At 42.7% G+C, this 72089-nt stretch overlaps 1 protein-coding gene across 1 annotated transcript; it reads left to right on the forward strand.

Annotated features, from left to right (window-relative positions):
* The first annotated feature begins 6054 nt into the window (after window positions 1-6054).
* Window positions 6055-46670, forward strand: WNT7A (Wnt family member 7A). The gene is made up of 4 exons (XM_056337933.1): window positions 6055-7277; window positions 8176-8402; window positions 20148-20419; window positions 42287-46670. Exons 1-4 carry the CDS (start codon window positions 7207-7209, stop codon window positions 42764-42766), a joined length of 1050 nt encoding a protein of 349 aa, XP_056193908.1. The 5' UTR covers window positions 6055-7206; the 3' UTR covers window positions 42767-46670.
* Window positions 46671-72089: the final 25419 nt, after the last annotated feature.

Below are 72089 nucleotides of genomic sequence, written 5' to 3' on the forward strand. Positions count from 1 at the left end.
AAATGCAACATATTCCCCAGTGTGGTTGTAACAAGTAACATGTTACGGGGTGGAATCAGAAAAGTCTCCCAAAGAAGCTGTGTAGGAAGGGAGAAGGGGGGGGGGGGGGGGGAAAGCCTGGATGAGTAGCATCCCTGTGAACAAATAGCTGCATTTATACCCGTCAGGGGACAAAAGCTAAAAAGAGAAAGTGTGTCATTGCAGAACTGGAGGTCTCTGTGTGATGTGCAATGGGCACCTGGTGACACTTGCACACTGCTTGAGGGAACAGAAGATGCAGACCAGTGGGATTCACATACTTAGCTCAAAATGACTGACAACGAGAGGTCTGTTTCTCCAATTCTGCTATTGATGTTAAGGATTACTATTTGAGAGAGCAATTTACTTTGTGTATATTACTCATTAGCTCCTCCTCTGGTATGCGCAGCAAGGGCAGGGTTCAAACTCCATGCAGTTGCAATGGTACCCAGGGGGACACACGCTGCAGCCAGAGGCAGGGTTAAGACTGATCCCATTTTGGAATACAGTCCCAACTGTGTGTTGTGTGTGTGCACACACATGCATAGGGGAGCATGGGAAACCACCCAGACTGCAGCAACAGCGAGTTACCCAGGCCCAGAGATAGCACAGCAAAAAGAATCAAGGCGTTTTCAAACAGCACGTGAACAAACTTGAAGCCCTGCCTATGTTTTTTTTAACACTCCAGAGAGTGGGTGACCATGTCTTCACACAGGGATACTTGCTCAGCTCTGAGGCCCAAAATCTGCAACTTTTCCCCAAACACAGGCCTTGATGGAGTTCACCAATTCAGGCTTATAGCAGCTACATCAACCCGTTACTTTGACTTGAACATAAAGTATTCCTTCATCTGTACTTAGATTAAAAAGTCTGAGTAAACCCCAAACCAGAGAAACCCCGAACTCACAAACCTTGTTTTTTGAGCTCCTCAGGCTGTGTCCAGCTCCAAAAGCCAGCAGACCCAGTAGAGGCTACAGCAGAAACGTGCCTGCCTGGGTACTCACACAGAGACAGCTCTACATCAGATCAGCACAAACCAGCTGCATCTTCCAGGTCGCTTAGTAGCCAGTAGACACCTAAATCATCCAAACAGAGCAACTCTTTCCTTACCCAAAATGTACTGCCTTCTAGTCATCCACCTCTCTCCTCACTTACCTCCTGTAGCACTCTGAGTCCATCAGTTACTAACTAGATGAAGCTGGAGGTAGTTAGCTCCCAGACACACGTACTTGCCTAAACTACTTCTGCCCCCTGGCTTGCATGAACTGCTGAGGTCACCACCTGCCTGGACTGGATGGGCCCCACCTGGAGCATATCTCAGTGGGACCTGAGGATCTGAGCTTCCCTCTCAAAGGGTGCAAACCTCCTCTGGCTTTCTTAGACCCCTGTCCTGAGCTTGCTAGATACCTGTTTACATCAGAGTCCATCAATCACAAGGCCGTTGATCACAACAAGGCATGTGTAACTTTTTTATTGCCACAAATGTTGAAAACCAGACAAGACTTACTCTGGAAACCCACCCCAGCGTGGCGGCGGTGCTGCCAGCCCTGCCAGGCAGGGTAGGTGGCTCTCACCCTTCCTGAGCTCTGACCTGCTGCAGCTCCTTACATAATTTACTCCTAGCAGAGAGAAACTCTGCAGCAGGCTATTTATTGCTCGTTTTGCAGTCCCACAAATACATCTGTAAACTGAGAAGTTACTGTGGTTGCTGATGATATGCTATATTGCGGGGATTGGGCCAAGATGAGCCTAGGAAATTAACTGGTCTTGCAAATGTTTGTTTATTTATTTATTTATTGTATTTTTTAAAACACCCTTTTAGGAGGTAGGAGATAATTAACACAGGGAGCATTGGTATATTAACCTCACATTTTTGCTATTGAAAGGACTCTCTAGTCTGACTTCTACAGGAGATGTTTTGACAACAAAACAGTGCAGCTATGATTAGCCTGATAAAAGCGAGCCAGAGTTGGAGTATTGATGGTATGTGCATCTAGGATCTAGTTACAAAATGGGCTTTTAACCACATTCTCCCTTGCGAATTCATGTTATCAGAGGCCATCTTAAAAAAAAAAAAAAAAAAGAAAGAAAAGACAGACAATCTTTCTTTTTCATTTTAGGTGGGTATGTTTCTTGTATTTCTTTATGCTTATGAAAAATGAGACACTAATAACTTTGACCAGAACCACACACTGAGCAGACAGGCGCTTTGCAAACTGCCTTAGCTTCACTAACCCATGCCAGTGCAAAGACCAGGAGCCACAGTGAATCTCTTTAACTACAGGAAATTATTGGATCCAGTCATGGGTTTGTGAGAGAGCTGAGAAGGATTGTATCAAGACCAACAGATTTTTTCAATCTTTTTTTTAAAAATCTAATTTATTTTGAGAATACTTTTTCAGAGCTGATTAGCTAGCATACTAAATCATTGCGCTGCCTAACCCCAAAAAGCAACCCTGACAAACAATTAACAATAGAAACACCATTGTGGCAACAAGTGATGGATGGCTCAAGGGTGTAGCTTGGGCCCAGTCTTTGTTTGGAAGAAAGTTGCTGCTGCTAAATAAAGAAACGGGTAGTAAAAGGTGAGAGCGAATAGATCGTATCTGGAATAAAACTATTCGCTCTGCTCGAGGGTAGGTTTCCTCATAGCAGCAAGCATCTCAAGAGGGACAGGCGAGCTCCATGGATCGGGTCATGAGTCAGAAACTGCCACCCACCAACCCTCCTTCTGCCATAGCCTGGGATGAAACAGTGTCTTGAGGTTTCTCCTCTTCCACTGTGGGCGAAAAAATGTCTGCTTGCCTACAGGCTGGGCAGTGAGATGGGGTGGCTGTTCTCTCCCGAGCTATGCATTCAAGACTTGTACACAGGACCTGTAGTTTCAGGCCTGCAGAGACCCTCTGCCTTGCTCTGACCTCCTGCATTTCTCAGAGTGCCGCTGTGAACACCCAGCTGAGTATCCTGGTCTGTCTGTCAGCCCATGCTGAGCAAGAGCTGCATCCCGGGCTGGCCAGGCTGTCTGATGACTGCTCAAAGGGCTGCTGACCACATACCGAGGCGTGTTCCCCAAAAGCAGAGTGAGCCCAACTCTTCCAGCTGCCTTGGACTCTCTCTTAAAACCAGACTAACATGTCTGGAGCAGACCTGCCACTTTCCCATGATGCAGGCAGCTGTGCTTCATCGGGTAGCAAAAGCTGCCTCTTAAGTTCCTGCAAAGAGACCATAGAGTTCTTCCAAGTGAAAAATCCAGAGAGCTGGATTTTCACCCGCAGACATTTTCTTATGAACCAGTAGCTCTAGGATTTCTTTTTAACCCTTTTAAGGGCATGGTTTCAAGTTCATTTCTATTGCCACAGGCAATTTCCCGATTCCTGCTTTTCTGTCATTGATTTCTAATAGTTGTTCAAAGTTTTGTGTTCATTTACCAGTTTGCCTATAACTTATTCAAGTACTCTGTTAAAAGAAATAGAATAATGTATCAAAATGCCTCATATTGATTTTATTATGCAGAGATTAGAAAGTAATAAATATAAAGACATAATGTAAAAAAGGAAGCTGGATAGATATGCACTGTAAAACAAGTGGTAGGTAAAGATTACTCACGAAAGACCACTGGAAACACCACATAGCTGGAAGAACCATTTAAGGTCTACAACATTTTAAACAGTGACTAAAATGTTTGAGAAACTTTGCCAAACAAGACAAACTACCCTTCTGTAATCTGCACAGGAATGTTATTTTATGTATGCTTCACATGCACACATGCACACACGCTCACATATACATATAGGTCACGAATTTTAAGGAACAAACAGAGTAAGAGAAATTCATTGATTAGTCCAGTAAATTATTTATCTTAATTTTCTGAGGAGGCTTTGCCATTTTCTGCTCTTACTGAACCCTAAGATGCCAATTTGCTCAACCTTGACCTCATGTGTTAAGCAGCTGACTTGCTGAGGTTGAATTAGATAAAACATCTCTACCTTCAGCATCAGAAATTAAAAAAAAAAAAAAAAAGGTGAAAATGAAGTCTAAAGAGCTCCTGGACCGTGTTTTATGTGCCAGATCATCATAGTCGGGAATATGGACTGAGGTTCTGAAGCAAATTTAAAATGACCTCTCAGTTATTTTAGTGTTCAGAGATTCACTTTGGGGGTACATCTGTTCTTTGGAAAGCAGGTTTAGTTTCAGGATGAGACTCCTGAGACTTTCTGTGCCCATTTCTGCTCAAGGACTATTGAACCAATGTGACCAACTGTACTAAGCAACAAAAAAAGCAACAAACCTCACCTCCACCGTGTGTTCCCTAGTCCTCTTCAGCAGCTGCTCTTTTGCACGCCTGCAGTATTTTGGTGGTTGTTCTGGATTGCCCTAGCTCTTCAGGACACCATCATACTGAGCTATATATGGAGCAAAAAATAAAAACCTTCATTCACAAATCCACACAGGCAAAATACATGCTTTGGTGACTGGCTGCAATGACAGGGCATGTTCTGACGCTTAGAAAACTTCTGTTTGTTTTGCAAAGAGGATGGTGCACTGAGCACATCCATGCTTACTTATAGTACCAATAGCGATTATGCTATGCTATTGCTTCACGCAGCACCATCCCACCTTGCCTAAACCACTGGCCTGTTTACCCCAGCAGAGTGGGGTGCACAACTCTGTGTGTGTTTGCTGCAGGAGCGTGTTGTGTGCGGGGTATGCCAGTTCGCCAAAATCCTGTGGTTGTTACACACCTGTTTCCCACACACGCAGTGGTGGTGCCGGTGCACGGCGCAGGGTGCCTGCCCCAGCATGATACCTGGGGCTGGGCTCACTTTTAGCATCAACATAGTATGTGCCTTGCTGATCTGAGGAGATAATACACAAATGCAAATTGGAATAATGCCTTTCTGCCTATCTCTTAATGGCACTTTCCTTTTCTGGGGGGTTTCCCTCCCACCCAAAGAGGATAAGCCCTAAGCCTTGAATTTACTTCTCGTTAATGTACGCTGCCTTACACCCACGCGTATAGGTCGTGTGCGCTGGCCCGCTGCTTGTGCCTGGTGCTGGGCGCCCGCTGCGTTCCACTTAGGGCTGCAACAGCCTCGGGGCAGCTACTCCCGCCGCTCCCGGACGCCCTGCAGGTACCGGGGGCACCCGCGCTGCCGGCTCACTCCGCTCTGCCCGCTCTGCCCTCTCCGCCCGCGCTGCCCGCCGCCCCCTGCCCGCTGCCCCCTACCCCCTGCCCGCCGCTCGCTGCTTCCTATCCGCCGCCCGCTGCCCGCCCGCGGCTGCCCTTCCCGCCGTGCCCGCCAGGTGTCGCCCTGACAAAGAGTTTGCGGCCGCGGCGGGGCCGGCGCTGCCCGCGGGGCTCGGTCGCTGCTCGCGCCACCGGCGCCCGCGTCTCCCCGCGCTCGGCCCGGGCCCGGCCGGCCGCTGCCTCCGGCTGCCCGCGGTGGGAGGCTGCCGGGCACAGAGGGGGTACGGAAGTATCTGCCGCACAGGGAAGCAGCGAGCGATGGAGGCGGAGGGATGGCGGCGGCTGGCGGGGGGAGCGCCCACCCTGCCCCGGACACTCAGAGGGAGCAGACGCGGCAGGACCCCCGCCCTCCGCCCGCCGCCGGCCCCGCTCGCAGCCCCGCTTCTGGGGCGGCTCGAGAGCGGTGGTGCCAGCGTCGGGTCCGTGCGGGCGCAGCGGCGACGTCGGGCCGCGGCCCCGCTCCGCTCGCTGCCCCGCCAGAGGGTCTCCCAGCCGGCTTCCTCGGAGGGACCCTCTGGGCCTGTCACTGTGGGTTTGTTTTCAGAAAAACACTATCAGCGGAACAGTTCCCGCACCACACCCCTGTTATCATTTAGGTAACCTCCCTGTTTGAAATATTTCGAGTGGATAATAAAATAGTCACCATATCCGTGTAAATCCCCGCACCGAGGAGCCGGGATACTCCTCTCGTCCGGGCCGCCCCCCCCCTCCTGCGGCAGGAAGGCGGCTCCGCGGAGCGCCTCGCGGCTCCCGCCGCCCGCTGCCCCCGGGGGTCGGCCCCGGCGCGGCCAGTCCCGCAGCCACCTGATGAGAGCCGGCTGCCACGCCTGGCCCGCCGGGACGGGGCGCCCCCGTCTCTGTTACTAGAAGGATCAGTCCAAAACTAGGCGGAGAGGCACGGCAGGGACACATACGGGGCGACACAGGGCAGCGGGGGGCTGGGGGCGGCCGCCCCTCCGCACCTGCCGGTCCCCCCGCGCCCGCCCCGGCGCAGGCGAAGCAGCGCTCCCGGGCGCGCTGCCGGGGATGCTGCGGGCTGCCCGGGGCTCGCCCCGCCGCGCCGGTTCGGCTCGGCAAGCGAGAGGGAGAGCGGCGGCACGTTACACGCGGGGAGGCAGAGCCAGGGGAGGAGCGTCGGGGCCGGGGCAAAGGCATAAAACCAGCCCCAGGTGCTCGGCAGCCCCGGCGAACGGGCGGCTATCGCGGAGTGTAAAACTTCAGCCCCCTCGCCGGTGCCGGCCGGTGCGGAGCAGCGCGGGGTGCGGGCCGAGCGCGGCGGCCCCATGCCGCCCGGCGGGCCCGGGCCAGCCCCGGGGCCAGCCCCCGGTGACACTCCCCGCAGCCGCTTTCCCGCGGGCCGTGCCCGCAGGAGCAGCCGCGCTCTCCGCCCGAGGAGGATCGCTGTGAGCCTCCTTGCAGGCAGGTGATCTGCCTGCCATTTCTGGTTACCCTTCTTCCCACCTCCCCCGCCTTTCTTCCCCCCCGGCTGGACAACTCCCTCCTTGGAGAACACGCCCAAGTAGCTGAAGAAGAGAGGGAGTTAAAAAAAAAAAAGGGGGGGGGGGGATAGAGAGGGAGAGCTAGGTAGTTAACATTGAACCTGGGGGAAGCGCCCGGAGCCGCTGGCGCTCAGGATCCCGCAGCCCATACATCGGCAGCAATAAAGCGCTACGTGTGACAGGCATACAAATCCGGGATAGAGGGAAGAGCGAGCGAGCGGGGCAGGCGGCCGGCGGCGCGCAGAGCCCCGGGGCAGGGCCATGGTGAGTGCCTGCGGGGGCTCGCCAGCGCGCAGCGGCGGGCGGCGCGGGGCGCGGCGGGGGCTGCCCCTCTCGGCCGCGCTGCCGTGACCCGCGGCTGCACCGCCGGAGACGGCCCCGGGCCGGAGCGTGGCACGCATCGTTTCGCATGTTGGTCCTGAGACACGGCAAGCAAGGAATATGAACAGGAAAACAAGGCGCTGGATCTTCCACATCTTCCTGAGCCTGGGGATTGTGTATATCAAGATCGGGTAAGTAACTTTTTTTTTTTTTTTCCCTTTCTTCTATAACAATTGCGCTCTCTCTCGCTTTCAGCCTAACCTGCCCAGACCTGTTACTATTTAACTCGGGAAGTCTCAAAAAAAAAAAAAAATTATGATGGTGGTGATCACGATTATTTCGTAAAAGACAGGTACAGCCCCGCACCTTCGGGCGGCCCTCGGGGCGCAGCCTCCGGCGGGGCGCGGTGGCGGCCCCGGCAACGTGCGGAGCGGCGAGGGGCCGGGCGGGGGGAAGTGCGTGCGGACCCCCGGGGTAGCCGGCCCTTCTCCGCCCCGGGGTGCCGCGGCCGCCCTCGCCCCCGCCCCGGCTCCCGCAGCTACCTGCCGCCGCCGGCAGCGCGGGCCGGGCCTCTGCCTCCCCGCACGGAAACCCCGCGGCGGCTGCTGCCGGAGGAGACCCCGGCGGGGAGCGGGGAGCGGGACGGGGGGCGGCTCTCCGCCTGGCGGTTTCCCTCCACCGCCGCTCCAGCCTGGCCCGGCCCGGGCCGCCGCGGCGCTGCCGGTCCAGGTGCGCCCGGCTGCGGGCAGAGGCGGCGCAGCCCGCGGGCAGAGCGCGTTATCCCCGTCCTCCCTCCCTCCAGCAGTTCCGCGGGAGAGGGAAAACCCTGCCGGCCCGCTGCCTGTGCGTGGCCCGGGCACGCAACGCCGCTGCCTGCGCTTTAATTTACGAATGAGGAAGTTCGTCCCGTTTTGGCAGGAGCCCACGCGCTCCTTATCTCCGCTCCGGCTGCGGAGAGAGGGAGAGGGAAGCGACGGGGGAAAGGCGGGTGTTTTCCGGGGGCACCTGCCAGCGCTGGGAGGCGGCAGGGTGCTGCGTCCGTCTCCGGGACGAGGGTCCCCCAGCCACCCCGGTGTCTTGTCGTTGCAGGGGTTTTTCCTCTGTGGTGGCCCTGGGAGCCAGCATCATCTGTAACAAGATCCCGGGTCTTGCCCCCAGGCAGCGGGCGATCTGCCAGAGCAGGCCCGACGCTATTATCGTCATCGGGGAAGGGTCCCAGATGGGCATCAACGAGTGCCAGTTCCAGTTTCGCAACGGGCGCTGGAACTGCTCAGCCCTAGGAGAGAGGACCGTCTTCGGGAAGGAGCTGAAAGTGGGTACGTTGCCTCTCCGCTCACTGGTGACCAACTCCCAGCTGCATGACACCAAAAGGAGGGGGGGCACATGGGGTGTGTCACGGGGCACAGCTGTTGGCTCACACAGCTTGTGCCAGCCAGGGCAGGACTGTCACCTCGAGCATGTCCACCTGGATGCTATGGCTGTCATTACCAACGCGACTGACATCAGTGCTTCCTCCTAGCAGGGTACCTGTCGTGGCCCTTGCTGTGGTTCAGGAAAGCACTTCCACAGGCCTTAGCATTAGCTCCTACCACAGTGTTTCACTGCCTTGCTCTCACAAATCCTTTTGGAAAGGTTTTCCATTTGTGGGCACAGGACAGCAGCCTTATTAAGGATGCAAAAATGGTGTTTGGTTCGGGTTGAAGGTAGTGGTCAGAGACTGAATGCTGCGTGGGGTTAGAATGACACTTCTGGGGTGCAGGCACCTCAACAGTGATGCTGGCCTGATGTTTGGACTTGTTGGGACAAAGGTCAGTTGCATTATAAGACATTTCCATCACATAAAATAGTTATTCTTATCTAGTGCCCTCTCTCCCACCAGAAGGAACGGGTGTTCTGGTTTGAGATGTCAGGGCATTTATAGAAACTGTTCCAACCAACAGGCAGAAGATCCCATTTCCAGTTTCTATTTTTTTCAGTTATTACAACAGTACAAAATATACTGACATTCTGAACTAAACCAGCATTAGTAATGACAAACACAAACACCTGAGGAAACAGACAAGGTTAAAACTCTTATGCCCCTGTACCGCACAATACACAGGAGTGGAGCTTACTCAGTGTTTGTTGATTCCACAGCACTTAAAATACAAAGACTGAGGAAAAGTGTTTTCTGAATACAGCTATAGCCATTTTTAGAGCCATACTTGGAAACTAATCACTTGCAGTATGGCATTCTGCATCCAGAAGTTGAAGCTGATATCTATGGTTTCCAGCCCTGAGGTCTTTCTGCCTCCTCCCCACCTAAAACATAGACGCAAAAACCCAGAAAGCCCATCAAACAATGATTAGCGTGAGAGAAAACGTGGGTATTTCATGAGAACAGAAGAAGTGACTGAGAAGAAAAGCCAGAAGAGCCCCGAGCAGTCGTACAGCAGCTGTGCCCTGGCTTCTAGCTTGTTGGGAAACCCTCTGGACTGGACCGGCTCCAGGCACCGTTTAGTCATACGTGGGCAAACGGCAGGGTATGTCCCTAGTACCTCATTCCTTGCATTCTCATGAAACACAGAGATACAGCCTTGCCACTCTGCTTTGGAACTCTTGGAAACGCCTGGCATTAACTGAAAGTATATTTTATCACGTGTGTGCACACTGATATGTGTATTTTCCAAAACTTAGAGATACTTAAGGAAAGAACAGAAAGAGAACAAGATGACTAAATTTGAAAGTCCTATGTGAGTTACCGATCTTTCAACGCCTTTGATAATCAAACAAAGTGAGTCAAGTAGGGAATGTAAAAATGACCCTGCATGACATTGTGATACATCTGAAAATGGACCATTTATTCAGATTAGCTCATTGTTTCTATTCCTTGAGCTGAGCTGTTCCTGTCAGTGATGCATGCAAGTGTTTGCCACTTAGGTCAGTGAAGAGTCCATTTGGATGGCTGACAGGTTTGGGCTCATTTAGTCTGAGAGTAACATTTCCTTAAACAGAAAATGTGAGAAGGATTTCTTCTTCAACAAATCATAAAGCTGCAGAGTTATTGTGGTCTGTTGTACAAACATGCACTCAGTTCCTCCCCCCCTCCCAAAATTGAATTATTTAGCTAGTGGGTTATATTTAGGTCCTTTTAAAGAAAGTCAATATTAAAGGAAGTAGACTTTGATCTGTCTTTGAGGTGATAACTCTTAATACGTTCTATCTATCCATTACAAGGCTAAGATAGATAGGGCAAATTCATCGTTGGTTTCAGAACAGAGTCAAGTGTTGAACGGCATCCAAATTATAAAACTAATTTAAAGAATAACCAAAACCTTCAAATTTAAAGAGGTTATACATTTACATTTGAAAATAAGGGTCGATAAAAATCACACGGACTTGAAAGGCGTGATGGTGAATTTTACTTGCACACAAGACATGCATGGTGTCTCAAGGATAAACATACTCAGGGCCTTGAACACCATGAAACATTATAACGTAACCACGTCCACTCAGGTTGTCTCCTTGTTCTTCTACTTCTTCCTTTGCAGCATGTGTAGAAACCTAGAATATCCAACACAGCTCGCCTTTCTATGGCTACAAGGAAAAAGCATCTCTTTCCTACATTTCTCTCTCTTTCCCCAAGATCTCTGTGTTGGGGTGTGCTCTAGGTTACCATTGAGAGAAATAAAGGTTAAAAAGGGTAAAACTTATGTGCTATAAAGCCATAAATCAAATTTGGTGCCCACGGCCAGGAGGAGGTAAGTCCCGTGTGGCTTACTCAAAACAGGAAAGGGGAGAGACGTGTGACACGGTGGACCGTATATGCTATAGGGTGTATTTTAAGGTTACTGTGCACAAGAACAATTGAGGTTACCATCAAAGCAGAGACTGTACCCTTGTAGCTTTTTTAATTACCAGCAACAGCTCTAGATTCTCAGTTCTTTGCCATGCTGTGTATTACAAAATACTATTCAAACAGCAACTAATACAATAGTACTTCTTATAGCATTCAAAGACTGAATATATCTCTTGGCCAATTACATCCTTAAAGTTATTACCTCCAAAGTACGTGGGGCACCTTTGGTTTGCCACTGGCAATAAAGTCAGTGGGCCACCCATGACCTCATCCCGCTTTCTCTGTTAGAGGCTTCGCTCTGCCTCTGGAGCGGCCCTGACGCGCACGCGCTATGATTAGGATATGACTTCAGAATGACAGTAAAGTGGCTCGCCTGGCTGCTGAGCTGCTCAACGCGTGCAGCGAGCAAAGTCTAATATCAATTTGGGAGGATGTGCTTCAGTAACTCTTATGCTAATAGGATTTGCGTGTGTTAGTCCATACAAATAAGTTCCCTTGGATACCACAGATTCTTGTGAACTATTTCCCAACCCATGATTCTGATGGCACACAAACCTAAATCTCTTCAGACCCAGGTTTCATTACTTCTACCTTTCTTGGGTAGAAGTTTTATGTTTTATGAATGTTACGGAAATGTACCCAAATGATTTCAATTCTTTTGTTGACACTGGAGGGTGATTCAGGAGGCCTGAGTTCTCCTCGTGGCTCTGCTGTTGTGTGGCTGAGGGACTGTGGTGCACGTCCTCTGTGCTTCTCTTTTCCTATTTTTAAAACGGTAACAGGGATACTAGACTTGGTGAAACACTTCAAAGTCAGTGGAAGGAAGGCACTGAACAAAATTTTCCTATTCTAAGCATGTGTTTATCTGTATTTTAACAAATTCACATATAAACCATCTTCTAGTGATAATTTAGTTTCTAGTTAGCAACCATTTAAATTCATCCATGCTTCATACGGTGTATTTGTGAGCACAGACTGGAGTTTCCAGCTCCTTATAGCATGCTTCCTATCATTGCACAGCATATACTCTCCATTTCTTGTGTCATTTTATCTAGTTTGTCCTTCAAAAGAGAGTCTTCCCTACTGACATACTGTGGATACCTTATGGTGACAGCTGGTGACAATAGTGCCAATAACATGAAGAGAAATACAGTAAAAGTGACAGCAGTTTACTCCAGCTGAGAACTTGGTCCAGTTACAACAGGAAATGATAAAGTTGCAATCAAGATGAACACAAGTTTGGGTTTTTTTCTAGACAATTCTATAGACACCTCATTAATAATGTAAAGTCACAAAGAGAATTTTTAAAATAACCATGGAGATGATGCAACACTGCAATTACGGACACTTTTAAAACCAAACATTTTTTACAGTGGTCAGCAGTTCTGTTCCTGCAGATGGTCACAATCAAAACCAAGGTTTTAAAGCAGGATAGGCCAAAAAACTCCTGCCCACCTCTCTTCGGGTGAAGTGTGGTTCAAGCATAAACTTCTGAGCAATCAGAGATGCCTTTGATAGAATCTGAAAATCACATCTGGGCTCTGATGGATCACAGAAAGAGCACGTCCTATGGGAAGGCTTTTCTTCAGGTGCCTTTAGTAGCCCATTCTACAGTGTGTAACCTTGTGAAGAGGTAGTCAACAGTAACTTTGCTGTTTGTGGCAATCACAAGCCAAGGAGTAACTACCTCAAATCATTGCCTTAGGATATGCATATATTTCACGGTATCTAGAGGACAGCACTGTATTGGCATCACAGGGCAAAAATTAAACCACTATGTCCTTCTGTTGTAACTGAGCAGCACTGCCACTATTAGATGATCCTTCCCAATTAAAAATAATACAAACTGTTTGACTGAATCTCTACAAAGTGGCACAGCAAAGTGGAAACTCGTTCCAGTGTAGATCTATGAAAAGAAAGGCACTACAACCGTGCAGAAACTGTCATGGATCATGCAGGGGAGAGGATGGAGGAAATCAGCTGAGAGCTATGCGTGGTCTCCGAAGAGCATTGCAGCAAAACTGGTTTCAGCCAAGTTTTCATCCTGGTCTTACTAAAATGCATCAATTCTTCGGTTTCTTTTACATTGAAAAATGCATTGATACCTTAATCCATCTGACATTACTCATGTGAATAAGGGAAGCTGAAATCAAACCAGGAATCCACATGGACAAACTGGTCTCACAGCGGTTGAGCATAGCAGGCCAGCTCGGCACCTATGTACATTGTGTGCAACGCCTTTGACTCAGGGATCATTACAGATGTACCCAGATGTACACCTTAAAGCAGGAGAGGCTGGTAGCTTTCCTTGATACAGTACACTATTAGCTGTACACTGCACACTGGACTGAATTTAGCAGGGATTTATTTTCCATCTATTACAATAAACTTTTTGCCTGTGGCTTCAACAATGTAAAGGAAGAGGGGACATTCCCTCTCTTGCCTATTGAGACAAATGACAGCTATCCTACAAACCAAACTCTTAACTAGGTTTTTCAGTAGCTATCAGGAACTCTCTCTTTTGCTGGTATGCAAAAGAGAATTAGATCTAGCTCATCCTCCTCTCTGGTCTGGTAGAGTTAAAAGAAAAATAGAGTAAAATGTCATTCTGTCACTGGGTTAAAGACAAACGCTTTTGAAAGCAACCCAGTACAGGCGTGTTCAAGAAAGGATTTAATCTCCAGTCATTTCCTGGAGCTTTTTGATTTCAAATACTGGTGTAGTCTCTTGTGTTAGGTTTTTTAAAGTCTGATTCTTTGAATTAAGAAATAACAGACAGAGTAAACAGCCACTGGTAGGTCATCCTGAATATGCTTGCTGTTTTTATATTGCATGGAAGATTACCTGCACAAGTCTATGGGAAACTAGCTTCTAAGTGCTACTGCACTATTCAGCGTGATCAATATTTAGAAGAAAGATTGAGAAATACTCTGTTTTTTGAATTAATGGTGTTATGAAACCCCTGAGATATAGAGAAAAGAAATATTGTAATTAACAGAAGGCTGGCTATCTACTTGAGCAAGGTCAGAAGCTGCGTTTCTGTGCTAAGTTTCCAGCCCTTACAACCAGTTTTTAATGTCACTATCTTGCATGAGAACATTTACTTGCAGGCAAAATGGAGACCAGGCTGAAATATGGCCTGAACATCCAAAACCCAACATGCTGCTTTATGCCAAAAAGTCAATCTTTCTCAGCAGGGACTGTCACAGTAGAGAGAAAACATTGCCCCAAGGTCACTGCGGTTGGAATTCCCATCAGAAGGTTTTCATACCTGCCTTCAGATGTGTCTTGTGAGTACATGTTTCGGTGAAACAAAAAGATTACATTTCATTAGAAAGGTAGAAGAGCTATCTCCCATCGCAGGGTCAGTACGTGGTGCTTCCTACAGTAAGGCGGTGGAGTGGAGGGATCAGAGCTGTCTGGAAAGGGGAAGCTGCTGTTTGGACTCCAAAATACTGGCTGTGATTTTTGTAATGCACGTCTTGACCAGTAACTTCATAAGTTTAAGGAAAGTAGTCTCAAAAGTAATCACTATACCTGGAGTGTTTTTTCTCCAAGAATGTCATGTGTTGATGAAACAAATTTTAGCTGGTGAAAGTGGGCAGTGACTAAACTCCCCCAAAGTCTCAAATGCCTCTCAGAGCAACTCACTTTATTTCTGCTACTAATCTTTGCAAAGAACATGCTGCCAATTTATAGGGAACTGGCATTCTCATTTCAAGTCAGAACAATATTTTAAGGCACCAAACCCTTCAAAACTTTGAACCATTACAGAAGGGGGAAGAAAAGGGGGTGGGGGGGGGAAGGCTTAACAATTTTTATTAATCACACATGCTAGGTTAAAGAAAGATAAAAATAAAAAGCCTGCCAAAGTAGACATAGTCTACCAAGGAAGGAGGAGGCACACCCCAAAGTAGGCAGAGGATGAGTCCTGTTCTTCATTTTTCCTAGCTATGAATTATGACCTCTATAGAGAGATGTGAAGTAATGTTAGCTGTGGCACATAATTGGCAAGGTACGTTGTATTTTCCATCTTTATATTTTCACAATCATATTTCAGCTCATGTCACTGCAGATAACTCCCTTGCTGACCCTTTGGCTTTAAATAGCAGAAAATACATCCCATGTTTTCCAGTGAGATAAATAGAAATTTATCTTTTTTTATTTCACAGCTCAGTTTATGAGGGGGACTGATAGGGTGGGCCAAGCTGTTTAGAATCACACTTAGATCCTGAGAGTTACTCAACTACTGAGCACCTACCTGCAAGTAAATCCTTTCTGTATCATGCAGGCTTAGGTCCCGTTTCCCTTGCAATATTAAGGTATTGGATTACTTTTTAAAACTAAGTTCTCATTCTTAATCAGCGTGAATGAAGATTTTCACAAGCTGTTCAAATTTTTAGGATTAAACTTAAAAAAATTAAGTTAGCTAAATTAAAACCAGAATGCAGACCACTCTTTGCAGCTGATACACAGGCAGGCCACTTGCTGATCAGCCAAAGCCTAGTCTCACAAACGTTTATATAGAAAAGCAAAGATACACGTGCAAGCATTTGCAGGATTAACACTCCAAGGTATGCATGAGTTGTGTAGAGTTAGGCTCAGTGTTAGGAGAGCCACCTGTGCTTGTAATATTTATGTTTGCGCTTACCTGTGATAATCTTAGTGCTTCCTTTTATGACATCTGACACTCTGTGATGGTGATTGACTGTGCAGAGCTGAGAGACAAAGTTAAAGACAACTTGGGATTGTCACGTATTGCCCAGTGAATGGTCTAAAGACAGGACTCCAATGCTTTGGAGGACAATTTTTATCAAGAGCGGAGCTGCAGAAACATTGGAAGCTGTGGATCCAAGCTGTCTGCCATCAAAGCAAATGGAGCTGCAACACACCGCGTACCTGATAGAAGTCCAGAAAAAGATAGAAAGAGCAGTGAGATATGTATGTCCGACATACGAAGAAAATTCACACAGCGCTGAAGCACTTGTTTAGACTGAGGACAGCCCCAGGTCTGGATGGGGGGAGCGGCGCCAAGCAGACACCAGTGCCCACACCCCATCGCCGGGCTGGGTGCTGGTGGGTGGCACTGCTGGGGTCAGGCACCTGGGGGGTCTCCCCCCTCCCCACCAGCCCCAGCGCATCTGCACTGAGTTTGAACACCACTTAGGCTATTACAGCGGTTATACCTGGACATGCTGCCGTGGTTAGAAACCCCTGTCAGATCTCTGGCCTTGTAAATGACCAGAGCAACCTCTGAGAGACTGCTGGCTCCTTTTCTGACCCTGCTAAGGCTTGGAGTTGGGCTCTGGCCTGGGTTTAACCTTTGCTTATTCGAGATAATGAGAAGAACATGTCATTTGGGAGCTGAAAGGATGGCTTACCATTTTGGTACACAGATAGCTAACTCTCCACCTTTCTCCACAGCCCCTGTTGGCCTCAGGCACTCCTTTTGCCAGCCAACTCATCGCAAGTGGGTTTGTGCGCACCCTTGCAAGTCACTGGCTGGAAAAGCCTGCATTAAAACCTCTTAAGTTGACCTGCATCTGGGATCACAATTTGCACCAATCCTCCACAAAGATCAACTGATCTGTTCATTATATGCATTTTTAAATTAAATTCTAATTTTTTTCCAAATACATACGTATATATATCTATATCTAAAATCATAGATTTAACTCCAGTTTCAGTTTAAGGATGGATTTAGTGGGGAATTGACTGCAAGAAGATTTAATTCCTGGGTCTCCACCCAATGCTTCTAGTGAATGGGTCAAAAAACTCTTCAAGAGCCAGTTTGAATAGCTCTTGCCAATTGAGTACATTTTATTTAAATTCTCTCCAAAGCTCTCTTCTCATCTCACTGCTGAAAACACACCAGTTTACTCTTCCAGCCACCGTCTGATCTTTCTAGCCATCTAGAGAAGATCAAGACTGCAGATTAGACTTTTCCTCATCCTCTCAGTTATACAGAATAGTGGAACCCTTGACATTACCATCAGCTTATTAACTATTTTTGCTAGGAAAGAAGTGTTTTGCTTTTTCTGGTCGTTAGCCAAAGTGGGCTCTGTGTCTCACATGGTGTGATGCATTGCTGCCAGTTCTGTTCTTTCCTTAGCCTGTATTTTTACCGTATCTTCTGCGTTGCTAGCTTTCTTTGTCCCTCTGAACCGGTGGTGCTGTTCCCACCTATCAAGTATTTTCTGACATACAGTCACCATCACCTTAAAGTAAATATGAGAGAGACCCAGTATTGTGTTGATATCAAAGCCTGAACTTTTTCTAACACTAAGATCTTGAACTTTTCACTACTAAATTTCCAGAGGGAAAGTAAGGCGCAGGTCTAAGTTGGCTGTCTGATACACATAAAAAGTATAGGCTGAAAAGTAAACAAGAAAGAAAATAAAGGACGACTCAATTATTCTCCCACATTTCTGGCTTCCAAAAATCATATCAGGTCATTTCCCAAATTGTTCATCTTTGGGAATCCAGAAGTGATGAGGCTGCACCTTTCAACCTACCCATATTTTGAGATCAGACTGAGTGTGGAGCCGTGTTTCCCTTGTCAGCCTACTTTAGAGCATCAGCAGAAGCTCAGAGGAAAGTGCCACCTGCAAGAAGCTGCTGTTTGAGTGTACCTTGTTGCAGCAGTGTTTCCCTCTGAGATCCTCCAGGGATTTCTGCTGAAACCAGGAGTACAGCAGTAGTATTCATTATTTAAAAGTGGCAGGAAAATGCATGTTCTCATATTAACTCTTTTGGTTACAAAAACCTTGTTACGCTGTTTTGGTATCCAAAGCACTGTCACAGAGGAGGCTGAAAGGGAACTAAGCCTACCCCACCCTGCATGCTGACGTTTCTATGAGCCAGACAAGGGCAATGAAGTTTGAAAAAGTGAATCATTTATGGAGAACAGGGATAGTTTGATGGAGATGTGACAAGCCTGTGCCACCTTATCGATAGCGCACAAGTGCCAAGGTACTTCCCACCTGAGTCAATTCCTCCAGACACTTGCTTTGTTTACCTTGTAATCTCATAGCTTCTAGTTTTAAAAAGCTGCTAAAGTTCTGCTCCCCTCACCCATCCCCCCCCCCCCAAAAGGACAAAATAACTTAATTTGTGTAATATATTTCATGATCAAGCTTGACATTGGATTTTGATTCTGCTTGTGCTACCCTCTAGGAAGCTAAAGAGCTGCTTAGTCTTTATAGTGTTGAGAGTGTCAGATTAAAATGATCTTCCAGTGTTACGTATTTTAGATCTTGAAAACAACTTGGTCTAGATCAGAAATCATTCAACCAAAGGAAAAACAGAACCATATGCAAATTTCAACTCTTTTTTTTTTTTTTTTTTTTTTATGCTGTCCCATTTGCTGCATCATGAAACAGAAATCTGGTGTAGTGCTTTCCTTCCCTCCGAGTAGAGAAACTGAGACTTCTTATTGTACTTGCCCGTGTTCATGAGTGGATTTTTCATAGTGTTGTACTTGAAATAATGAGGTTGTTGTTGAGTATAAACTGGAGGAGGAACTAGAAAGGACTGCTGGTCCTGGCAGATTCATTCTGCAGTGGGACCACACTTCCACCTGCCTCCTCTGGTCTCCCCACACAGCTGCACAGAGGCACTAAGCACAGCTCCAAACACACTGGGATTTCTATCCCACATCCAGATTTCATTAAAAGCCACTAGTTCTAGAAAGCCTCATCTGCAAAGTCCACAGTCACAGCAATTCAACATTTTATGATTTTTTTTTAATAAGGGGAAGCAAGAAATCTTTTGAGGAAGTCTGATACTCAACTACAAGTTCCTTAATAAAATACAGTCCATAGCAATATCAATGGGAATATTGCCTATGCTAATAAAAGGGCACGAAGTCGCCTATTAACAGATTTTGATTATGTCATCTTGTTTTCCATTTTACTTCCTTGCCATAAGGAAGCGAATATTTTTCATTAAAAGAAGCATTTAGTGACAAGTACAGAAATCTAGATCATATATGTGAAAGGGATGTAGCCAAGAATGAAGTGCTTGTAAGATTTCTTTCCCAAGTGATTATTTCTTTGTGAAATCCAATAAACAGCAGAAATGTGCTTGTTTCATGTGTAGTAAACTATTGCCAGCAGCTGAGGTCTGCCAGAACTCAACTGGCGGGTGTTTGGAGAAGGGAAGCTGATCTTCCCATCTGCCCTCTCCTAATTAAGAGCCTGATTCCGATCCTATTGATGCAAGGGTACATTTTGCCATTGGAGAAATGAGAGTAGGGGCAAGTTCTTAGTTTGGGAGATTCAAGAACGTTTAAAGGGCTGTTTGATATACATGGGCAACCTCTGCAACCTCCTTACATTTTGAAGAGGTCCCCTCTGAGCAGAACTGGTTCCAAAAGTCTTCATAGATCCCATGGGATCCACACATGGGAAATCCACACACCAGAATGTAAGAAAGCTTCAAGAAGATAAATAAAATCATAAAGTGAGAACCCCCCCAAAACAAACAGAAGCCTGTCATTATAGCCATATTGCACAATTAACCCCTTCCTCACAGCCCTCTGGTGAGGCTGTTACTTTGCCTTGCTTTTGTCATGGTACCTACAATGGGTCAGGATTTTTTTCCATCCTGTGAGAAATTTTGAAATTAAACCCAAAACTTTTTTCATTGAGTCTGCACAAATGTCAGTGTTGAAAACCTTGTGATGCCTTCTGTGTGGAAAAAAAAAAGTTCCAGTTTGTTTACAGTTTTTTCAGAACAAGATTTCTAACAGAGGTTGTTTTCCTGTAAAAATACCTTCTAGTGTAGAATTAAATTTCTAAATAAAATTCCATTTCTGAGCTGACTTTTTAAAAAGCTGGATATGGTTGTTTTAGCAGTTTCACCCCCAATTCCACCTATTTTCTTTTTCTTTCTTTCTTTTTGAGCTGCACTCCAGCAGTGCCACCCCACCATTTTGCTATAAAAAGTTTAGTTTGACTACTTGTAATACTGTCTAGAAATATATACGTAAAGTTGCCTAAATAATACTTTATCTCCTACTACCTCATGGAGAGCTATCATTTTAGAGAGTGAGCATCCACAGAAATCAATACTTGGAAAAGTAGAGACCTGCTTATGCCTGCAGATTTACAGCACTTCTAATAATAGCCTTCTGATGTTTGCACCGCAGGAACTTGCTTATCTTTTTCTAACTAATGTCACCATGTTGCATCATGTATTTACGGCACCGCTTTAATTTCAGGGAGCAGAGAGGCAGCATTCACGTACGCCATCATTGCTGCTGGAGTAGCACACGCCATCACGGCTGCCTGTACCCAAGGCAACCTGAGTGACTGTGGTTGTGACAAAGAAAAACAAGGACAGTACCATAAAGAGGAAGGATGGAAATGGGGAGGCTGCTCTGCTGACATCAGATATGGAATAGGATTTGCCAAAGTGTTTGTGGATGCCCGGGAGATTAAGCAAAATGCAAGGACACTCATGAACCTGCACAACAACGAGGCCGGGCGGAAGGTAAGTCCCTCTGCTCTCCTCAGGTGCAGCCACCCCCAGCCTAGGACCAGAGGTGGGGTCAGATCACGAACAGCACGTGAGAACTACAGCGCGCGTGAACGCTAACCTCATTTTACAGTAGACAAGTAGGCACCTCTGTGAGTTATACTAGCTTGTTGGAGCATCTGTCTGTCAAGTATTTGTCTAAATGTTACTCTTTACAGCTGCAAAAAGAAAAAAAGCAAACAAACCATTTTATCTGGAAAGTCAAATGATACTTGTGATAAAAAGCTTGCCTGCTACTGTGTGGGTGAATGGGATTCTCATCAGGTTCAGACATGAACTTTCACTCATTTGAAAAGGGATCGTTTGCAACCCAACTGATTAAGCCTTGCTCTTTGTGCGAGGACTGCATCTGCAAGGAGAGAAATACTTTAGCAAAAAGACCACAGGCTGTTTCACTGTTACACCATTTTATGGATTTGGTTAATCATTTTGCACAGCAAGATTCCCGCCCCCTTCCCATTCTTTGGGACTGGGTAGCTGAAAGCAGCTACTGCAGAACCAGTGCTTGGGAAGACAGGAATCCAGCAGCATTCCACACACACACTTCCTGGAGTTCCTGGACACTGCATGCCCCGAATTTGCTGCCTTTGCTGTTTGCTGGGCGCAGCCAGTTTTCTGATTGTCAATGGCAGCCGTTCCAGATGCAAGGCCCAGTCTGATCTTGCTCCTCAGATCTTTGTGGTCAGCGTTCTCCAGCACACCTCAGGGCAGCCTCAGTGGTGGAGGGCTCTGATATATACCAGCTAGTAATAGCCAGGGGATGTCTGTGTGCTCCCACACGGCCATGTGCAGGTACAGTCTGGAGCTGCTTTCCCCACGGGAGTTACCATTTTGCGAATCACATCTTACAGAATGAAGGTAAATCCTCTTGCTTTCTTAGCTCTCTATTTTACCTTCTCCACTATTTGCACTCCTGTGCATTAGTACCTGATTTTTGCTGTGTCTTAGTGTGACTTAGAAACAAATGGGAGAAGGAGGTTAGGAACAACAGCTAATTCGTGGGTACTATTTTTGTTGTGGTAATTACCTGTAGGCTCTGCAACATCTCTACTTATGCTGGGGCCAAGCAAATTGTATTGAAGAAAAGCCATTTCCATCCTGAACAAAAGCCTGGCCTTTTATTTAATGCTAATGTAGTAGTTTTAGAGGTGACACTATGTTTTTTTCCTCTGTCTAGTATCCCTAGTGCCTGTGTCTGGCTCTCTAGTGAAAATATGTCACTTCAAAACCCTAGCAAAATTAGCACTGAATTCTGAGAACAGCTCAAGGACGATCCATTAATATTTGCTAAAGAAGGGATCCGAGACCTTTATTACTTGGCTTCTGGCAGCGTGAAGGCACACACTGAGAAACCTGGTAAAACACCAAGGCCCACAGTCTGCTCTGCTATACAAGCACAAATCCACTGAGATAAAAAATAGCAGAGGAGTTTCACCTTTGGGGGAAAGCTACTTCCTTGAAAGATCTGCTTTTATTTGATAGGTTCTGGCAGTAAAAGATTCCCAAGAAATGACACACCAGCCTACAGAGAACTGCAAACATAGATGGAACTGGCTGTTGCCTAGAATTTTTTTTCCAACGCAAAGCTCAAAGACATAGGCAAAAACATCAGGTGGCATTTTCTGTCTCCATTATCACCCAGGTATGGACATAGAGTAGAGGAGGAGGGCTGCTGGTCCTCGAGCTGGCCTGTGGGAAGGCAAGGCATTCAGCAGCTTCCCCCTGAGGACACGAGCTCCTTGCGTTTCTCACCTATATGTGCACAATTTGCTGTCTAAAAGATTATGTCTGGAAGATTCAGCTCTACACATTGTTATCTGGGAGAACAGTGGTGTGTGCTATCTCTGGCGATCTGCCATTTCTCCAGCAGGCTCAGGAACTGTTCTGATCGAGAGATATTTCTACGCTTCTTCCTGCATCCCTTACAGAGCAAAATTACTGATCTTTGTTCGAACAAATCTCTGTTTGAAATCTGCAGGGAAGGAAAGAGTAACATGACTGAGAAGAGGCATGTTGCTCCACCATCCTGTACAGAGTGAATAAACGATGTTTTTGCTAGAGAGATTCCTTTCAGGCTTTGCTCTTATGTGAAAGATCACAGTATTTAAAGACAATTGGCAGAGGGAGGCCATTAGAGGTGTTTGGCAAGCTAGGTCTCTCACAACCTAACCCTTTCACAACAAAGACGGTCTTGTTTTGAGGTGGTACTCTCCCTTTTGGAGCAATATGGATCTTATCAGCCTCCACACAATCTATTCTTGGTGGCTTTCCTCTGGGCTACACATTCTTGTCTAGTTTTACTTGCCCATGGCTAGGTTTGTGATTATACTTATGCACTAGGAGACAGACTGGCACCTACTGGGCTTCCAAAAATAAACTAGATGTTCAATTCTTATTGATTTGTTATCTCCACCTGTAGGCATCACTGCTCTCTTCAAAAGTTGGTCCCCTCTTCTTCTTTGGTCTTGCAATGTGAAGCTGCACTGTGTGCTGTGCCTGCTCCCCGGGCACTCAGGAATGATCTGTGCAAAGGTCCTTCTTTAGGATGATACCAGCTGCAGGTGATCCAGGATGCACTCTAATAAATCACACATATATTATTCTCTAGTTGTCTTCTCAAGAATCACTGGTAAATCAATCTGTTCCACCTTGGTGAGCAGGAGATGACAGATTTCTCACTGCAGCATATGCCTGCTGGGCATAGCCAGGAAACTGAGCATAGGTAGGACTGCACGGTGTAAACCAACAGAGAACCCCCAGGAAAAGTCTGATCCAGACTTTTTGGAGATCTTGTTCAAGATTTTCCACCTTCTCATAGTCTTGTTTTACCTAGGCAGATGTCTCTCTGCCTCCTGTGGTGCCAACAGCAGTCTCCCTAAACCTTCCGAATACATGACGTTGTCAGAGAATGATTATCTGTCAGCACTTTCTAGAAGTAAATGAAAATGGACTGTGTCAAATGTGGAGGATTTTAGAGGTCATAGGTAGAGAACATCCATGTTCCTTTTCCTCAACAGCCTTGGTAGTGCAATGCTTGAAAAATCCTTGTGTGCATGCCCAGGGTGCAGGCAGAAGCACCCCCACCCGAAGCGGCCTGTGTGAAGTGCCTCCGCGTCCTGCTGCTCCCACACTGCAGACTAACCAGGGATGGCAGCGGTTCCTGCGGAACAAGCACCCCTGATGCCTTCACAGCTGAGGCGGAACAAGAAACAGTTTTCCCTGGTGTTAAAGGACAGGGCTCTTAACGCTGTTTCTCTCCCCGTCTTGGTGACGAACCAGCAGGACTCAGCTTTGTAGCACAGCTTCCAAGTTCCCAGGCTACTTGGAAGGGAAAGGGGCAGAGTTCAAAACAGGGGTCACACCCACCCTGCAAAACTGGCCCCAAGCAGCCCGAGAAGCCTCACATCGTTCGTCAAACCTACTGGAGAGCAGCTATTTCTGACCTCCAGAAACAGAGTTTAGGGTGTCTTTCCTCTTCAAATTAGTATTTCCTGAAATGCTGATTCACTGCAGGAAGAAGCAAGCAGTACAGGGAGAACAGGAGGAGAATTCGTAACAGCTGGGCCAGAAAAGAAAGATAAAGCTTGAATTAATTTAAGGTATAATTCTGATTTGCCCTGCAAACTTCCATGTGATAGGTTATAATATCAAGACTGAATTGTCTGTTAGCAAATTTGTCTTCTCAAGTACAAAGTTAATTAAATTACTGTAAGTAACACAATAACGTATGCCTGAGAGATATTTATGCTCCAGGAAATAAAAATGTTATTCTTCAAGTTATCCTGCTAAAAAGTAGCAAAGTAGGTGCTGAAAGGTTCTGCATATTTTGGCTGTAAACTTTTAATTTTGACAGTATGGCAAGGTACATGACCAGATTGCTCTCTCCTCTCTTTCTCTCTGTGACATTGAAATTCCACGAATGGCATCTTGCATCAGCATTACATCATATTAAGTATAATGCAATATTATGAGTCATTGTTATAAATCACGGGCACAGGCTGCATTAGAAGGCTTTTGCAATTCAAGAGCACATCAAGGTGGATTTTTATTCAGCCTTTCTCTTTGGCGACATACCCAGGTGCACTAACTTTAGGTAACTAATCGGTAGCATTTCAGTTTTCCCTTTCAGCTCTAAGGCTCATAGGAGAAGTGCAGTACATGCCTGACAGAGGTGCTGCAAATATCAAGCAAAGCTGTGAGAAACCAGAAGGTGTTTCTGAAGTGAATCACGCAATGATCATAATAGACTGAAGTGTTTAGTATTTTATCCTTTAGGGAAAGTTGTAATAACGTTGAAGCGAAACACCAGCATTTGGAAAGCATGGGGTTCGGGAGTTCTCGCAAGCTATTCTGTAAAGCCTACACTTATGACACTCACTCCCTTTACTTGCTAGCATCTCTGACCTCAGGAGATTGCTGCCATATAACTTTCCTGAACTTCTTCCAGTTCTCGTATAGTGTGCAATCACTACGGCACTGCAAGAATTTAACTATTCTCTAGAGGAGACAGTTATTTCTACTTCATGCAAGATACCTTTTACTTTAACTAGCCTATTAGCCTGACTACAAGAAGCAGCACAGAACACAAGCTCTTGCAGATGAACCACTTGTAAGGTTGTAAGCATCTAGCACGTTGTTAGAAAGAGACAAGAGCAATAAAAGAGGCGGCCAAAAAATTTAACATTTATAATTCTGCTGAATATAGGTGTGAAATTCTGGAGCTTTAGTAGATTTGCCTGAACTAAGTCTTAAGGCACGTGAAAACATGGCACTATTCCTCCTTGCACTCGCAGCTGAGTTAGCTGCCTGCCATGGGCAGGGAGTGCAGCTTGTGGGCTTGCAGCCCTGCCGGGGTGGCCCTGCCCCGGGAAACCCACAGCCTTCTAGTGGGACCCCAGCAGTCCAGTGGCTCCTGGCAGGAGCTCCGTTTCCAGAAGACCATCAGGCATGCGTACTGCCTGGCAAGCGTAGTGCTAGCAGGGTACAGTCGGTGTGCAAGGAGGACACGGGGCCCATAGTGAACCCAAAAGATTCCTTCCCACATAGATGTACCAGTTGTAACCTGGCCCTACCCAACCTCTGCACACAGTGCAACTAGCTAACAGTAACCAAAAACATGTACTTCTGTGTTCGGCTATCTCTCAGCTCCATCAGAAAGAATGTCTCTAATGGCACACGTACACCAGAATAAAGCTTGCCTGTGTCTGGGGCTGCTGAAAATTACCATAGACTCCAGAGAGTCTAGGAGACCAGCTTCGAGCAGAACAGAACTGGGTGAGGCTGCCCTGATACTCCTGGCACTAGCAAGCAAGTGATATTATAGTATCAGCAGCACAGCCACGTTTCTTGGAGTTCAGAACGTAACAGTGCCCTTGCAATTGCAATTGCACTTAACATTTTCCAACAGTTTTTCACTTTTTTTTTTTTTTTTTTGGCATGAGCACAGAAATATTCCTGATTTTTGTATTCAGAAGCTTCTAGTTCTTAATGTCCTTAAATACAAAGATGATGAATGATTTTCCTCTTTACTGGTAGATACTAACTGCTTGGGAAACAATCACAGCTGTAGTACATTCCTGATTTAGAGTGGCTTGAAGTTAAAAAACATTTTTCAGGAGTAACTTTCCGCTTCTAGTTACACATTCCTGTGAGGGATCCTGAAGAGAGAAGCATACCCAGGACTAATTGTGATGCCCACTCTTTCAAGAGCTTGTTCATTTACACCCAGCTCCCCTTACTACTCCCTCACTTGGACCTCCATTGCCAACAGGGTTGTTGAGCATGTAAGAGCAACAAGCACGAACGATGCTCAGCCCTGTGTTGCACCTGCACCACACAACTGCCTGAGCCCTTTCCAAGGTTTCTTGCTGATAAGAGACCAGGAAAAGACCTTGTATGTGTTCATTCCCATGGGAAGATGGGGAGCTTGGTCTGTTGGCAGATAGATGCCCTTGTCAGTAGCGGCAGTAGCAATTCTGACAGACTTTAACTGTAGGTGTTGAGACCCCTGATGGATGAGGTTGGTAGACATGTTAGCATGCAGCCTGGCAGTGGAGAACAGGGCAGAGCAGGGGCATTACTGTACATTGACTGTACAGTACAAGAGAACAGGGCATACAGACATTAACTGTAATGGAGATAACCATGCCTAAAACACTGCGCAAGCAACCTTCAGTTACACAGCACTTCCATACAAAGCAATAGTAGTCTTAAATCAAAAATGTGGCTCTACTGCTAAAATGTCACGTAACTTCTAGAAAATCTGGTGTTAGGTGCACCAAATATGCCTACGTAGAACGCCCTGTTAGCTGGCTCGCTTCATTAAGCCGTACAATATTTTGCCTGGCTTAAACCGGGCAGCCAGAGAAGGTTTATGCATGTGGCTTGTGCCTTACTGTGACCAGATGGAATATGTAAAAAGCACTTCTGACAGATCAAGTGATGTGGCTATGAGGTACAGGCGAAGGGGAGTGTCCGCCCACAGGCCTGGGACCAGTTATAGCACATTATCTGAGGTAAACCCAGTCCCATTCTGCCCTCCAGTTCCCGTGCTTTGCAGCCCTCGTGCTCGGAGCACCTCCCCTCTCTCCCAGCACTCCAGCCTCAAGGCCTGGCACCACAGCTACAGTTCAGCGCAATTAGAAAAGAAGCATTAGGTGCAACAAAGTCTTCCCTTGCAACTTCATCACCACACGTTTGCTGGGGGGGGAGGGGAAGCAGGATTTCCAGAAAGGCCAAGCACTAAATTTGGAGGAACTCCAATTCACTGAATGGGAAAACTCCCATTGAGGTTGGTGAGACCACAGGACCAAGCTGAGTGCTTCCAAAAATCCCATTCCTCCTGCTGGGTGTTTGCAGAGCGCAGCAAGACTCTGCTGGGCAATTTCCTGGGTGTGAAAAAAACGCCCCAAACCATCCTGTGCACTCTTACAGTATTTTGTTTATATTTGAAAGGATCAATGTACAATTTTATGGCTTTCCTACTTTCTTTAGATTTCTTTTAGTCTTTAAAAAAGTCCGAACTTGACAGACAAGCTCTGCATCTCCTCAACAACCCAGGTTAAAGATAAAGGGAACATTAATGTTAGTCTAAGTTATGAGAGGGAATTGAACTGCACAAGAACTGTAATCCGCAAGAATGAATTTTCATTCCACTTGTCCTCCACTTTCAGCTAATCAGAAATTGTGATACATGGTCCTACTTGTATTTTGGCTTTCAACTCCCTCCTATATCTTATGTGGTTGAAAACTGAATTCCTGATTTACACTGAAGATTAGGGAATGATAAATGCTATCACTTACCTGCAGTCGCAATTTTAGAGAATTCTGGCATTATGAGCAAAACATGCATTTCATGTATATGATTACCAGAGCTGACAATCTGTCATGCTGCTGACAAAGATAGCTGAGACTGAGGGCCAGGGTCTGTTAATAAATAACAAAGATCTCAAATTCCAAACTTAATGTCATGCACCTTTTATAACTGAAATAATCAGATGCTTGCTATAACGATTAATTTGCTCAGCAAAGCCACTGGTTGGGTCACACATTTTTGGACGTTTTCTAATTTAATTTGGTCTTTCTCTTTGGACAGTTAGGGACACTTCTTCCCACAGGGCATACCCTTGTCATTCAGTACTCAGAGGTGAACATCTCTAGACAAAACCAGTTGCTATATGGATTATTCCGTTCTCCCAGTGTTTTCAGCAGATTTGGCATGGAACCCTTGGTAGAGTCTTCGGTGTCTCTCATGTCGCAGAACAAAACCCCTCATTTCTAAACAGCCATTACTGACTGGAAACAAATGAAGCTACACAAAGCATAATCACTTCAAATCAAATATGTGCTGTGTCTGGGTATTGTAAAACTTATGCCGATCATGTAGTAGAAGTTGTAGGAAAGAAAACTTAGCACCTATTAGCCTTAACTCTGGCTTCTGAGCATGGCTGTTTTGCCTTGTATTATTTCTATTAATCTGCTCTTTATGATGATTTATTGAGAAATTAAATCAGAATCCAAAATTTGTGAGCTTCATACCTAAATGTAGGTCTATGTTGTTGCAAAATTTTCAGAAAGAGCTGATGAGCACAGTTCTGCTTCTCCTGTATTCCCCAGATGACATCCGTCACACTTCAAATTTAGGTTTCCAAATGTAAGACTCATTTCCTTGCATAAAACTAGACACTTCTGTCTCCATATTCTAGCAATTTCATCAAAATCCAACAGAAGACAGGTATTGGCCAAGTTAGCAGGAAACTAATGCTTAGGCCAGGCTATTCACTGAGAACATTTTCAATACACAAGTAGGCAGCATTTATACTACACAAAGTTTACGCTGAATTATGTTGGAGATCTTGCACTGAGCAGTGCACCGAGCACTCATTCATGACATCTCTGATGAGGTATATACATTCATCATGTAACTTTAGGCTTGTGCGGTTGAATCTCTGCTACCATGCTGTATCAATGGGCACAGAAACTGGAATCTTCTGCAGTTACAACCCAGACCTGTATTGTCTGAGCTGAAAGTATCTCCAGGAACATTTCCAAGATCCTTGCAAGGATGAGTCAGTAACATGAAATCAGTCACCTGGGCTAAGTAGGAACAATACGTAACAGAGGTTTTGGTAAAGGTGAAAGTTACACTAAAGTTTGGTTTAAATGCTTAATTAGACACTTGTTGGCAGAAAACTCTGGAGTCACGAAGCCCTGAACAGTTACCAAAAGCAATAATTGCTAAAATTTGCTGTACAAATAGAACAAACTTTTGCTTTAAAGGAAAGAATTTCCAGGTATTTTGCAGTAAACAATTAAAAAATCGATGAAATTAAGAACAACCTTATAGTACAAGTACACAAACAAGGCCTGTTTTGGTACTGGAAGAATGTAGAACGGATCTATTAAAGGATAAGGGTTTCAGGTAATTGCACAGAGGATGCTTGGCTCTGCATGCCCAATTAGTGTCAAAAGGGACTAGTGTTAATTTGCATTAGAGCTGGTTATTGAAATGACCCCTCAGCTTGCTGGTACCTAAAAGTGAGCTGCACCTGATGATCCACATTTGGTCCTCTGGGACAAACAGAAGGAAAGCGTCAATATTCACAGACTCCAAATCAGATCTAAGGCAACATGTATTGCTAGTGCTCTAGTAATAGGGTCTCTTGGTAGTATCAGCTGGTGGCCTACCCTAAGGAAACTAGCCCTGCCTTAAGCATACTAGAACTTATACTAAATATAAGGCCACTCTTCTCTTACAGGGCTATTCCCACAAGAGGTTTCAATTGAGTCATAGCACATACTGTTATCTTTTATATACAGGGTATATAAATCCTGCAGTCATAAAACAATTAACTATTGAGATGGCACAATAACATGTAAATAAAGAAGTTAAATAAGGAGTCAAGAAAATGTGTCCAAAAGGCTTGGATTAAGACCTTGGTTAAAAAAGAAAAGCTCCAGGAAACATAAACAATGAAATGGTGGAGATGCTTTTCTGCAAAAGCATGTCTTACAGGTGATGGCAAACTCTCTGTGAACTGCCTGGGATCTAACAACGCTAGCGTTCACACTACCATCTGGAGTATGTATCCTCCCTGTGGTCTTTATTTCACAGAAGTTTCTTCAAAACTTTCTCATATTTGGTGGAAATTACTAAAAAGGTGCAGCCATTACCAGTGGGACATGAGAAGATAGGAAGGCAGAAGGGAGCCAGACATCAAGTGAGTACTTCTGCTTTGTTTTCTGAGGAAATCAACCTGAGAAGTCTGCCTTGCTATAGCTGGAGAAAATTTAGACTAAAAGGTATAATCAAAGTCTTAAAATATTTTCCAGAAAATTATGGATTTAAATAATCATGCTAAGGAATACTTTAGCATTAAGATTTTTTGGTAATTCTATTCAACAAAGCTATACTTGTATATTAAGGTTTCCCTTCAAGAGAGATTTAGAAAAATAATATCTGATTAATACATTAAATGTGCTACAGATGTGCATGGCTTCTTTTATTGACGGGTTTATATACTGGTGAAACTGATGCTTAGAAGGTGTTGTTACAGGCATCCTATGACCTTCTGAACTAAAGACCTAGAGCAACTGGTTAATCCTTTGTTCAAAATATCAGTCTTAATATCAAGACTCATTTATACATGGCTTATAAAGAGGAACTATTCATGGTATTGCTGGATGCTGCTACTCAACTAATCCATAAGTAGTAAACAGGTAGATCTATCAAGAAGAATTGACAGCTATTTCTGGTCTGGAGGGTGAGCTGACCGAGGGGAATTACCTGCATCAATACGGTAAACCTTAAAAGCAAATTTCTCTTAATATGTGATTGCTCACCTGTAAGACCAAAGCTTCAACTATTGCTTAAAATACCTGTTAGAATGAAAAGGAGAAAATCTAATAAGCCAGGTAAGAAAGACAGAAAGCCAAAGAGGTTTGCTTAGATTGCACTAGGCATTATGCATAAATTTAGGAAATTCCACTTTCTTCAGTATAGGAGGAAATTTTCATTGACAACAGGCCAGAAGATCCTTGTTAAAATTCTTGGCTTGGATACGGGCATGCTGATCTTGGCAGCCGCGAGGCTACAGAGATAGGCTCTGCTGGTAGGATCTTATCTCTGATAAGTGGAAGCTATTTGAAAATATGGAAGTGTGGACCTATTGTCCCAGCTGCAACTGGAGGGGGAAAACACTTATGTATAAAACTTAATTTGAAAGACTTCCTTGTGGAAGAAAGGAATTGTTCTCACAAGAATATTACAATTAACACCAAGATCATGTTACTTTATAATAATGCAAATATTTTGAATTGTAAACACAATGTGTGTGGAAATATGTTCATAAAAACACAGTGTGCTATTGTGATCAGATTTTTGCCTTATGATAACTAGAATAATTTCATGCTGATTAGATGGAGTAGTAATGAGAAATTTCTTTTAAAATGACAAGAATAGCTATCACTTTCCCAAGCAGCTGGTGCTTGATGTGCCAGCAGGGTGATATCCCACCCAGGGTACAACCATCCTTGGCAGTGGGCTTGAAGCCTCTGCCACAGTCTAGGTCATGTTATCCCTGCAGAATAGTGTGACTGAAGGGAATGGAACTGAGTTTGAGACAGCTCAGGTGCACCTTCCTGCTGAATAGACAGTAGGTGGGCAGAGTGGGCAATGGGTATGGCTCCAGCGTCATTTACCAAGTTGTGAACAGTATGTTAGGCATTAGGATTGAATCATAAAGATGTCACTTTGTGAATCAAACTTGAAGATACCTCTTGCTTCTGTCTAGACCAAAGGAGTTGATGAAGAAGTTAAGCTAGGAAATATTGCATTTTTATAAAGGCGGTACTGAAAGCTAACATAGAATCACCTTGAAATCACCTGAAAAGCTTGATAGAAAGGAAAACCATCCCTTGTTTCCTAAAAACTGCTGACTTGGAGAACTAAAATTTATGTAAGTATTTCAGCATGAGAAATATGCCTTGCATTGTGTTATTTGCTGAGCACCTAAGGGTTAACTCTCATACTTTGGTATGCAACTAAATGAACCTATAATTAACTGTGTGTGGCTATTGGTTAAAAATGTTTGGAAGCAATATGAAGTGATTATTTTGCAACTAATACTCCTGCCAGTACCTGGCTTTATTAGTTTAGCACAAGAGGTGTTTTCTGATTAGTTGTCTGGAACAAGTAAGACTGTTCTTTTGGTTTCTATCACTCTTTGGAAACTTTTCTCTTGACAGCTTAAGCATTTGTCAAAATGCTCTACCTGGTTGCTCCCATTTCTTTACTATACAATGCCAGCACCACTTCATTTGGGTGCTTCACTACCAGTGGGGAGAGTTACATGGAAGATGAAGTTTAGTGGGAATGAGTCAGCCCTTACCGTTCCTCTCTCTGTGTACATTAGCTGTGATGAGGATGAATTCCAGCTGCGTAATTTCCTGTTTTCCCTACATTTTTTTATATGAAGAATGACTCAGGCTCCAGGACATTGCTCAAAGTGATGGGCAGCAATGACTCCCCTGCCTGAATAACCCCCCAAGACTTTAACTCATTTTGTTCCTAAACTGAAGAGTGTAAATAAGTTTAGTTCATCTTATCTGGGAGTACTTCCAATTTCTTCAGAAATAGCGTGCTAAAATATAAACTATAAGCACAATTACTTTCTTTTTTTAAAAAATCCAGTCTGTCCTGCATTTTAATGACAGCTTGATGCATTGACATTTAGAAGCCCAGAGTATGGATGAAGATCACTGTCCCAAGACCAAAACTAAAAACAGACACACTGGACGTAGGATGCTAGAAGAATTATATTGACTTCAAAGAGGTCAGGGTCGGCAGACATCACTCAGTTAAGATTTAATTGACTTCATTATTCTGATCTATACATTGACTGCAGGACTGAGCTGCTAGACTGAAGTAGGGATTAGAGAAAATGGCATTTTTAACAATGGACATTTGTCATCTTTTTAATACATGGCAAAATACCTCACAGATCACTATTTTAGAGAGGCCAGTTTTAGAAGTATCAGTATTTTGGAGTTATTTTTAATTTGTGACCAGATTGTAAGGAAGGTAGATACAACCTAAGAAGAAATGTTATGTTGGTAACACGTCCAAATCCAGGCAAATTGCTGCCTCATTTTCTTTGTAAACTGTCTTAGCGCCAGTGAACACCATGTTGTTTCTTCATTTTCAAAACTCCTTGATCATCATCTTTTATTCACTTCTGGCATGAGCATGATATCCAGTATCTTTTTGGAGAGGAAGATGCCTACTGTAGGAAGGTTATGTAGTGATAGGAAGGTGAACTACATAATATAACCAAAACCTCTATCTGTAATTCTGTAACTCCATCCTCCTTTCCAGTCTATTTTAGCTTCATTGTATCAGGTAGGCCAGACAAAAAGACTATTCAGTATCTCACAAGCTAAAATCCATCATAGCCACAGTGTTGGTTTTGCTTGGACAGCAGCAAATAACGATCCTGGATAAACTTTCCCTTAATCTCACAATCCCATTTCATAAGGGGCTAGAAAATCACACTTTCACTCAAACAAATGTGGAATATAAAATAACGTGTTGAATGCCTTTAAGAAAATTCACCTATATACCGATAATAGTGGGTGAATGCACATTAAAAGAAACCATATTTTTTTCAGGAGTGTTTTTTCCAAGTTCCTTTTTATGACTAATCTTTAAACTTCCTGTGTGATGACACTTACTTGGCACTGCATTCATCCAGTCTAATCTAGGTGATAATGGGTCTCCCAAGAGTTATTTTTTAAAAAGAAGTATTTTATCAAACACATTGACAGTTAGGTTTTCAAATCATTTCCATTTTTTCTGTTAAAATATTTGCCTTGCTTTTGAATAGAAAGGTCACAGAATCATAGACTCATTTAGGTTGGAAAAGACCTTTGAGATCATCAAGTCCGACTGATGACCCAGCACTGCCGAGCCCACCACTGAACCATGTTCCTGAGCACCACATGGACAAGTTTTTTAAATGCATCCAGGGATGGTGATTCCACCACCTCCCCAGGCAGGCTGTTCCAATGCTTGACCACCCTTTCAGGGAAGACATTTTTCCTAATATCCAATCTAATTTTCCTAATACCCAATCTAAACCTCCCCTGATGCAGCTGGAGGCCGTTTCCTCTTGTCCTGTCACTTGTTGTCTGGGAGAAGAGCCCAACATCCCCTGCCTACAGCCTCCTTTCAGGTAGTTGTAGAGAGCGATAAGGTCCCCCCTGAGCCTCCTCCTCCCCATACTAAACAATCCCAGTTCCTTTAGAACCCACGAAACCAAAATGCAAGTCAGTCCAGTCTTGCAGACAGAGGTACCCAGAAGCCATCACAGCAGCAACCCCTCAATAGACTCTCAAGCCAATTTTCAGCTACTGAGCTTTTGTCATTAGCAACTGAGAAAACAGAAAGTGTCACACCTGGACCCCCCCATCTCACAGTCTGTTTGCCCACAGACGGTAGGAACATGCTACTTTCAGTATATTTCTTGATATAAAACTTGCCTAAGCATTATTCGTAATTCGTAATTCGTAATTCGTAGTTGAGAAAAACTTTTCTAGCAGGACTTGCTGCCAACAGGAGGAAGGGTGGGAAAGAAGGTTTTGCATTTGATATTACACAGAAAACTCTGTCATCCACCACATCCCTTAAGAGTATGCAAAACTCAACCTGAAGCTCATGGTTCCAGTAGGTGAATTAATGGTTTCGATTTACATTTTGATGACCAGAGAGAGAGAGAGAGAAAAAGGGTGCAGGTTCTTTCTTTCTGGGGAAAACTGGAATGTGTTCATGAGAGACGTAAAAAGGCAAGGAATCCCACAGACTAGCTCGCAGCTGTTATCAGATATGATGGAAAAGGGAGAGGGTGAGGGAGAAGAGAATACCTGGCATCAGACCTGCTCCGAGGGGGGACTGCCTGATGTGGCAATGTGGATTTCTGCTTATATCATTCCTCTCGAATCCGTATCAGATTTTGCTGAGCTATTAACATCAGGTGTTGCCACATCATGCCCACTATCTCTGCAAGCAGTATCTTGATGAAGATAAATAAAAACTTAAGAACCTTATTTGACTTTCACAGGCCATGATTAGTTTTGCAGATCTGTCAGAGAAAAAATATTGGGGAATGAGCAAGCTAGATACAGACTCTGAGCTACATACGTGGAATACACGTTCATAGTTACTTTTGCAAAACTGAGAGGGTTTTGGAAGAAGTTTATCCTAGGAGCAGCTACAGCGGGAGATAAGGTGTTCTCCTAGAAGGACTCCTCAGTGACAGAAAACTGAAGTATTATGACACCTTATTTTATTTCATGTATGACTTCCTACAGTTTGAAAAAAGGCAAGGGCCATGCCTTGTGGTTTAATTTAAGAAGAGCATTATTAGGTTGTGTGAGAATCTGTCCCATTAAATCTCTGTTTCTAAAAAAAATTATGTCCGTTTATTCTAAGTCCAACTATTTTTTAAAAATAACAATTTTAAATTTTAAAAAACCCCAATTATGAAATCCCATCACATTTATTTTCTACTGCTCTTTCATTTTTGGTCCCAGAAGTGGTGATAAATTTATTTAGTACGTGGCAAGTCATGAAGGTTATCAGAAGTTTAAGAAAAATATGCAGGAGAAAAATATTTGTGGCTGCATGCCTCTCAGCTTTTACTGGCCTTGCTCTCTGACTTCTGTGTTCACTTGCTATTCTGCACAGTACTAGTCATTTAACGAAGGGTACTAGGTCTTCTGTCCTCTAATTTAAGCGATACAACTTACCCAGGGAAAGAGAACACAGCACGAGTACTGTGACCATCCAGAAAGACTAATAGTTTTTTCTTTACTTGTTTGGTATATTGTGGAAATAGAAGCTGCATTTAGAAAATAATTGCTGCATATAGTCAACTTTTTTATATAGCCAAATGAAAGGGCAACTAACATCCCAGGGCAGAAAGCACAAAAGTAATTATGAAACTATAAAATTCACATAAGATACGTAAGGAACCTCCTGCTTTGTTGTGACAGCAAAAAGTCAGAAACAGTACGCAAAAGGTTAAACTTATGAAAATGCAAAATTTCTGAAGTCTTCATTTTTAAGCTTATCATGAGTTAGAATCTGCAAAGAAGTGTTTCTGCTCTTTAAAATAGGATATCCATTATTGAAGGTGTATGGTGGCATTCAGAAATACCACCCATCTGTGATGCTTCTAGCATTATGTCATTTATCAGCAGTCTCTGGGCTGTCTTCATAATTAGTCCTCAGACCAGCATGTTGCCTGATTTTCTTTAGACACCTATTCCAAGGAAAATGCAATGGTGTTTTGATTGATGTAGGTCACATGCTGTGGTGATTTCCCAGTCACTTTTTAATTTGAAACAAAAAATTGCACGTAGTGAGAAAAATGGTTCAACCTGCTAGCGCAGTAGTATTTCTGGGATAGTCATGGCTCACAGTGTTCAGTGTATTGAATTTGATACTGACTTCAGATATTATTGTTTTGCACAGATTTACTAATCAAAAATGTGACAAAAAATATCTTTTGGCTGTGCTTAATAAGGGCTTCATAATATGTTCAACAGAAATAGAAAGGCTGTCTGGAATGAGTCACTCTTAATATGGGACACAATCAGTTCCAAACTCATCCACAGTTAGTTAGATTGCCATAGGGTATCAGTGCAAAATATGTTTCTACACAACACATTTTACAACAGCTCTATTAATATAGTGAACATCCACTGATGGGAAATAATCTTTTCTGTTTAAATATGCCTTTGCTAACTTTAAACTTACATTTGGGTACTTTTTTCTCATGCTGTTTCTCACATTTCTTGATGATTTCATAGGATTTGTCTTCAACAGCGATGTTTCTTCTTTTATGCTCTCTCATGCTTATTTTTGCTTCCCAGTCAAAAAGCACCAAGTATTATTTCTACTTTCAGAGCTCTAGTGTTAAGGCAGTCCTACAAGTTACTTAAACAGTAGCATCCAGATTGCTGTCACACTTGAATAAAACAAGTGGCAGAGTTATTTTCTAGTCATTTTATCTAGACATAGTCCTTTTACTGCTTGTCAAATCAATCTTACATACACATCCACTGCCCTTTTCAGTGCCTAGTCTCACTCTAGACCTCATTGCCAGTTGCTGTAGATATGATTTGGTTCTCAAGTAAGTTTGTTGAAAGAGTAATATGATGTAGCTTTATTGTGTTAGCTTAAAACAATATTTGTGCTCAATGAATCCTTCTTCAAAAGCAAAAAACATACCTCTACATCATTCCTGAAATTTGACGAGCTTTGTCTTATAGCTATAGTTGCCTCTGAAAGTAATATAAATCGTAGCTCCCCATCTGCCATAAACTGAAAGGGGCAGGTTTGCATCTGTCCATTGGCCTCCCCAGCCCACAGAAATGTTGTGACCACTCTCCAAGCCCTGCCGTGTTCTTCTCTGGAGTGAAAAAGGCACAGGTTTTTTTGCCAACAGTTGTGTTTTCTTTGACCTACAGTGAAGGTATGTGTGCAGGCACTGGTAGGAGACAGGTATTTCCTGACCTAGATGATCTGATGTCAGACAAAATTAGGGAAGATTATGGCCTTGGTGGGGTAGAAATCAGTGTCTGTTGTCTCACTAATTACATCTGCTTCACATGTAGACTGGAGTCTGAGTTATTTCTGATGAAGCATAAAGGGTCCCTGGCCTTAGGCACGATGGTGCTGACTGTGAGGCAGGACTCAGTTTCCATGGGAATCCTGTTGGTGAAGGAGAATGCACTGGATGTGCGACGGTCACTGTATTTCATGCTGTAAGTCCTTCAGGACAGCTTTGACATCAAGTGCTTTAGAGTTCTGGTGGCCAAACCCAGGGCTGTGTGGTACCTCAGCCTTTCCGAGCGGCTGCAGGGCAGCAGTGACAGCACCCGTAAGCATATGCCACTCCAGCACCAAGTCACACCAGCCAGCACTTTCTGCTGGTTTCAGTGAAAAGCAGGACCATTGGCTCAGCCAGCCCCCAGCCACCCTGCCCACTGCAGGACCATGGTGCTGGTACCAGCCCATGCAGCTCCCGGGCTGCAGGGTTCTCCAGAGCTACAGCTTGCCACCCTCACATGACGCACCCTATGCATTCTCTGCAAAACTGGAGGTGAAGAAAAAACATGTTAAGTTCCTAATGGCAGTGCCCAAAGCTACTATATCTGGAGATAACATCAATAGAGAGCGCCAGCGCAAGTTCTCTTCACACAAACTATTTCCCAGAGGCTAATGGCAAGGGGGAGAGAGTAAAACAAGTACTGACAGTTTACTGTAGGAGCTCAAAGAAAAAGTGGACAAAGCTAAAAGAACTCCAGCTCTTTGTTCGCATTTAATCCAGTTCAGAGCATTCACTGGTGCATACAGATTTACTTTCCATGGCTGACGGAGTTGGGTATGGTCATTTGGTGAGAAACAGAGGATCTAGGATTTACATTTTGTGCCCTTCAGACTCTTATGTTTTAGGAAAAGTCAGCCTATAATATATATAAAGTTTTAATCTAATGTAAAAAGTGTGACCTGCTGGCTAATACCTTCAAAGAAACAAACTCTGATCTTGAAAAGTGAAGAACACTTTCTGTTTTTAACACAGACCAAGTTTTTAAGGGGTAGAGAGCTTCTTTTGGCTAATGGAAACAAAGGGAAAGACCAAGGCCTCTTGTCCCTACCCAAAGAATCCCCTATTTTATTTTCTTCCTTCTCTTTTCAACTCCAATCTTGAATTTATAAAGGCACTGATTTATCAGAGGCTACTAGAATAATGTAATGGTATTAAAATACCACTGTCCACATATTTTAATGCAAAACAAATAGGCCAAGCACCTGATATCACAGTACAATAAAACTATCAAATCACCATTGCAGGCTTTTACTTTTGCTGAGGATAGATGGTTCACGTTACATGTAGCCTATTTTCTAAAGGCTGTAGTGTCAATTCACCTCTGGCTGAATTTGCAAAACACCGGATTGAAAGGCAGCACCAGTGAGGAGGATATACACATAAGAACAGAACCAACAAAAGGGTTTGTGAGCCAAAGGTAGAGAGGGTTAGAAAAGGCAGGACTGGAAGGGAAAGTGAAATTGCAGAGTACAGGGAACCTAAATTAGGCAGATGTGTTGGAGCCATTTTGGCACAGCGTATTGGAAACTCACCCCCACCAAGTGCATAGAGAAAAGGGAAGGCTAGCCAGCAAATCTTAGGAACTTTTATATATATATATATATATGCAAACAAAAAACACCCAATCCCCCCCAAAAAGAGAGAGAGAACAATAGATGTGGCATAGCATTAAAAGACAAAACACTTTCTCATCCTTCTGCCTCCTCCCATACACCTCCAAGCATTTTTGGTCATCTAAGAAGGACCCCTAGCACCTGGGCTCAACTAGTATTGCTCAATCTTCTCGTATTCAGACAAAACCAGACTTTTTTTTTATCCTAACCGCTCGTGCCCAACCTTAGCTGAGACCAGAAAAGCAGAAGCTTATTCTGGTTGGCATTGTGTCACCCGGAGCAGGAGACCAACACGTGACACAAGGCTGCCTGGTTGCTGAACTGCTCCAGATGCTTGCTCAGCTCTTTCCAATGGAACTACTCATTCTCTCAGAGATTGCTGGCTGTAAATGGGATATTAATGAAATAAACCAAAAAGCAATTTAGGCTATTTAACTACACTTCAGGAAAAAAGCCCTACCTGGATAGATGACACATGATGTATTTTGTATTAATGTTTCAAGTCAATTTGGCTGATCCTGATGGCAGGTGAGTTAGAAATATTTTGTTGCAAGTTTGAACATTGTACCAGGATACAAGGCCAGCCACATGAACAAGAGTAGTGATCGAATTAGGGCTGAGAAATGTATCCCTGGCTAGTTTCAAATTAAAAAAAGAGAGCTTTTAAAAAGGTACAAATGAGGCTGAAAGAATTTATGTTATTTTTCCGGTTTCTGTGCTAGAACTCCTTTTCTGTCTCCTCATCTATCTTCTATGTGTACTACCTTATGAATGAGTGAGCAATAAAAGAAGTATGCAGTGGCTGAGAGAGAAACTCAAGATAACAAGATAATGCAAAATGTAAGCCAAAGCCTGAGCAGAACTGCAAGTTAAGATGTAGATCTGAATTTAAAAGGTTCTCACATCTGAGTTTTAGGGCAGTCATTAGACAGTTTGCATGAACAACTAATTTAAAAACAGTAGAAGAACATCTGACCTAATATACGCTAAGTTCACATCTGTCAAGATCTCGAACCTGCGCTTCCCAGGGGTTTCAATCCTGTCTTCAGACCACACGGGCTGACACTTCACTCATAGACTGAAATAAAAATACAGCTATTTTAATGCCTGTGAAATTCCAGTCTTCATTGAAAAGAGGCAGAGGAACAACGAGTAAAGAAGCAGCTGCAAGCTACCCTAAGATTAGGCAACAGCAATTACTGTGCCTAGGTGACACGGGAACAGCCTCAAGACCAACAGGTATGAGAATAATGAGCTAATACGTGCAGCCTTTAAATTACTTGTTTTAAGGCTGCCAAGGACAGGATGGAGCTATGCTCACCAGTGTTAGTGCACTACTTAGGATCTGCTGGCTGCACAACTTAAGATGTGCTCTTTTTTCTTGCCAGCCCCAGTTTATGCTGGGATCTTAGACTGGAAGTCCCAGCATGACATGCCTAGCCTTCGAGCTGGATGTGGGTCGTGCAATGTAGGCTGCCACCTTCAGCAGCAGCCAGCGACCGTATCTGCATGGTCAGCTTTCCACATGTCCACATCTGAAGATGGGGATCATAACAAAGGGTTAATTCGATTTTCCGTATCACTGACCTCCCTCCAGCCTTCTAGGCTGCCCAGATTCGGAGCTGCATGGATCATCTGGGGTTTCTCAGGGGAAAAAACTTTGTGGCCACTCCTTGAACCCAGATAATCTCTCTGACTGGGCTTTCCACTGCTAGTATGTCAGGTTAGGCAGAATTTAATCATCAAAATTATTATGGTCTCTTTCAAGCAAAGGCCAGTGGGGAATTAATTGCTGGAATTAGGTATATTTTCTAGCATGAACTCAATGTAGCTGCTAAGTGAAGTCAGTTATAGGTCTCAGGACAGACAGTAGGGACTAAGCTGGTCTCCAGTTTTATTTGGCAAAGACTGGGTTGGTAAACAAGCTGCAGGAGGGAAAAGATATAAGGATAGAGTTTCAAGGAATATGAAGGTAGATAAGAAGATGAAGCTTATCTTCAAATGGAAAGTAGTAACAACTCAGGCATAAGCACGAGAGATACCTACAAAGAAGAGGACATGAGACAGGATGGAGCAAGCCATGATGTTGAGGTGTTTGAGACACTTGCACAGTATTAAGAAGGTAGAAAGTTTTTGAGAACAATTGATAACAAAACATGAAACCAGTTCCTCATTTTCACTCTAACCCTTTATGCTCTAAGACACACCTAGTGTTCTTGCAAGGTAGCTGGGGCATTTTGCATGCTCCATTATTCATGTGAAAGGAGGAAAAACATTTCCAACCCTCTAGAAAGTGCAAAGAACTTGACTATGGTATATTAAAATAATACTTAAATTTCCAGACTGGAGTATTAACTTGCAACATTTAGAACAGATGTTGAATAAATGATCATCTGCTCTACACTGATGATTAACATGAGACCAAGAGGAGGATAAGCATTGACAGAGTTTATCTGCTTGTTCATATCTTGCACCAGCTTATGTCATTTTCAGGTGCAAGAACTGAAATGCAGTTTGGTTTTAAACCTCTGTTTACAAAAATCAAGTTCTTGTACCTATTGTTAAACTTTCAAAGCACTCTGCATGTGGTATTTCATGTAAAGGTGTGATTTTATGCCAGTTTCTAATTTCACTGCCATATGCCAAAAATTGTGACAGACAAATCTGAAGCACTGTACAATCCCATTGCAAATGAAAGTGAAGAAAAGCTGTGGTTAAGGAGGGTCCCATTTTACCTTTGGTCCATGGGCTGTGAAATTGGACAAAGTTATCTTCCCTGCTTCCAAGTGCAAATGGGGAATCAGCTTTGGAGGCAGAACTCAGCTGAGACTACTGAGCATTTGCTAACTGGGACAACGGTGTCACTGTACAGGCAAAACCCACAGCTTTGGTGGGAGCACGGCCTGTGCCTGGTGGCAACTCATGCTGGAGAGCAAGGCCACCCTTGGCTGTCATTCCATATGCATCAAATAACTGCAGTTATTTTGCAGAGACTCTGGCTTGTATTAATGCATCTTTCTTTGTTCTTCCAAATACAGATTTTGGAAGAAAACATGAAGTTAGAGTGCAAGTGCCATGGGGTCTCAGGATCCTGTACCACTAAAACATGCTGGACAACTCTGCCTAAATTCCGGGAGCTGGGCTACATCCTCAAGGACAAATACAACGAAGCTGTTCAAGTCGAACCGGTGAGGGCAAGTCGCAACAAGCGTCCAACCTTCCTCAAAATAAAGAAGCCACTTTCCTATCGCAAACCCATGGATACAGATTTAGTGTACATAGAAAAATCTCCCAATTATTGTGAAGAGGACCCTGTCACCGGCAGCGTGGGAACGCAGGGAAGGATGTGCAACAAGACAGCGCAGCAGTCCAATGGCTGCGATCTGATGTGCTGTGGTCGCGGTTACAATACACACCAGTACTCGAGAGTGTGGCAGTGCAACTGCAAATTTCATTGGTGCTGCTATGTTAAATGTAACACATGCAGTGAAAGAACAGAAGTATATACCTGTAAGTGAGTACGTGGCTGGGCAGGCTGACATGTCCCTGGCCATGAATACATTTGCACATGCACTCAACGTACCTACACAAGACTGTAGGAAAGACCTGCTCTCCCAGAAGAAATGCTGATGAATGGAGCCCTCTCTTTTTCTTCTCATGTCTCATTGCTTATGTGGATACACATTTCAGACTCTTATGAAAGTCAGCCAAGTAACAAAAACAAACAAACCCCACTCTGAGCCACCTGACACACAAAACAGAAAAATATAATCTCATTTAATCTGCCCCTCTAGAGCAAGAAGCATTGACTGCTTTGTGAAGAGACACCCACCAGGGAAAAATCTCTGAGCGTGGCAGCTAACTCTTGGTTTGGAAAAAAAGATGGTAAAAAAACTTCAGTGTATAAGGAGCAGGGAGGCGTAGGGGAGGAATCCTCAAAAAAGGGCTTTGCACAGGATGGGATGGACAGTGCCTCATTGTGAATTGCCCACATGAGTGTGTGGATGACACCGATTTAGGCTTCTACACTTGTGAAAAGCTTCTGCTGGTCTTGCCCATCCTTCCACTTTGTACCATTTGCTACAGCGAGTAGAACTGTTGAAGGTTTCTGTAGACACTGCTTTATCTGCCTTTTTCGTGTGTGTGTGTGTGCTGCAGATTTTAGCACAGGGATTTGGGACACTTGGGCATAATAATAGCAATATTTAACAATTTATTCAGATAAAACTAATATTAATTTATTTAATTAAAAAGAACTCTACCAACATTTTTGAACCTATTCTGCAATTAAAGTAGATAGCTGGCTTTCTTTGTGGAATAATTTTGTAGAAACAGCAAGGAAAAACTGGAGCTGTGTATATTATTCTTAACTAGGGTATTTCTATTAGTTGGACTTGCAGGATATCTTCTACAGTACATGTTTAAGTACAAAAGCTGGCATCTTTATATATATGTACATACACAAACACACACTGTTGTTTTTGGGTTGGTTTTTTGTTTGTTTGTTTGTTTTCTCCTGTTTGCTGCTAGTTGTCTGGAACAAAAGTCAAGTGGTAGGGGTTGCAAATCTTTGCCAGTTTTTGTTTGTGGGTTTTTGTTGTTTTTTTTTCTTTGGGTTTTTTTTTTTTTTTTTTTCAATTAAAGAAAGAAACATTAATAAAATCCTGTTTGGAATATGTCTAAGAATAAGAAAATCCAGACAAACTTCCATCTTTTGGAAAAAATCAACCATAGGATAAGAGAGTATATTTTGTAAGAGACTATTTTTATATAAATATTTTATTTATACTACGTCTGCTTGTTCAACCTGTACTTTTTCTCAAAACAGGCATACAATTTGTAATTTTTAGGCTATTTAACAGAGAAAGGGTAATTAGTTTGTGGACACAACAGCAGCAAGCTGGATATATTCAGCTGCAATTGGTGGATGTGTCAGAAAGCAGAATGAACTTTCTCTCCGGATGTGTGTACAAACTGGCTCTTTTCCTGCAGCTTAATTTGCAGAATATGCAAAACAAGAACAGGGTATGTAGCATCAATTCTGTCACATGGCTTGAATTCATGATTGGTATTAACTGGATGCTCATTTATCCCATTCAAGAAAAAAGAAATCCGAATTAGCTTCCCACATGCGTCAGTCATTAAACTGTGGCGTTATGACTAGCAAATGTGCTGTGTGTGCTGTCAGTTAAACCTCTATATTGTGTTACTGTCAAATTTGATTTTAATCAGTGGAAGACTGTAGACTATGACTGTAAAAACTAGCATGACACACATCGTCTGATTCTCATAGATAGGATACAAAGCTTACTTTTTGTCCAACTCTTTTTGGCATTTACACTATTCTTTGCCCCCCAAAGGCCAGAGCTCAAAAATCCAGAAAAACTAGGCAAATTTAAAGACTACTCCCTTGTTTTTCAGAGCCCAGATAAGCCATTTGGTGTTCCCTTTACAGTATTTCCTTTTTATCACTAAGTTCTTCAGATATTTGAATGGTAAACATTCCCCCGTTTTTGGAATAATTCTGCTTGACTCATTGGTGACTGGCAAAAAAAATAATCTAATTTTAATGTTGTTTTCCATTGGGTAAGAAACATGGCCCAGTACTATATTGCATGTTCTGTCTAGGACAGACCAGATCCTTCCCTACTTCCAGGCTACACTATGTTGTACCTTTCATGCAGCTAAGAAGGGCATCATTAAAGGCAACGGCCCCCTTGATAACAGCAAGTATTACAAGGAGCAGAAGATACAAGTGCATCTTGTGTCCCTTGATCTTTCTGAGTCAAAACTCCCACCCAAGCCTGCGAAAACAGAGAAAGTTTTTTGAGAAAGTAAACAGAAGTATCACAAAAGATGTTGCAAAGTTTCACTATAACAACCTAACCTTTTAGAACTTGTCTGGAGGAGTCACGGTGGGTTTCTTTAAACTCACTTCTTGTAAATAAATTATTTATTTAAGAACACAAGCCCATGCAGTACCTGATCCTAGCAATGTATAATTAGAGTTAAATGTACAGCTTCTTTGCAGACATGCCACTTAACACAAAACAGAATTTTTATACAATTCATACACCAGCATGGGATACCAAACTAAAATTATTAACATAATTTACTTTCAAACTTATGACTTGTCAATATAAAGCAATATAAAAGCAATTTTGGGGGAGTAATTGAGTCACTGATTTTAGTTCTAAATTCTACACATCAAGAATTGATAAGACATAAAATGCAAGTACATATGCTATGGATATTAGTTACAACACTGTTCAGCCCTAACATTTAATATCGCAATCTCCACCTCACCCCACCTCCAGTTTGTTCTTTTTTTTTTTTTGTACTTAGCAGTTACCATATCATAGTCAAAAGTGTGTTTTCTTCACTGATTATTTTACAAATTATTACTTTTGCAGCATGTTTCTACTATAGAAAAGTAATCTCTAAACCTCCTGCTTCCTGTATTTTTCAGTATGCAGTGATGTGCAATGTACAGCTAGCAGATTACTGACTGAAGGACAAATATCTTTAAACAGTTTTACTCACAATAATAAAGAACTGGATGCACAATGAAATGAATGTGGTACACATTTTCCCTATATTTTACCATATTGCTGATAATCCGTGCATTAATTAGAATGTCAATTTGTTTTATAACTGGAATAATAGTTTGGGAACTATCAATCAAAGCACAAGGAAAACCAAACGCTGCATTCAGCCTGAAAGTATGTGGAAATCTGGCTGTGTCATCTTAGATAGCAAAAATCTGGCCCATCAGAATCTGCCATGAGTCTGGAGTTAATTGGTCATTCGTTAAATGGGCTTGAATGGCATGAAGAATAAACAGGAGAAGGAGAAAGATTTACGATTTTGTAGATATTCCTCCCCCCGACAACAGTTTGTTCTTTGTCCTCAGGGATAGAAGAGCTCTGTTTTTACTTGGTGAAGAACCACACAATGGGAGTGAAATGCACACAAGTGCAGAACAATACAGCTCTCAAAAGAAAATACATCTTTTCATCTCCGCTAACCGAGGGAAGCGCTGGATTGCTGTCCACACTAATAACGTAGCTGAGAGTTTTAAAGAAAACATACATTCAAGAAGCAGGTAGGGTAAGAGGAGTAGGAAGCATAAGAGAACAAGCATAACTGCAAGTTGGGAAGCTATTATTTATGAAATCTCACTTCTTCAATTGAAAGCAGAACCCCAATTCGTGGAAATGAAGCAGTTCTGCCTTGGGATTCCTAAGCAATTTTAAGGATTTTACCTCTCGGCCTTTGTAAAAGGACAACTAACGTCAATAAAGTTAGCTTGAATACTCGGAGTACCTACATAAAACATGAATCAGTCAATGATTAAGTTTTCTTTGCCATGTATGCATAAACCTAATGGAGATATGTCTTTCAACAGCGATAATTAAACTGAAAAGATCCTTAAAATGAAATCTTAAGTGGCTCATTTGGTAAAGTCATTGTAAGGGTACATAGTGGCTTAGAAAAGGAAAATAATGGACACATATGATATTACACAAGGCTCTTAATGAACTATCCTGTGGATTACAAAACTGTTTTTAACTGACCACACTTAAAAATCAATTTGTTGAGTACAGAAACATTGCAGGCTGCTGTCAGTGTGCACATATCGAAATTGAGATACAGCATAAGTATTTCTGACATCTTTACATTTATCATTATAGCAGATATCAGGAAATACACACCGAGTGTCCAAAATTAATGTATTAATGAGTACAGCCCCCTGCCCCCAGCTTGTAACCTCAAGAAGTCAACAGAACAAGTTCTCCAGCTCTGTTGTTGGTAGGACCCAACTGCATTCTCGGTGACTGACAGACCCAGACAGTGCTGGCCAGAGCTGGCCTGTTGCTGTCAACCAACAGTGGTACAGTCTGAGTCAGGCTTGAATGTTCCAAAACTGTCCAAAATTGAACGAAGTACAAGAATTTTATACACACAGCAGAACTTTCGATGACGAAGCTCGTCTAGATTCCAAAACATTTCCCCTTAATTCATCATTATCTTGGAGAGTTTACCATAGTAAGTGACCTAATTTGCTAACCCAATTCATGTCCTGGTCAAAATCACACCAGTAATTCCTCAATGGTGGGCATTTTAATCCTCAACAAAAATTAAAGGAATCCTTCCTCTGGAAACAAACAATTAATAACATATGATTAAGTCAAAATGATGAAGAGATGTATTTGGATCTGAAAGGCTCCAGGTATTTGAAGAAAGATACCACAAATTTGTGATTCTCTTGCCCTGATGTGTTGCTATAAAATCTTAAAGGCTTCTTTTGATGCTTTGGAGTTTTATGAATTTACTGATATTTCCATTTTGTTGTTATTACATATTCATGGAGTCATCAGTAGCACATATCATGTAATTTGCAATTGAGAGGTCAGAAGGAAGTTCTGGAGAAGCCTCACTTTTAAGTGTAGCACAGTGTATTTACTACTGGTGCTCTCAGGTTCATATCATTCCTTACCTTGATCTTGTATTTTTGTTAGCAAAGTTACTGCATCACGCCCTTGCTAGGAAAAATGCTTGCTTTGTAAAGAGTCTTGATATCTCTGGGAGAAGGCGAGATTATATTTACCTTAAGGAAATGTTTCCAGAACTGTTTGTGCACAAAAAAAAACCCCAAAAATGAGGTAAAGAGGATGGTATCAAAATTGCACCACTTACCTATGATTATTAACACACAGCCAAACTCTCCCAGCACAGAAAGTTTAACTCTAGTTTCTGTGCTTCCTATGCTAGATTTCATCCTTTCCCTACACTCCCAAAACAAATGTTGTATAACTCATACCAGATCCACAGCTGATTTTATGATGGCCAGTACAAACAATTCACTAGCAGTCCACCACAAACCCAGTACTACCAGCACAGAAAACTCTCTGCACCTCTGATTTGTAAGAATGCAAAGGGGTTTATCTTGGGAACAAGACATTACGTACAACTTTGTTATTGCAGTGCTTCGCTTTCCCGTTTTCACCGGCATGCCTGTCTGCAGCATGTATATGCTGCTTGTTTTATTCTTTCTAAACACTTGGAGTTTTAACTCTCCATGGAGTGTTAATAAGCTCTCTGATCCATTCCCAGTCACTGATGGCTCTCTTGTCTTATTTTTGGTCTGTATGTGGGGCTACGATACAGTACAGGAGGAGGATGCTCAACACGAAAAAAAACATTCATCCTCTCACAGCTTACCTTTAATTTTTCAGACCAGTATAAGAAATACAGAATTACTCCAGTCATCTAATGCACTGCGTCCACCTAACTCACCTTTTCAATATTATTGAGAAAGCTGTACTGATGTTTTTTAAAAACAAAGTTAGAGGGGGTAGACTAGACAAGGTGTTCTTTAATCAGCTAGACTTGCATAAGAAATCGTAGCAAAAACCTGTGAAGACATAGTGCTGTCTATTTTGTTTTTTCTTCATCAGACAGACTCATGAATTTAAATGGGACTTCACATGAACTCTACCACAGATAGTGCTTAACATTATCAGTTAATCACATTTCCTTGCTGTTCACAACCTTTTCCCAGTTACTAGTTTTTCTTATTCTCTCAATGTTATTGAGTTTGCTTCACTCACACGATGTCAGCAAATACTGCTTTAACTATTGATATCTTACAAATTACTTTGGCAGATTGCCTCCTGGATCCTTTATGCCATTTCTCTTTTTATCCTGAAATCCTTTTATTATTTATACAGTAAGAGGCCATAAACACCACAACACCCTTAGCATTTTGATGACAACGCCCCCACCCCCAAGTATTTTTTGGACACATAGAGCTTACAAAATAAATGAAATCAAAATCCATTTGACAGGTCTCTGGTATCGTCCCAAGGGTTATATTTTGCTGTCACATACTTTGACTCATTCTCAGCTCTGGAGCATACTGATTCTCCAAGTGATGGCAACAGCATCTTGAAGAAAAGCAATTTCTACCAAACTCCATCAAACTGCTTTTTCACATGGTTAGAGAAAAGCAGTTTGTCAGACAAGAACGGGTCTAACTAGGAACAGATAAAGAAACCTGAAAGATGCAGAAACTATGGCCTATTACAGACAGGGTGAAGCCCTTTCCAAAGAAAAGGAGGAAAACCCCTGAAAAACTCAATGCATGGAAGGTACACTATAGCGTCTACCAGGAAACACAGAAAAGGCTTGGCTAAAGGGACAGATTTTAGCCAAAGATAAGCCTGCCTAGTTGTTACACAGCTCCTAGGACTATTTCATTTGGCTCAAGCTAAATCCAAACATCCAAACCCTTGAATCAGCGAGAAACCTGTTTTGTGAGCTGTTTCTTAATTTCTTTCCAAGCAACTCTTCTTTTGCACATGGGTTTATGGAAATATACACCGTGGGCATCACATCTGTGCAAAAAAATAGCTTATTTTTGAAATGATTAAAATTTGATCTGAACTGTTTTAAACTAAAGAGGATATTAAATACCTGGCAAGTTGAGAAAGAAGTTAACGGAGGACAGAGGAGATAAAGTGCAGGTAGTAGTGTTAGACCATAATGCCATCACACAAGATGAAGATACATACTTTATCACAAAGAAATTTTTTTTTGATATATTAAAAAAAATCAGGATAATTCCTTTTGGCCTTCTATAATGCTGTGGTGTCAAGTTGTACAAATGCTCTGCGCTGAGCCTGGCCTCAGTCAGCCGCTATTATCCCCACAAACAGACAGGAAATCAGGAGGCACAAAGCACACGAGGGTTGGCCAGTGGGCACAAAGGAGGTCTGTGAAAAAATTAGGACTATGGCCCAGATTTCCCAGCTTTTGCCATCCTGTTTTAAGGAACTCAAGCAATGATTGCTTTGCCTCCTTTTATAAAATACATATTCAAATTTAAGTGTTATGGAAATGTATTTGCTGCATGTAGTAGTTTCACCGCGTGCTCTGCATAGCTGAAGTGAGGAGACTCCTTCTCAACCTCATTAAATGCTAAGCACACAGTAATTAATATAGTCTCCACATTAAGTATGAGTCATGCATCAGGGAAATCATAGAAACCTGGTCTCATGTTTTGTCTCCTTAAGTCAAATGATTAACAACGATGTGAGGCAAAGGAGGTAGCGGAGAGGAGGCTTTTTAAGTCAGAAGATGTGGACAGCAGCTCCTCAGAGTGAACAAATAGCCTCTGGCAAGCTGAAACTCAGTGCAAAGTCTGAGGGTCTCCACAAAGCAGGGGGCAAGTTGCTGTGATGCTTCATCACCAAAAGCATATAAAAAAGTTAGCAAGTATTCTAATGGAAAGTGTTTAATAGGACAGTGCTAAACCACGTCGTATTTCCCGACACCAAGAGAGGGGGATGTGAGGTGACTCACTCGGGTCAATGAGTTGTCCCAACTAAGTACAAATCATGAGTTAGAATAGAAGCTTAAAAAAAATAAATAAATGGAATAAAGCCTTTCTGAGAAGTTCGAAAGGCAGTTTATCTGCTTCTGTCTCTCCTTTTGTACTCAGCTTGGGTACCTGTCAGAATATTTTGACGCTTGCCCATCTTTAGTTGCAAGCCACATGAGCTGAATTCAGATTAAACAGTAAAGAAAAATCCATCCCAGAATATATATTGTGTTTATTTAGGCCAGACCAGCTTGGATGAAAGTGCAAAATCAATCAAAGCCTAAAAGGAAGCTGGCAAACTGTCAGTGCCTCAGCACATCCTAGCTGCGCTTCCTCCTTGAGAAAGACAATGGTGAGGGGCTGAGGAATTTTTAGTATTTATAACATAACGTTGGTTTATATAATAACAAGATGAGATAAGGTGATACACAAATCTTAATTAATGACTACACACCAAAGTTGTCATTTTGATGACTTGTTTGGGCAGGAGTGGTAGTGGCCCGGTGATAGATTATTCTCCCTTTATCCTGCTACAATGACATCTGCTTTATTCACAGATCAGCCACCAGTTGCTACAACAACGCCAGTGTGCTTTAGAAAATGTTGTTGAGCTGCTGAGAGAATCTTGGCTACCCATTAGCAAAATGTTAACTATGCAAAACCAAATAGCGTTTGGTTTTGTTGTAGGAAAGAAGTCAATGCTCTGCAATAAGTAAGAATGTCAAAAAGAATTTACATTCAAAAAGTAGAGAAGGGTTTAACCCATGATATCACCATGATTCAAAAATCCCCCTGGAATTCATTAGTGAGACATTAGGCCCAAAGAATAGAGAAAATAAATAATGAGTTTTAAAAAGAAAGAACAAATACACTTTCCTCTGAGCAGCTTGTTGTCTGCAGCATTTGAACATGTCCATTGCCCCTTCACTTTTCCTCTTCATTGTCTTAGATTTTTACACAGTAATCCTTTGCTAATAGGGTTTTATTTATTTTTATTTATTTTTTTTTTCTTCCCACTTAGCACTTTGAGGAGACACTAGGTGCTGTTAAACCATGCTAGGAAGCTGATTTGGCTGCCAGTAAAGTCTCTTGATCCCACTTTAGTAGAAGGCGAGAGAACCTCACACTCCAACATATTCCTTAGAAAGCCAATTATAGGAAAGTGTTTGCAGGCATTTGTAGGAGGAATAGCTTTGTCCTCCAGCCAAAGAACACAGCATCGTGCCTGAGAGCCGAACAGGACATGCCATGCCTGAGGGAACAGGGGCAATGCTGGGAGCAGGCGAATGTCCCCCTGGTAACTGTGGATGGCATAGTGAAGACACATGGTCAAAAGTACTGAAAACTCCAGCTGCTAAAGTAGCTACTTTTAGGAAGAGGCATCCGAGCTGCAATGTTTAGAGTGAAATTCCTCCAATTTCTAGGAAAGCGCTGCTTGTCATCTCCCAAGTGATTCATGTCGTGCTGTCTGCCACTGACGGTGGCGTTAATGTATGTCGGACAGCATCTAACGCAGAAAGAGGTTTCCCCGGCTCGCCTTTGAAATAGAACAGGTCTATTCGTCTTGGTCATAATTTTTCACCCACCTCAAAGTTAAGTGAATATAATCCTCAATTTGTTTTCCAAATGACTCAAACAATTTTCATCCTTTTGTCTGCCCAGCAAGATCAGATCGATTTTACGATGTGTTGTACTTCAAATTTAACTTCATTAAATGTTTATAACATTAACAGACTAATGGCACAAGCCCTATCTGTGGTATTTATAGGCTTTACAAAGAGAATGAAGACCTGAAAGGACTGAAGTTCAGGTTAATTTTTTGAGAACTAATTTCAACACCTATTCTTAACTGTAAAACACAAAATACGACTACTGTTTCAGGGCTATCGTGTTAATTTAACTGCAAGTTTATCAACCACATTTGCCATTGAAGTTGGAAATCTAAAAACCAGTCCACAATAGATCATCAGTGCATTGTTTTTCTGTCATAGTAAATAGGTCCCAAACGTTAATCTAATGATCTAGTTACATAATCAAGGTCAAGAAATTTTAAGCTACTGTTTAGTGGAAAAATATATCTGGAAAATCATCAGTAGCCATTTTTGCTACATTCTAAATACTTGTTATAGTCCCCTTCCCAAAGTGGCTTACTGGGTTGTATGTGCCCCCAGTTTGATTATTTTTAATAGGCATTTTCACATTATGATTTCAATGTGATTTTTTTTTTTCTAAATTGAGAATGCATGTATATTTTGCTGCTTACCACCATCCTGTCCAACTACCATGTCTGATTTCTCTCCTCGGTCCTAAGCTTTCTGCTTCTTCCAGAGATTCTTTCTAGAGCTGCTGATCTTCAAGCCATGGGAATTCAAGGGAGACCATGAACACCAGCACTAATGCTGAATTAGCACCAGTTGAATTGTATTCCAATGCAATGTTAATTTTAAAGGGAATACAACTGGAACGTGGTTTTGGGTTTGATGGTTTGGGTTTTTGTTGTTTTTTTTTTTTTTTTAGTTAGAGTGGGGGTTTTTTTGGCATTTTTTGTGTGCTTGAGGGGTGTGTGTTTCTTTAGTTCATAGTATAAACAGAGCTTCAGAAATGCAGAAGTGACAGTGGAAAACTTCAGAAACTGATGGCTGCAGGAAGCCACACCTGATGGGCACATCTGAGCCTGCTTCTCCGAGCACTGCCTGTCCCAATCGCCCATGGAAGGCACTGTTGAAGCACGGGAGGAGACATACCTCTAGCACTGCTGCTGTAAGTACAAAACATAGAAATACGTGTGTAAGTGACTAATGAGTTGCTTGAAGGTTTTTAACATGTCAGATCATACCCTCCCATCTTCACCCAGAATTCCCAGCAGACATTGTGGCGTAACTGAGCAGTAGATTAAATTCAGATTTCAGTTGGTCTCACAAATATCTGGAAGGAGCATATGGGACTTGGTGCTTCTTTTAGACTTAATATAGTTCAAGACCAAGTTCAGCAGCACAGCACACCTTTGCAATGCCCTGGCGACTCACTCAGGGTTTCATCTTTTCCGAGGCTAAAGTTCACTCTCAACTTGAAAGCAAGAGCACAGCACAAAAGCTAATTTTTAAAAGGACCCTGTATCACAGGTACAGCAAGCAAAGAGAAAAGCAGTATTTGCCAGCATCGTTGTCATGACTACAAATTGAAATCTCTATCTTCTACATGTACGGTATGCAATCTGGGAAAAGTCCAAAGAGCATCCTTAAAAAGCCACTAACAGCTGATTGCTTGCAGCCCAGAGCCTGGAGTGAGAAGCGGAGGCGGTTGCGCCAGCTTGGCCCCAGAGCTGATCTGCTCCACAAAGTGGTGCCAGCAGGTGCCACGCTCACTCAGCCACCGCTGACCCACACCAACAGCCATTCTTCCAACCGTCCCCCTTGTGTACGTGCAGAATCGGCAAAGAGGGCAGTTTCTTTCACAGCTATCCAGTTAAAAACCAACACATACCCCTACTGCCCTATGGACTGCCAATTTAAGCTAATTATGTACTAGGAACTTTATTTCCTGAAAATGTACATTGCCTTACCAAAAGGTATGGATAACATCTTCATCTGCCAGAAACAGGATTAGTTTTGACAGAGTTATGTTTACAAACATAAAATTTATCACTTTTTTTATTTTAAATAGCACCTGTGTACACCTGGAACAAGACAGTAGCTAATGATTTATGTCAGACAGTAACAACGTCTGTTTTTGCTGGAACTATGCCATAACTTAGTGTCTGTTACTCTGCCCTACTGGGTCAAGACAACACATCAGTCAAGTAAATCACTTAAGTAAATTATTGAGAACTTAAATTGACTTTTTCTACATAATATGTAATTACTTCCTTGAACCAACATTCCCTTACATCACCAATCTAAAAAGCTTTCTATTTATTTTTTAACTGAATATTGATTGAATTTAAATTACTGCCAGCGTGTACTATGTATCTGAAGTTTAGATTCTAGGGAACAAACTTTCCAACAACTTTGTCAGTCTTTGCTTGCAGTTCCTTGCCACCCACATGTCCACATCACTTGGCACAGTGAGCTTCAGCATTGCAGATTTGCCCATCACGCTCACAACAGAAAAATTATTCTGATGCATCTGCTGAAACCTGCCGTGCCAAGACACTTGAAATTAAATTGCTGAGAGGTCTGGAGATGCTGAAGGCAGTGCAGCAGTACAGGGAAAGATGAAAGACAAGTTTGCATTGTCAAGTTCTCACCAAGATGTTGTGAAGCAATAAGGATTTTTGCTGTAGCCAGCAAGATTAAGCCCAGAACTGAGAATTACAAGTGTGAAATCTCCATGGGGACTACAGAGATAGAGTCCCACAAAGCTGTATCTGCTACTGAGCATGCCTATAACCCTGTTTTCTTCTAAGTGTAGAAGAAAACCCCAATATGCAGAGATTTCTCATTTGTTGTTACCAAAAGGCAGCACGACAGATTTTGGCAGACCACATTCTGCTCCTGAGCTCTTGCCTTTACTTCAACACACAGGGTGCGTGTACATGGCATTGCAATAATGTCAGAGCTCAGCAGCCCCGAGTCAGAGAAACCTGGCCAGGTCAGCTGCTCTGCACAGATCCTTGACCCGTGATCTATAGCGTGAAGGCATTTCAGTTAATAGGATGTGGGCCTGTATCACTGGAATCACCTCAGATGTCACGAAAAAAACATGTCTGAGTGCAAATATTGTGTCCTGTCCTCGATCATCCTCCCCAAAACTACCCTTCAAAAGCTTACTAAAAAAAAATAAAATATCACTCTGTCAAGTGTTTTTCCTGCTTTAGGACACAATCAAGTGGAAGCAAATACCAATCATTTTCAAAAGTGACTGCATCTAAATTTGGTGGAGGGGAGAAAAGGCAGGAAGGAGACTCTGGACTCAAAGCAGGAAGTTTTCAGGTTGGAGGAGTCTCACAATAAAACCTCTTGTACAGACAGAGATCACGTACCCTGTGCTGCTTTGGGTACAAATAAAAAGCCCCTTAAACTTAAGTTTGAAACTGTGGTCAAGTGACCCTGGGCTGCAAAGTGTGTCTGGCTTTGAGGCAAGGCTGGGGAGGTGGCTGCTGATCCTAGCAATGGCTAGCAGATCATCAAATTTGTCAATGTGCAACATTTAATGTTCCTTAGTCAGAATTGTTTCCGGTTAAAATTGGCAGTAGCGGTGAATATCATTCTCTCAGTATTTTATTAGCGAGATGGGAAGTTAATGGGAAAGGGCAGCTAAAAGTAGTTCTGCTAAGGCTAGAAAATACATTAAAGTCAGCACTGTCATGGATTACACCCAAGGTCACAGGATTTAGTCACAGGAATTGATTAGTGATATTTACAACTCAACAAATTGCTTTAAGCAAGTGTGACATCATGCCCCACACTGTTTACCAGAGGAACTACATACAGTGAGGCTATAAAATAGCTCATCAGTCTGTGAGTAGATTAATGTAGTTGGTGTGATCTACAGTAGAATAAGTCTACTCTCCCAGTCTAATATTCTGTAGGGAGCTGTGACTGTGTGAACGTTGGAAAGCAAGAAAGGTGGTGTTAGTCCAGCTTACACACTCCTGACTAGCATTTCTAGAAATCCCTTTTCTACAAATGTGAGATTAGAGAAAGCCGCTTTCTATTTAATGCATGTAATTGCATTTTAATGAAGAATAATTTCAAACAGCAAGGTCCTACTTGCGTCTGTTGCAACAGCATAAAGTGAACCCTCTCAGCACATGAGCAGACAGAACAGCATGCTGTGGCCAAGTCAGCTTATGCCTGCACCCTGAGAGCTCGTTGGCAGACAGTTACGGACGCTTGGACCAAGTTTTGTTTCTTAGCTTTGCACTGGGTTAGTTGAACATGTGAGCGCAGACAGACACCAGGGAATCCTAACCCAGGAGTCATTCACAGGCTGCCTAAGGTCTGTGAAGACAAGCAGGTGGAGGAGGAAATTCCCCACCTGCCCTGACAGGGGATGCGACGGTGCAGTTCCTCCATGCGTGCCCCAGAAGGAACCTAGAGACAGGAACGCTCCAAACCCCGCAGGCACCAGGGAGCTGGAGCCGGCTTTGGCTCAGAGCACCAGCCTGGCCAGGTGGCCGAGGGAACCACTCCGGTCACACTGATGCGTGCTCCATCTCACGCTCTCCATCCTGCCCTGCATGCTGTGGGCTGTGCCCCCAGGCACCCCACAGAGATGCCCGCAGGGAGAGTGCCTCCTCAAGCCACGACCTTCTCACTCTGCAGCGCACAGTTTTTCACTATAAAGACAGCAGTTTTTTCAATTGCCAAAGGAGGCAAATCCCTTTTCGTGTAATTGCATATGCTTCAAGGTGCTTGAGGACTTTGACCAACTGGTCTGCACAATTAGACTTTCTCCTCCCTGTTGGAATCTGTCATTTTCTAATGCATTACATTACACAGTAAATTGAATGTGGGCTTGTGTGTTTTTTTTTTTTTGCTAACCTTTATGAATCCTCTTGAGTGATCTGTGGATGGGATCAGCAAACAAATTTTGTTCTAACTCTCCATATCCTGACACATGAATTGATTTCAGCAGGACACATTAAGTGAATGATGGATCTCTGCCAAAAGGGCATGTAGGATTTTGCAAGGGGGAGGGAAAGAAGGAGATTTCGCTTTCTCCCTTTTTTCTCCTTCTAAGCCAGTCTTCTTAAGAAAGGGCAAAAGCACTTAAATGCATTGCTCTCAAAGTAAATTGGTTTTCTTTTCTACCCTCTCAGAAATCCTTTTTCTTCTGGGCTTATCCCGTTGTTGCCTTCCTCATCCTTAAAGCAAGGGAGGTGAGATGTCTGCTCACTCCAAGAGCCGTGGCTGCTCTGCCAGGGCCGTAGTGCCGCTCCACTGAGATGCACACTCTGTATGAGTTTGGTTTCCCCCGGCTCCCTTGGCATTGCCCTCTCGGCCGTTTCCTTTGTAAGGCTCAGCTGACAGTTTCTCAAGCACATTAAGGCTGGCAACAAGAGTGGGGCTGTTGTTATAAATGACAGTAAGATCACAAGCTTGAGGGAGCTTGTTCCTCTCCCTTCGCAGCTCTCTTGAGAAGTTTTCAGAGGCAGTAGTTATCGCCCTGTTCTGTATGCCGAGCCAGAGCTTTCGATGCTAATTTGTTGGCACCGCAAGCTGCCACTGCAAACGATAGATCCCATGACCTTCTTCAGTTACAGATAACACAAACTACAGTTATATTTAAGTGGCATGCTGGTTAACCTCAGTGGCTTGCAATACTTTCCTTTGACTCAATTTCTATCATTAATAAAGGGTTACATTACAAAGGCACCTTGGAGTTTCTTGTAGGGAAATCTAGCCAAGGAGCTCTTTCTTGTGAGCAGTTTTCTGCACTGAGCTTCTGTGTTAGCCAGGCTGTGCATTGCAAATGCTCTGAAACACCAGCAGTAATGAAGACATTAACGCTGCATTAGGACAGGTATTCTGACAAAATGCTTTCTAAATTAGATGCACTCCACAGTAACTATTATCGCTACTATCACTTTCAAATCCTCTGAAAGGATTTGTGAGCAGAATCACCACATAAAACCTGGTCTGGCTCACCACATCCAGTGGGATAATTGGATAAATAACGACCACTAACAAAAGAATTTTATATTAACAAAAGAATAGGGACTGGGGGCATATTTTTTGTCGTCAAAACCATGAGGTACAGCTACGTCACTAAGAAAATCCATGAAACTCTGCTTTTCTTGTGTTTTGGGGGAGTTGAGTAGTGTTGCATTCTGTAGTCAGAATCCGATTTTCTCACACACGTATACACACATTCCAACATTCAGTGACAGACACCAAGAAACCTTTGCCACAACCCTTGAAAACTCATTGCTGTCAATCATTAGCATGAACAAGCTACCTGCTTCTAGCTGCGTTAGCGGAGCATGCAGTAGCTCTTTGCAATAACACCCTTAGAAGCCCACAGCATGAAGCAGTAACCAGAGACCACGGGCCAGAAGCATATTATATATGCATTACTCCTGTCTTAGTTTGAGGGGAGAATGAATGTCAGGTGGTGACAAAGCCTCCCAGAGACCTGTCACAAGGTGGTGACAGTCAGCATTTCAGCTCCAGGGGAAAGCTGCAGAACAAACTGCCCGAGAGTCTAGAAGCAGCAACAGAGCCAAGGAAATAAAACTCCTAATCTTTCTGGAAAGACTTGGACAGGGACCTTTGGTAGCTCTTCTGCTCTTAAAGCCAACACGCTTCCCTCCACTGAGGAATATAGTTTTCTTTCTTATTGAATAAAAAAAACCCCACAACTGTTCTTTTTATATTAATCAATCAAATAACAAAAAAGCAACGAGGCTGCGGAGTTTGGGTTACTAGAAAGCAAGCCATGTCCTATCAGTGTATTTTAATAAGCTGCAGAACCAAATAAACCAGTTGCTTCTAGATACTGAACACATGAATGACCAGACCAAAACCTGCAATGCTTTCCGCTGTAAAAGCCTAGGACACACTATTCTCCAATATTACTTTGAAAACTTATTTCCTATTATCCCAAGCAGACCCACAATACACCTCACAAGAAAAACAGATCATAATTTCTTCATCTCCTCTGTTTCCCAGCAACAGCATAGTGACTTTCTTCCACTAACAAAGCAAGGCAGCCGCACAGGTTGTATGTACTGCCTCATCCCTAGGTGTGAAACTAGATGAAGGGGTTAATCCATGTGAGTTCTTGCCGTCACTGACATTTCACATTGCTTAAAAATAGTATTCTCAAGAGCAAAACTGGTAGTGTTTATTGCGATTGGGTTATGGTGGTCAGGAAATAATGCAACACAAATAAAACAGTAATCAGCAAAAAGCTTTACCTTTGGTCAAACTCTACTGTCTGTGCTGTTTCTCCATCCTCCAGAGGCCAAACCACGCTCCTCCTTGTCTCTGCTTCATCTGGGTGTTTTTTTTCCCACACTCCTCAGAGCTATTTAACCACTTTGCTGTAGGATCACAGCTGTGCATTGTCAAAGCAAGGCCACAGATGCATATTATCAATGTCAATCAACCCACCATCTTCATTCCCCTACAATTCTTCATTCCCCTACAAGTATCCACAAAGTGTACTTCTGACCAGAGCTTTATACTTGCATGGGCTTTTAGTCACCTTTGAGGGAAGGTTGGTTTCAACCAAAAGCAAAAGTCAGGTGGAGTTATACAAATTTTCCTGCTTCTCAGAAGGACATTCAATAGCAGAACAAAATACTCAGTAACTCATAAATTTTACTTCATATGGCTATATCATCTCTATTGCTACTTTTACCTATAACTATCTAAAAAATTGCACAGGATTTCAGTGGACAGTGCAGTTTTTGTCTTGCTACTAGTAGTGTTGTGCATCCATAGTAAATTGAGCCCAGTGTGTTGTACACTCTTTAGCTTGTACATTAAGAATGGTATCATCTTCATCACAGAAAACCTATTCCACATCAGAGTCGAATCCATGGCTCTAGATCTGTGGAAGTTATTGTTCCTCTGAGATAGAGCATAGCAGGACCTGCAGTGTGTAGTGATAAAGTTTACATCAAATACATACACAGCTGTTAGGTTACAACAGTGTTCCAGGATACCAACAATCTGTGTAAGCACATAGAGGCAATGACAGAAGTCCAAAAATGGAAAAGTATAGAAAAACTAGTGGGTTCCAAGCTTTATCAATGTTCTTTTACAGTTCAGTCAACATGGCACGTAATTTAGAGCTGCCCTTCACTCTGGTGTGCTGCTAGTGAACGGAAAGGAAGTGGAGACAACTTCTCACTCCTTCTCAAGATAAACAAGTTCTAGATCATTTAGCTTGTTTAAAGACACATGGAAGTGTCTAACAAGCAAAAAAGCTACTTAAAGGAAGGTTCTCCCTTCGAAAAACAGAGAACAAAATGAATGGGTACCAATCCACGTGCTTAGATTTAATTTACAACTGTGATTCCCATCTATTCTTTATCTCAGTACCTCTGCCTTTCATGCACCAGTTCCTCTCCCTTTACTCTTAGTTCTTTATTCTCACTAGTATCATCTCCCCATTCACTGCTTGATTATACAGAACCAGGTACATTCAGTCCAGTAAGGCCAACCTGCTCCTTGTTTCCACTATATTGCATCTAAGTCAATTATGTGCCAAGACTGTCTTAGACTTTATAAAATCTGATGCAGTTACACAAACAAAAAGTCATTATTGCATTGACTACAGATCTGCTCATTCATCTAATCCCTCAATAGTACGTTCAAGAATGTTATTTATTAGAAGCTTATCATTAACCAGCTTGCTTTGGTTACCAAGATTTGTCTTTGGTTTGTCAGGGACAAAGCTGCTGAAATTCTGTTCCATCATCTGACTTGCATCTTGTTGAAGGTTATGAGCTGGATTTATGCAGTATGAAATGATGAATGGGGGTTGAGTAATTTCATATATTAGCATTTTGTACTTGCTTAAATGAGACAATTAATTAAGATAATTTCTACAACATGTGTTGTAGATGTTCCTATACATCTCAAGAAATACAACAAATTCACTATGTCATAGTAAGTCTGAGTATCCAAATATCTTTTAATCCTTTCAGTGAGTTTTATGATTATGCCAATGATATATTTTTTCCTTATTACTGAATTAAGGCACTAACATATGACCTGACATATCTAGAACAACATTTAAACCGACACAGAAATGCAGCTACACTGCAGCATACGCACTCTTACACAAGTGATTCTCCTGGAAAAGATTTTCCTCCTTTTTGTAATTCCTGGAAATATTTATCATCAACTCAATATCTTTAAGGAAAGCATTCTGCTTTTAAACATGCTAGGTCAGATTATGTTGACAGTAAACAGGGTGCTTGGGTACAGTAAGACCCAGAAGAGGTAAATTCTATCTTTAGTTCTGTGCTACAGTACACGGGAAGTGCAGAATTGTGGCAGTTCATGAATGCAGGAAGCATCCACTGCAGATGAGTTCTACAAGTTCTACAACTCACTCACCTTTTTCTTCAGGTCACTAAAGGTGATAAGCAGGATACAGCAACCAGTAAGATAGAGAGGTCTTAAAAACTGAAAATTAATAGAAAATCTGAGGGTCTTCCCAAAGTCTCACTGCCAAGTGTCACTCCACTTCTACAACACAGGAAAGAGAGAGAAAGAGATCGATCTGCTGGCTTCCATGAACTGCATATAGTGCAAGACTCATTCAGTGGCACCCCACTCAGTTATATTGTGCAGGTAATGCCACTACCCTTTGTATTTCATGCAGCTGCAAGCAGTATTGCAACTATCTACTGTTCTGAAGCAATCCCTGAGCTACAGCCCCCTTGGCCTGGCATTCATGGTTCCTGGCGGAGCCCACCAGCTCCTTCTCCCATGCACGTTGCTTCCCTTTTCCACCTTCTTGCATGCCAAAGCACCTTGAACTCTTTTTAGATTAGCTCCATTTCCTTTCCATAGCACTCTCAATATGAAAGGTACCTTCTAGGATTGATATTAGTAGCATAGTATTTTGTGGTAATTACATTAGGTTTATGCCCTCCTTCTCCAGTGATTGCTTTTGCAATTAAAAAGCATTAACTAGTAGAGTCAAAGACTGGTTATGTTTGCTGAATGACTGAATATTTACAAATATATTGTGCTTTAAATTATTCTTCAGTTTTCAAGAGTAACTGTTATAATGTACATTAACGTATTACATTAAGCACTTCCTCCTATTAGATTCTAATGTCATGAGACAATTTTCTTTTTTCAAGAGTAGTATTCACATCAAAAGAGCTGAGAAAACACGTTTGTTCCTTTCCAGCAGGGACTGATCTGCTGGAAGGCAGCGCTGCGGAGAAGGACCTGGGAGTGCTGGTGGGCAGCAAGTTGCCCATGGGCCAGCACTGTGCCCAGGTGGCCAAGAAGGCCAGTGGGATCCTGGGGTGCATGAGGAGGAGCATGGCCAGCAGGGCGAGGGAGGTGATCCTGCCCCTCTGCTCTGCCCTGGCCAGGCTGCACCTGGAGTGCTGTGTCCAGGTCTGTGCTCCCCAGCTCCAGAGAGACTGGGAGCTACTGGAGGGCTACAAAGATGATGAGGGGACTGGAGCGTCTCCCTTCTGAGGGAAGGCTGAGAGACCTGGGCCTGTTTCGCCCAGAGAAGAGAAGACTGAGAAGGGACCTGACCCATGCCCACAAATATCTTAAGCGTGAGTGCCAAGAGGACGGGGCCAAGCTCTTCAGTGGTGCCCAGCGACAGGAAAAGGGGCATCAGGTGCAAAATGCAACACAAGCAGTTCCATATGAATATGAGGAAAAAAATATTTACTTTGAGGGTGACAGCACTGGAACAGGCTGCAGAGTGAGGGTGTGGAGTCTCCTTCTCTGGAGGAGCATTAGCATTAGCAGGGGGTTGGACTAGATGATCTCCAGAGGTCCCTTCCAACCCCAACCGTTCTGTGATTCTGTCATTCTGTGGGTTATTTGGAATAACTCCATAGTACATTCACACAATTGGTTATTAAAGCACAAGTAGCTCAACTCAACTAAGTGGACTGAAATCACACACAAGTTTGAACAGCTAAGGAATGCAATCAAGTGACGCTCTGCTACATTTAATGATGCAACAATGAAAAAATAAACCCCCAAACCCCAAATCCTTACAAAACACATGGCATTAAAAACTACATTACAAGGTGAGACATCAAGGCGTGTATTATTCAGGACAGCTGAATTCACATAGTCAAATGTCATTACATGATAATTACACTACTTAGGTTTCCATTTTGTGGGAGGCCTATTAATTCATGATTTAGAGCACGTTGTCTCATTATCTAAGCTGTAAAGCATTACAAATAAGATTTTCAGGGTGGGTGTTTTAGTCTTTAAATGAAAACTTTGCTATAAAGCAAGTAAAATGATGATCTGTACATCTATGTGGGAAGAGTGGAGACCAGTACAGCATAAACATGATCAGCTGACTCCTGGTAGACTACTTATTCAGGTTACAGAATTCTTTAGTAGAAAGACACTCCCTGAAAACAAAGAAACAAAAAAACCCCTCCTCAGTGAAATACATCTCTAAGGTAAGACTGCATGGGAAAATTATTAGTGTTCTCTACAGCAGCTAAAGTCATGCCTGATGAACGCTGAAGAACCATGACTACATCAAGACCAAGTGCAGGTCTTTCATTCTGCAAGACCCTTGTGTTCATCTAAACATGTCTTAGTAATTGCTGGCAAGAGACTTGTACCAGACCGCTTAATTCTGATATGTCCTGTCATACAGATGTGCCATAGTCTCATTTTCTAATTAATGAACAGTGACCTGGACTGTGCTCTGGGATGATGTAGACTCATGTATTTGATATAGACTCACACTGAAGCATAAAAAACTTTAACTATCCTTCTGTGCTTGTGCATTTGAGTATAGCAGCCAAAATATTCAAACCTAAGAAGCTCTTTCAATTTTCCAGCCCAATTTTTGCTGACCAAATTGGCATCGATAGTCATGTCATAGTTATCATCTGTCCTGAAACTGAACTTTCTGAGCCATTCCAGCACAAATTCTGAGGCTGTCCTTTGAAACACAGATAAAGTCCTTGACTAAAGCTGTTGTGAACTAAAGTAAATTCAGATTCTGTCAGGGTGTTTTGAAATGCAGGATTTGGCTCAGAACAGATTATCCTCCAACATTTAAACATTTCAGCCTTTTCTGGGATTTGTCATTCATTTATTGTGATTTAATCCAGGAACAGGGAACAACTGGGTCCTTTCGAACTGCCCCTTCCGATGGGTCCTTTGCCACATCACTCCCTATTCACTCTGTCACTTGTGAAACCATTAAAAATGTCTTTTGATCTTGCTGGCCACATGCATTTCAATAACAGGGACCTCCTTCTGCTTGTTCCCCATCTTGCATCTTACACCCAGACTTAAGCTGGTTTGCAGTTCAGAAGATTGTCAGAGACAGGAGGAATGGACACGTTCCAGCTTCACAGATCACACTGACATTTTTGAGTTCCAGCAGAGAAAAAAAATTCCAGTTTGTGACAAATCTGAGTAATCTTATATTTCATGGGTTGTATGGGTTGCTACTTTTTTTTTTCAAATTCTTTAAATATCTTCAAATTTTCCCCGCAGCACATCCTTAGTGGTTTTGCTGGTCTTTAACCAGTAATCAGTAACTGTCAAATCACAATAGCGTCTGAGATACATCCCAGGTGGTACTTACAGTCTCCATGGAATTACTCTGTTGGTTTTTTGCTTCTGTTTTTTCACTGTTTAAGACCAAATTAAAGTGTGAAGACTAGATGGGTTTGGATACCAAAACACTCTAATCACAGATATATAGAATCTTATGGATTATACTACTTCCCTTTCCCATGGGACAGACAGTGCGGTTCAGGAAAAAGAGTCTGGCAGGTCAGTGTAGTGGTACCCACAAGTCCTGGTGCAGGGTTGTGGGTTACGTCATGTTCTCCCTGTTCTCTTGGAGCTGGAAAGATCACCCCAAATTGTGGTGCAAGATGTTGGGGTGCCCTTGGAGTATCTTAGGTTTTCCCCCCTTTCTGGCTTCCCTCTGAACTTTCTTTCCTGTCATCTCTGCCCCCCAGAATATTCCCAAAAATGTGTAGTTTCCCTACATAGAAGACTGGGCAGAGAATACCTCTTTGGTGACTGATCCAGTCAAATCACCTGCTGTTGTCGCTGGTGTCCACAGTTTACCTCATCAGAACACCTCTGGACAGGCTTGCACTTCTTGATGAACATGTTGTTTGGATAGTTTAGCTCTTTATTTCCTTGAGTGTACAAACACTAATCAGAGTTCATTCAATTTGGGATAAGGGGTTGGTCATATTTTGTATACTTCCATTAAAACACCCATGTAAGATGGAAAAATTTATTCTGTCAGTAAAGAATATATATACATATATATATAAACATCTCCTCTAAAATGAGTGATGTGTGAAGCCTTAGATTTAAATTCTACATTTCATGAAATTTACAGGAGCATGAATTTGGTGCTTAAGGACCAAATGCTGATTTCTAGAAGGGAAATGCTCATGCCAGGCAAAGCAAAGAAGTCCCACAGAAAATACATTAATTCTGTCTGCAGAGTACTATGTGTCAAGGTTCTGTTGAAGTTAATTGCAAGTCATGACTGGAGTCAATCTGCTGAACTACTTTTCATATGTGTTCACAGCCTGTACACTAGCGATATCAAACTGTTTCGGGCTCTTCATGTAGGCAGTTGTTACCTGACTCAGATTTGTAAACAATTTAAAAAATTCTTGCAACTTAAGGAAATCTTATTATGACTGGGGAAAATTCCTATCCTTTCTCCTCACACTAGGCAGCCAGAAAACTAGGAAGCTTTAAATTTCTTGAATTTAAAGGAGTTTGAGATGTGCTTTGAAATGAGACATGTGTTTCTCCTTCGATTCAATTTCCACTTACACTGGATGGCTGAAGTTACTCTAAAAATGTTTTACATGTAACAGGACAATTAACTGCAAACAGATCAAAACCAGAGAATTTCCGACTCAGAGAATATATTTTGTTTCCCTTCCCAGCTGCCTCTATGCCAGTTAGAAGAAAGGAAGTGGGGCCATCGCGTTATGAAGAAAGTCCGAACCACGCCAGTCTTGCAGGTGTATGCTTCTGGGAAAGGGGAAGGAGCATGAAAGAGGAAATATGGTTCTCATTCCTTCTTGGGGTAAACCCAAGAATTTTCCCTTTCCTACGTGTGACAGTGCACAGCCTTGGTGAATACAGTGACTCCCCCACGAACCTGGTCCATCCACAGCCCTCTGTTGCCCCGACCACATGGCTATTCAGAGTTTAATAGACCAGAAAAAACCTTTTTTGCACTTCAGTTTAAATGACTTTTCCCGAGTACTTTACAATCCAATGAAATATAATGTAGGTATATCCAAGGTATTGCTTGAGAGCATCCCGAAAGCCTCACACCACAGCACACGTGAACTTGCCCTGGCAAGGCAGCGTGCTGGAGTGCAGCGTGCGCTCCCCCAGGCACAGCGTGCCCTCGGTCCGACAGCTGAGCTCTTTGCTGAGGCCAAGACCGCCGTCCCCAGAGGAGCTCTCATTCCTTGCATTTTTAAGGGAAGCAATTCTTACACTTAACAGAAGCAGAACCAACAGTTGGTTGTTTCTCCTCTTCTACCAACAGGTGACTTTGAGCTGAATTAAAATGGGACTTGTAATGAAAAATAGCCACTTTTGCTCTGCAGCTTCTAATTACTCAAAGCCATTAAGAAGCTCTGGTAGAATGGAAAAGCTGCAGTGTTATTTTCAAATCTCTTTTTCCCTTGTTGGTAACCCACACAGCATCCGAGGTGCACTCTTTGTGCACACTGAGCTGGGTCTGTAAAACAAAGTCTGTACAACACACTCCATTTAACGAAGCTGTTTGAGGTAAATAGCCCTCTGACACCCTTTGAGATTTTCTCTCCTCTTATTTCTTCTCTTTTTTAATTCCATCTCAGCAATCACTAGTGCTCTGGCTGAATGCAAGGCCCTTCCTCTTCAGAAGCTGATTGTAGCAAGACTTAGATTGCTACCCCTTTCGAAGAAAAATGCCTCTTGACAGCTCTTTGGAATAAAGGGGGAGTTACGTGCAGGGGTGACACTGGCAGAAAGAGTTGGCTCTCACCATTTCTTGAAACTGCATAATGAATGAAATGTTTAACAGAAGAGAGGATGTAGGGCTGGCAACACGTATTAGTTAAAGGGCTTTTTGAAGCCATCTGTCCACCAGCTTTAGCCACTACTGAATGAAAATTTGTTTTGAAAGCAAAAGGGACAGACTAATCTTCCAGCTCTTCATCCTCCACTGCAAGCCAACCAGAGGCACTTGCAATGCTCAGGGAAGGAATGTGTCCCTCAGCTAATGGAGGACTGCTTTGCAATCATTTTAAATGGTTATGCTGACAATACTTACATCACTTAGCAGTATTTATAGATGCAAAGTACCAATAAGGACTGAAAGAAAGAAAGTCAGCTGCATAAAAATCAGCTACCCTTATGTGTACTTCAGAGTGCAAATTAACAGAATTTTAGATAAACCTAGGAGAGCTTCAGTCTCTTTTCCAAAAATAAAACTGCAATTTAGTGCACCAGTCAGAAGTTCTGACTCTCAGCTCCTGTCTTTCATCCCTGAACCAAAACCTCCCTGCTACGGCTGGCCCTGCTGATGCTAATTTGGAGGTACCATTCTTTATGATTTATGCTCACCTCTATTTCTACAGAGACTGAAGGATAGAAGAATTCCTGTATTGTGGGCATAATTTGTGGTACATACTTCTCACACAACTTGGATCAAATAAAATCTTAATAGTTGGGCAGTGAAAAACTGAGATTCGCTAAGAGCATACAAATATTTTATTTAAAAGTTTATGACACTACCAAATGAGTACAAATTGCAGACTTAAGAACTCTCTACCATCACAGTTGTGAGCAAACAGGAAGAAACAGAGATCGTTTCACACACAACAGAACATGAAAACACAGTTCCCCTCTGATGAACCTCATCATACTTGAGACCCGCTTCCTACCCAATACTGTGCGCTGTTGATTCAACACAAGCGCAAAACAGAATGAAACCGTGTTTAACCACTAACCCTATATTACCAAATGTGGGAAAATGACGTGTTAATTTATGCAACAGGATCTGAAGAGTAATGTAAAAAGAAAGAAAATCATCCAGGCAAATGTCTTGGGTGCGCCCTGGCCTACTGGATCCGTGCACCTGGCAAATCAGCAAACTAAAGCAAACAAATGTGGGAAGTAAGTTCATGTTTCCGAAGAAAAGAAAATAAGACAATTTCCCTCGCCCCCATTCTAAGTTTGCATTATTATACTTTCCCAGGGCTATTCCATGTTAGTTGTTACCATCATTCACAGCCGTTGTTTAGACAGCTTGAGCAGTGGCAACAGAAGTGAAGTAGATATTTATGCAGTTGAAACCATAGCATGCAAGTGCATCTTTGGTCCTAATTTCAGCAGGAAGAGATTATATGAAGAGAGTTCAAACGGATATAATGTTGAGGGAAAAAGAAGTCCTTGAAAGCTCTGTCGCAAAATGTTAAAAAGTAGCATTTGAACAATGTATTATCTCAGTGGTACCTCACAGTTTAGGTTGCATAGTTTGTCATCTGGAGCCTAAATAGTTCACACAAAATTACAGCTCACACAAAAAAAGACCACGGAGCTCCAGCCCTGCTAAAAGAATATTTTGCAATCAGCTTGCAAAGGGCCTGTTTGTTAGTTACAACATGTATGTCTGTGTAGCAAGAAGAAATAAGGTGACGTTTGGAAATGTTTGCACTCGGCTGTTGGCAAAGCGGTGAGGAGCTGCATGTGGATCACGTACCTGATGGACAGCTTTGGGTCTGGGGCCCTGGAAGGCATTACATTGAGCCCCCAGCAGTGATCGACGTGGTCCCACGTGGGTGGTACGCAAGCCAGAGGCAAAGCTGGTAGAAGCCCCAGGGGGACTGAAATTGTGACCTTGTGGTGAACAATCAACTTATCTCCCAGGGGCCTGGAAAGCTGTGCTAAGGGACCCCAGCAAATCTGAGTCCAAGCTTGGCTGGAAGAGCACAAAGACAGAGAAGGACTTGTAGATCTTTAGAGCCACAGAGCGGTGGTGATAGGGAGGAAGCTGTAGAGCTGCATGGCCTGGAGTGCAGCAAACAGGAACAGCTGACAGGCACAGCAGTTTGCTATTACTGTTGCTATATTTATTACCATCGATCAAAATATTTATCTGCAAAGCGCAAATTTATTGAAGAGCTTAGTCCTTTGCTGTACTCAGAGTACCTAATAATTACCAGCCTTTTCAAAATAGTACATTGCAGAAAAATAAAGAAAAAAACCTGAAGGTAAAAGGTACCATCTACCAATCCACTGCTGAAATACTAGTCTGAGTACGGGGGTGTGTGTAGTAGATTGTAATTCACCATTGGGGAAAAATGGTCACTCTGACTTGTGCACTACTTTCTTCCCCGCATTTAATTTAAGCAGGGCTGGACAGAATAGATTAAAGCATAATATAATGAAAGACAGAGAATGTGCTTTGTCCAAATGGAGTTTGAATGAATAGTTGTAAAATAGAATGTGTATTCTTGTTTATGTGAAACAAATATCTACAGACTAAAATGACTGAAAAGTATCTATATAGGTCTATTTAAAACTGGAAAGAGAGAGGCAATTTGAAAAATAACTATTTTATCTGCTAGCAAGCTGATAAGGGAAGTGATGTGACTGAATGTTGCTTTTGTTTAAAAGCAACTGAAAAGATAAGAACCAGAATCCTTGCAGAGATGTGTGGCTGGGCTACATTACTAGCTGGACACAGCTTAAAAAACCCAACCCCTAGCTAAAATGGCAAATTACTTACTTGGCAAATACAGAAACATAGCCCCGGCTTGTGCCAACTCCCAGTCCCAGCTCCACTGAGGCACCTGAACAAAGGCCTTTCATAGGCAGTGTAATTGAGGCTACCCGAGTTAGTCAGGATGCTCAGGTGTATAGAGGGGCCTCACGGAGCGCCAGACAGAGACAAATTCACATGGAGTAAGCGAAGCACTTTGCTGGCATGTGGACGTGGGTTCCGGAGGCTATTCCCAACACAGAAGACAATCACTGGCAGGTAATAAAGGAGGCATTTATGCGATATGTCAGCGGTTAGTGCAAAGCTTAAAAGAAATGAGATCATGTGGCAAGATAGCATTCTCTGCCTTTCCCCCAGGGGAAGGAGCATTACTGTTATTACTATAAGCCATTGTTACCGCTACTTCTTTGAAATAAAACGTGACACAGTATCGTCAGCTGATACTTGTGCGATCGCAGCTATCATAAATTGTGGTTTCCAGAATATTAATCTCCGGTTACGCTATGCAACTACCACACAAGTGTGCAGCACAGAGGCAGACAGAACCCTAGGAAAAAACACTCCAACAACCCTCAAACAATATCAACTCCCCCCAGATACTTCTTTACTCTGAGCTTTCAAAAGTTAAAAATAAAAAGAACAAATTGAAGTAAGAGCAGATGAATACAGCAAGTCTCACTTGCCCTCTTGGCATAGACAGCGTAGCTATAGCAATTCAGCCCAAGAAGGCCAAAAGAGGTGAAGATTATCCATTTCTTCATGCCCCATTTACTAGACTTTATCAGACTAACCTTCCATTTATTTCCTATATTTTAGATAGAAAAAATAACTCTAAAATAGTCTTTCATTTGAAATGCAAATCTAATTGCTTGTTGCAATGGACATGACAAGTACAGTATGGCTCCTATTAAGACAGAATATCAAGCAAAACAGCTTCATTCCAATTTCTTAGTACATGGAGAAAACATAATTTAATGAAATGATGTAAACATTGAAACATATGAAGTTATTTGAAATTTCAAATAAATTTTTATGGTAACCATCAAAAATTTAATTTTCTTTAGAAAAGTCACTGGCATGCTATTCTTTTCTGTTTAAATTTTAAATGAGGCATATATATCACAACTGTACTTCAAAAAATTAAACTAACAAATAATTAAAGAGCAGATGAGCACCTTCTGAAATTGAACTGTTGTATATTAAAACGCTTGTTAAACCACTAAACACCAGGTTTTAAAAGCTAACCCTGTCAGTACAACATATAATAGGTCACTTCTGCTATGGTTTAGTTATGTCCAACTAATGGTAAGAAGGTTTAACCATGCTATGAAGTATTAAGCAAATCAAACAAAAGAAAACAGTGTGAATATTTGGACTTATCCCTCTGTGACTTGCATCTGGCTGTCAAATTTTTTTGTGAGTGCCATTTTTTTGTGATAACTAGATTACATCATTTATTGAATAGAAAGGTTTTTGCTCATAGATTCCAGGCCACGAATCAATGATGTAAGGGTAAAAAGTACTAGATGGAACTAAGTTTCCAAACTGTGGGAAAAGAATGCTACTTATTTCAACATAAGTATACAGAGTTGAATTATGCAAGTATACAACAGTATCAGAGCTATATAATAGCATCAGAACAGAGTTCATTAAACAAAACTTTCCCAAAGAACACCATGCCAGTTTAGTAAAGAGTTTATGGTTGGTTTCTCAAATACTTCTGCAAAGAGATTTCCAAAAACCTCCTTGAATACCATTAGGTACCTGCCAGCACTGGTTCCAGTGCAATGTTTGTCACTATTAATATCCAGGATCATCCCAACTACAACAATTTCTTACTCTCATCTACAAAAAAGTCAAATATACAATAAAGGCAATATACACAGTCATAGTTCCATTTCTATTCAAAATCCTCCCTTTCCCCCTGAACTTTAAATGAAAGGAGAGCAAAGAACATCCCACAGTCCACAGCTACTGAGTTTATTTCCCCGCTCTTCAGGGACCAATCTATTGCATGTATAGAGAATGTTTCATCTATT

The sequence above is a fragment of the Falco biarmicus genome, chromosome 4, assembly GCF_023638135.1.
Source record: "Falco biarmicus isolate bFalBia1 chromosome 4, bFalBia1.pri, whole genome shotgun sequence".
Classification (NCBI taxonomy): Eukaryota; Metazoa; Chordata; class Aves; order Falconiformes; family Falconidae; genus Falco; species Falco biarmicus.

Coding starts and splice junctions, on each gene's coding strand:
- WNT7A (XM_056337933.1), top strand. CDS start 7,207: ATGAACAGGAAAACAAGGCGCTGGATCTTCCACATCTTCCTGAGCCTG. Junction 7,278..8,175: donor ATTGTGTATATCAAGATCGG/GTAAGTAACTTT, acceptor TTGTCGTTGCAG/GGGTTTTTCCTCTGTGGTGG. Junction 20,420..42,286: donor ACAACGAGGCCGGGCGGAAG/GTAAGTCCCTCT, acceptor TTCCAAATACAG/ATTTTGGAAGAAAACATGAA.